This window comes from Lissotriton helveticus, chromosome 6 (assembly GCF_964261635.1).
Source record: "Lissotriton helveticus chromosome 6, aLisHel1.1, whole genome shotgun sequence".
Taxonomy (NCBI): Eukaryota; Metazoa; Chordata; class Amphibia; order Caudata; family Salamandridae; genus Lissotriton; species Lissotriton helveticus.
Window position 1 is genome coordinate 1,005,087,072 of NC_136067.1, and position 72,089 is coordinate 1,005,159,160.

Consider the following 72,089-nt stretch of genomic DNA (forward strand, 5'->3'; position numbering starts at 1 on the left):
CATTTTTTCAAAGTTTTTGTAAATTACAGACCAGAGTAATTTCTCTGTATTTTCCTTAAATGCAATCGCAATTTAAGAAATCGCAATAAATTGTGATTTCTTAAATTGCGAGTGCCTAACACTTTAATGCATCGCAAAAGGCCTTTTTGCAGGTGCAAACAGACGATTTTTGCGAATCGCACCGTTTGCGCTCGTAAAACCTTTGATGCATGGGCCTGTTAGTGAGAGTCTTTACACTATAGGTAGCTGGTTTTCCACTTTTGGGAGTAGCTTATTAGAAAAAATATGAATTCCAGTAATTTCAATAGCATTAGTAATACTGATGATAATAATGACCTATAATTGTTGCAAGGGAAGAATGAGAACTAGACTGATGATTGAAACCAGAAATCGAGATAGAGGAAGTGAAAGAAAATCTATATGGCAAAATGAAAGAAATGAACATGAAAGACAAAAATAGAGAATGTGTAGAGAACAACTGAGATACTAACACTAAATAAAAAAGTTGGCACTTGGTAATGATGATTATTTTATGATGTCTCTTAAATGCCATCAGAAGGGGGATTGATGGAGCAAGGATTCAAGAAAACGAAACTTGCTCAGAAGCAATCTCTCATTAATAGTACTAATCAGTAAAATAGTATAGAAAACGAAATTGACATACACACTGCATTTATATACAGGGAAAAGAGCTTTACACACCCTTAAAGAACGAAGAATAAACTGCAGCGCAACCAAAACCGGCATAAAAACGAAAAATGCTTTTGCGCATATGCAAGCCAGAACTACGTAGATATCCATGTGACTAACCCATTTGAGAGGAAAAACTCTCACGCATGCACATAAGTTATTAACATTAGGTGTTGAGGCACCGCATGCCAGGCATATTCTTCCCTGAATCACGCCCCATTGACCAATACAGAATCCTTCCCTGATCCTACAGAATGCATACCTGTTGTACATTCGCTGGACGTTTTCCCTCCCATATCTTTGCAAGAAACATCTGATCTTGTAAAACTAATTAAAAGCGGGAGTCCAGAAGATACTATCCCTGCCAAACTAATGCCCACACTTGATGAACATTTGTGTCCAACGATCAGTGAACTAGTAAATATTTCACTTATCTCAGGTGCTGTCCCCAAAGAATGGAAAAGGGCTCTTGTCAGACCCATAAGGAAGAACACCGCCCTACCGTGGTCTGACTTGACGAATCTTAGGCCCATCTCCCTGCTACCTTTTGTGGGAAAAATCATAGAAAAGCATGTTAACCATCATTTATCTGCACATGTGGAACTGGTAAAGGCCTTGGATGAATCCCAATCGGGATTCCGCCCCAAATACAGTACAGAATCTACTCTTTTGTCTGTTACTGATGATCTCCATGCCTACCAGGACAAGGGCTCAGTCATCTTGGTTCTATTAGATCTATCAGCAGCGTTCGACACCGTGTCCCATACCATCCTGACGCAACGGTTGTCGAACGCTGGCATTCAGAACAAAGCTCTTGACTGGCTAAAGAGTTTCCTGACTGATCGCACCCAGAGAGTCACCATGGGTGCATATCGCTCGGTGGAAATAGAGATTGCTAAAGGGGTGCCACAGGGCTCATGCTTGAGCCCTACTCTTTTTAATATCTACGTGGCACCCCTGGCAGGAGTTCTGCGTAGATATGGCTTTATCCCCATATCATACGCAGATGATACACAGCTCCTCTTTCCCTTTAAAACTCTCACCACGGAGGTCAGGAACTCTTTTTCGACAGGCATGAGAGAGGTGGCAAAATGGATGGCCACCAACTATCTCCAATGCAATGTCACCAAAACGGAGATCATGCTATTTGGAGAGGCTAAAATACTCTGGACTCCCGAATGGTGGCCGTCAGAGCTTGGAGCAGTCCCTGAACCCAAACAGGTTGTGAAGAATCTGGGAGTCAGGTTTGATCATGACCTGTCATTTAAACAGCATACCAACTATATATCGGGGATCTGCTTCCACACCATTGGACTCCTCCGTAAGGTCTTTCCACTTCTACCTGAATCAGTAAGGAAAACGCTTGTACAAGCGTTGATCCTCAGCCGGATTGACTATTGTAACGGTTTGTTGCTATCAGCCAATGAGGGAGTGTTGGATAAACTACAGGTGATCCAGAACACGGCGGCTCGCCTGGTTCTGAATGCCCCTCCGAGAACGGCTTCCAAACCTCTCCTGAATCGTTTACATTGGCTTCCAATCCGACAGAGGGTCAAATTTAAAATATGCTGCCTGATCCACAAATGTCTGAATACACAGGGACCAATTTATCTAGAACGGAAATTCACTCCTTATGTGCCAGTACGATCTCTTAGATCTAGTAATAATCTCCTTCTTGTGATCCCTCACATTAAAAAAGTAAGACACGGAGGGAGAGCCTTGTCTACTACTGGCCCTAAGCTGTGGAACAAGTTACCTCTGGCATTAAGACAATGTAAAGAACATCTGACATTCCGTAAACTTTTAAAAACCGTTCTTTTTAAAAATGAAGTCTAGTTCATTCCCGCATTATCAATGTGTTGCTGATTTCTGGTCAAAAAAGCGCAGAGATACTCCTGTGGGAGTGATTCAAGCGCTATATAAACTCATAAATAAATAAATAAATAATAAAGAGAGCTGTTGTTGCTAATGCTTTTGCTTAAAGAAAGAGAAATTAACATGGCGTAGAGTAGAAGTGGGTGGTGAACAGTGACAATCACATATTTGAGAAATTAACATCTGTTTATGATTCCTTTATTAATAGTGTACATTTGAGCCTAATGTGGTAGGCAAAGGAAAAAGATGGCGGTGAAGATGGAAGCGAGCTAAGACATGCGCAGTGTGATAATGATATGACCCGCTGACTGTGTCGCTGACAAGCTGCCAAGAGCCAAGGACAAGTCACTGTGTGAACGCTTTCTCGACTGTGGAACACTATGGAAATATGTTTTAATTTGAAACACTTGTGAAAAGAAATAAGGCAGAATAATAAATGAGCTAAAGGAGAAGGGTTTGATAGCCAAAAGGATTCATTAAGAAATTAAACATGACAGCATGAGGTGATGACAACTCCCTGCCCAATCACAGTCCATGATCCACCGATATTTGCAACTTTTGAGGGTAGGACATGCAGAAATAAAGAGTATAACTAGAGTGCCTAATTGAGTTATGTTAGATCATCGTTTCCTGCATTGATGCAGGGAGAGAGAGAGAGAGAGAGAGAGAGAGAGAGAGAGGCAAGAGCTACTATGGATGAGGAAAAGAGAGAACATACTGGGAAGATCCAAACCTGAATGACACCCTGATTAAATTGTAGATTCCGGAGGAATATCAAGAAGGGAGAGAGTGTAAGAGAGGGATGCACCCTGGTCTGTAGAAAAGTCTTAGTAAGTAATGGCCTTTCCTGATTCTGTCCTATAGTCTTTGTCTCCTGTCTCTTAATCAGGGGACCTCCATCAGTCTTTTGGCCAGAGGGCTGGTTTTCCAGTTATCGCCCTTGGGTAAATATTATTCTGTCTTTAAATTGCATATCTTTTTCAAATGAACAAATTAATGATTTATTATGTCTTTTGTCTCTTCATCCATTCACTCTTAATGCATTGAATTGTTGAATGATTCTGTGAATTGAATGTATTGTTAAATGAATTTTCTCTCCCATGAAAGTTGATGGAGTTTGCACTGTGAATTTGTACTAATGAGCGTTCATTTATGACTAAGATATAGATAACATGTATTGAATCTTACCGAGAGTCTGTGGTTATTTCCCTAAGATCTGTAAGTTAGTTAGTTATCTGTTAATATCACCATCATCTTCCCAACTAATGGTCCATTGACCAAAGGAAGAGCAGAAGATTAGTTAGACGTTGACTAATCCCGATCAAAGTGAACATAAAACTTGACCCCCAGCGAAACAGCCAGAGAATATGAATGTGTATATGGGCCCATTTAAAATTCTTATTGACTGTGAAGTGTTTATCCCTGGCCTTTAGCTGGATCACCTCCATGCAGCCCTCGAGGTCGGAGGCATGGTGAATTATCCTCCCCTAAGTAACTATATCCAGACCAGGTGACCACTGCCATAGAATGGCAGGCGGTGCTGGCCCCATTCACTGGCGGGTCTGATCGGCTGGACAACACCTGAGCTGCATTGGAACCAGCTGATCATCTTACAATTGGCACCGGGGTGGGGAAGGGGGTGAGTTGAGGGAAGGAGGGGAGGAGGTATTTTCTGGTGGAATTGGGGATGTTTTAATGTGTTCTTTGACCTGCGTTTTATTTAGGACATTTCTCGCCTTGGCCAGCATCATATGTTTCAATGAAGATTTTGTTGGGGGGGTACTCACTTTCCATAAGGGGTCCTTTTGCTTTTGTTCCTTCTATGTAGCTTACACTTCTAAGCTTGAGGTACTCCCTTGGATAAAGATGCATCGAGAACACAAGCCTGCACGCCCAAAATCATTTTCCACACCTTCCTCTCATGCTGAGTCGAAGGGTCTCAATCACCCAATTAAGTGCAAGGAGGGCTTGCATCTTATCTGAAGCAGATCGAGGCAGACCTATGTCTGCGCCAGGTGACCCACTTGCTCCTAGGCGACTGTCACTTTTGAAATCTAGAGCCCTCCCACAATATTTCTCCTTAGCTGCCACAAAAACTGCAGGGGTGGCTATTTTTGTCTCATATTTCCTTAGGTGTAAGATGGGCACTTGAGTGGCTGAGATAAAAGGACAGTTACTAGCAAACTGGCTTGTAGTGGAAGATTTATAACTTTACTTTGGAGTTGTGGTACGCCCCCAATGATGGTTGTTAGAAATGGGGGTCTCTAGTTGACAATGGTTTGCACCTTTGTCCAAATAGAGACCCTTGTTTCTAGTCAGGGTAAGGGGCTACACTGCTAAAATCACCCCTGCTCACCCCTTTGGTAGCTTGGCATGAGTAGGCAGGCTTACCTCAGAGCCAGTGTGTAAAGAATTTGTGAACACATACAGTAATTGAAAAGATGAGGCAACTCCTGGTAAGTTGTAGCCTCTTTATTATAGACCAGTCCCGTCAACTCCCAGGCAGCAACTACAAAGAAAGGACCCAACAGTAATACAGTGAAAATACTACAAATGGACACCACACCAGTTTAGAAAAATAAGTAATCTTTACAAGACTTATCACAAGACACAAGACCAAACATCAAAAATCCACAATACTGTAATACAAATATGACTTTCAAATGGTAGAAATAGCTTAGTTTAAATGTATTGGTAAATGCGACACTTTACTCTCAAAGTACCTGGGAAGCGTCACGCAATACAAACAAAAGGGTTTCAGGAAAGGTGATGCGTCAGTTCCTTGCTTAGGGGGGGGTGATGCGTTGATTCCTTACAGCAGCGCAGGGGAGGTGATGCGTCAGTTCCTTACTGGAGAGGAGGTGAAGCGTCAATTTCTTACTGTGTTCTGGTTACGATGCGACAAGATGGCGCCTCGACGCAATGCGACGACGTGGATGCGATGCTGCACGCCCGACGGCCGTGCGGCAGAATCGATTAATTTTGGAGCTGCGACAGGCCCTGCAAACACGCTTCTCGGTGATGCTACAGCGACCTCTGTGGCGGCGGCACGCTTCTCTGGTGATGCGACACACTGTCTGCGATGCAATGGCAACGCTTCTTAGGCGATGCGACGGCAACTTCTGTGGCGTTGACACGCTTCTCCTCATTGCGTCGTGCTTCCAGCTCCCAACGACACGCAGTCTCTCAGAGGGCTCAAAGAACAGCAGGCACCTCACTGCAGGTAGAATTCCCAGCAAGGGAATTCAGGGGGAGCTGGTGGTGTAGTCTTTGTGTCCCTCAGACTTCAGAATAGGAGGCAAGCTCAGTCACAAGCCCTTGGAGATCTTCCTCAAGATAGTAAAAGTTCACACAAAGTTCATTTTCGCCTTTCCTTGGCAATAAAGTAACCACTGCAGGCCAACCCCAAACAGCAACAGCACAGGGGCAGTAATCTTCCTTCAGCTTCTCCGATTTTTCTCCTTGGCAAAGGAGCCGTCTTGATTAACAGAAGTGATCTAACAATCTGGGGTCTGGGCCCCAAAATTTATACAGCAAAATCCTTTGTTCTCTAAAGGCAGAGAGTGTCTGTACCTAGTCAAAACAATTCTTTCCTCCTGGATGCAACTTCCTGGCAGGGGGTGGAGACAGCACAGTTTGAGAGCAGACCTGGCCCAGGTAGATGAAAGGTAATCTCCTCCCCCTACTGTCTATTCTATGAGGGCTCAGGTCAGTGAAAGGAAATCTCCGCCCCTTACTCTCTATTCAATGCAGGTCCTATTCAGCCCAACCCTTCAGACTGCTGGAGCCAAGGCCCTCTCCAGCCCCCTGTCACTCACAACCCAGACATGGAATACACAAACCTAGCAGAGACATGCTGGATGATTATGCAAGAAAATACCTACTTTCTAAAAGTGGTATTTTCAAACACAGAATGTAAAAATCACCCTCACTAAAAGGTGTATTTTAACATTCTGAGTTCAGGCATACTAAACTCGAATTTCTACCTTCTTTCCTGGGTCAGTTAGGATTGTAAGATGTTATAATCAAACTACCCATTCTGGCCTATGGGAACAGGTAGCTGTGCAATAGTGAAAAACGAAATTGACTGTAATTCACTATCGGGACATGCCACACACATCAGGGCATGTCCTATCTTTTACATATAATGCACCCTGCCCTTAAGGGGGACTAATATGTAGAAAAGTAAAGGTTTCGGGACTGGCAAGTGGGTGCACTTGCCAAGTCGACATGGCTGTCCCAGACTGCACACAGGCTCTGCATTGGCAGGCCGAGGCCATATTTGATAAGCTGCTTCTGTGGGTGGCACAGTCAGTGCTGCAAGCCCACCAGCAGTATTTGATTTACAGACCCTGGGCACACATGGTGCACTGTACAAGGGTCTGATAAGTAAATCAAATAAGCCAATCATGGAGTCACTAATCCAATACAACAATTTACAATAGGGAGCACTTGCACTTTGGCACTGAATAGCAGTGGCAAAGTACCCAAAGTATCTAGATCAGCGAAAACATTGCAAAAAATGGAAGGGAGACCCACACCAATGGTGCCAGGTCTAACAATGGTCATGAACATTTTCTCCGATGTGCGATATCGGAGGTGATGGTCTCCCAGGACGAAGTGGTTGTGATGGGGGGGACCGTACCCTTGTTTTTTATAACAACCTGGACAGATCGGCAGTACGATTTGGGCAGGCAGGAGCCCTTTCTGGCAGGAGGGGGGCAATGGCTGAGAGAGGTGGACCTAATTGATGTTTGGAGGGATGGGCAACCGCAGGTGCAGGACTACACTATTTAATCACATGCTCTTAAAATGTATTCCTGATTGGACTATTTTTAGTGACAGGTGAGCTGTAGAGATGTGTAGAGGCAGTAGTAATTGAGTAGCAATCTCTTTTAGATCATGCAGCAGTGTCACTGTCCCTTCAGATTCCCCTAGAGCGATGTGTGCCCCGCCCAATGGCCTTAGGGAGAGTTGACTGCCACTGTACGACTTGCCAAGCAAGCGATTATTGATTATTTCGCCTTTAATGACACTGATGAGATCTCTCTCACCACCCTGTGGGAGACTCTAAAAGCAGTGATCCAGGGAGAGTTATTGCCGCATCGGCGGTGGACAAATGAGAGGCCTCTCAGAGGGAAGTCCAGGAGTTGGAATGCCCCACTCAGGCATCGGGGTGACAAATGTGGTTGATTACTGTCCAATAAACTTCGGGCTCAGCGACAGACAGATTGGGTTGATGCACTTGTGGCGCCCCGTGGCTCTGACATCGCAGGGGACAGCTCCATCACTGCAACCTTATGGGTTTTTTAGGCTCTCTCTCTATTCGACACAGGAGCTTCAGCAGGAAGCTCCCAGTGCATACCTCCCGGACTGTGCACCTCTCAGTTAATTTCCGCAAAGGCCGACGCTATGGATCGGCTGATCCTGGTGGAGGAAGTTATCTTGCCATTGCCAGACTGAAACACCTTAAGACCCCGGGCCCAGATGGCTTCCCCGCTCTTTTTTTATAAAACGTCCTGCACCACCCTAGCCCCTGTCTTTAAACGCCTTTTTAATTATTTAGCTGAGTCAGGGACTATGCTTCCCTCAATGCTTGTTGCTATTCCCAAGATCAGGAAAGATAGGAAGCAATGTAGTGCCTACCACCCAATATCCCTTCTTAATATGGACATAAAGCTGTTTAAAGGTATAAATGAGGTTCGTTTGGGCCCTTATATGCCAGAGTTGACCGACCTGGACCAGTCTGGTTTTGGCTCAATGCTCCTGGAGGGAGAAAATACTCTTGACAGTCGACACCCAATAGACATTCAACCGGGTGCATTGGCCGTATCTAGAGAAGACGCTACGGCACTTCGGCTTTTGACCGAAATTTTGCCAATGGATCCTGAGTAACTACAGGGAGCAGAATCAGTGTAGGGGGAGGATAGGAATACATGATCCAATCAGTTTCCTATAATGATAATGCTTCTGATCAAAGAGAAAGGATCACTTGTCCTGCATAACATGGGGTATGCGGGAATGGTTCTTACTAGTCCCAATAAAAAACCCTCATACACGTGTTGGAAAGTTACGATGTTTTAGCGGTATATCTTGGTTCTCCGCTATCCATCACACGTGTTCGCATAATCATGGGGTTTAGTGGTTTATGCGACCTCCAACCAGGAGGCAATACCCTTGTTAATAACAGTAGTGATCAGAAATCATGATTGTGACGTGAAATAGTGAAGTTATAAAGAAATAAAAATAGCTCTCTGTACCAGACAATTGTTTTAATAGTTCTGATCTTTAGAGGCCAAATTTAAAATTCAAAGTGAGTGAGTAAGAGCGATTATGACTCTTTCACAATAATTACGTGGTATAGGTCGACATGTTTCAGCCCTCCAGTCGCCAGAAGGTCAATGGGTCTTTCATCAGGACCACAGTGCTCAGGTGAATAGAGACCTCTCACGTCTCTATACGTAATGAAAGAATTCAATAGAACATATCATTGCGCTGTTCTTTGACAAGGTCAGAGAGTACCTGTAAGGTTAAAAAGACAAACTAGACAAGGGAAGGGTATGGGAAATAACACTTAAGACTAGTTGACTGGTATTCAAATACCAGGAACTCATTTTTAGCACAATGGCTATGCAACTAAAAAATGGCAATACTTTGAAACTGACTGCCCTAAATCAAGATAGGGTCGACTCTCTCGTAATTGGCATGTTCTGCTTTGAAAAGAAATGCTTATCCATAAGTAATATGGGCCAGGTTCAGTTGCTTGTGTGGCCCATGGAATAATTCTTTCATAATGGGATTAATCCGGTTGTAGCAATCATAACTTATAAGCCAGCAATGGGGTTCTGTCGAACGCTAGGTTTGTCGACACATAACTCACTACTTGGTCAAATATTAACCAAACTGAAAAGGTAATGTCGTGCTCATACAGCCAGATGGTACTTATTTCACACATACATTCATTACTTCAACATACCTTGTCTTGTGGTTGTATTAAACCTCAACGGGATCCAGCCGGGTCAGGGAGGTACACTACAACAACAAGTCTTAATTAAGTGGCTGGTTTTAGAACAGAATGGTACGTTACGGTTTTCGCTGTTTCCCCGCTACCTATGTCACTCCGTCAGGCTGCTTGTTCTGACTCTGCCGTTTCTGGTCCCGGAAACAGGATATCCTTCCGGGGACCAGTTTTAGTTGCTGGCACCGGGACTGTAAACAGACTCGAAACCAATTCGTAGTCTGTTTTCTTGACTGATTTCTTCGTATTATTTAAAAATGTTATGGAAGATATCGTTTGATGTCTAAAAGTACCATGGCGCAAAATAATTTTTAAGTGAGAGGTAATATCAAAAGTGAGCGAATATTAAAAAGATTTTTAGAAGGTTGTTTTTTAATTAAGGGCAGGTCGTGTCAAAAATGGTCAAATCTACATATTTTGGGAGACATTATTATTAAATTATCTAAATTCATCCCAAGTACATATTTCGATTAAATGCTGGTCAAGGGGTTTGAGGCAGCTAATCAAGCGTTTCTTGTCATGAGACCATGATTTTCAAGTGGTAACTCTGATATTGTCACTTAATTGTAATCATTCATCTATAAATGGTCCCCCATGGTATATTGTCATTTGATCCATTTTGATCTGTGCCAAGTCTATGAACCCACCTTTGTTCCTTCTCGAAGAGGATCCTCTCAGCATTGTGATCTTTGTGTAGCAAAGTTTCCAGAACAACCCACTTCAGATCGTGTATTGTGTGCTGTGCCTCCAGAAAATGATTCGACATTTTGTTTGTCATCTTCTTACATTTAACGTTACTTCGATGTTCACACAGACGTTGTTTTATCTTTCTGCAGGTCATTCCTATATAACGTTTGTCACAGGGGCAGGTAATCATGTATATGACATGACTTGTGTTACAATTTGTGTGTTGTACAAGTCTCCATTTGAAGTCAGGTAAAAGCTGTATCTCTTTTGTAATTCTCGTGAGAGGACAGACCAAGCACGATCCGCATGGATAATGGCCTATCACTGGACTATTATCCCATGGTGAATTTGTGATTGCCAGTGGTTTTCTCGGAGGTGGTCTAGTGTGGACCAATATATCTTTTAGATTGCGGGTTCGTTTATTCGCAAATCTTGGTTTTGGCCACTGTATATTAGCTGAGGTTAATATCCTCCAGTTTTGATTCACAATCTATTTCAGTCTGTTACTAGCTGGGCCGTAAGTTGTGACACAGGTGGTGATATCTGGGTTTAGCTCTCTTGGCGTGGTTTCCAAAAGGCAGTCTCTATGTTGATTCCGAGCTCTTTTTTTACACTTTTCAACAATTCTTTTTGGATAGTACCTTTCTTCAAGTTTTCCATTGAGGTCATCCGCTTGTTGTTTAAATTCTGTTAGTTTACTGCAATTCCTGCGGAGCCTCAGGAATTGGCTGTAAGGGAGATTTTCTCTTAATGGTCTTGGATGATAGCTCTGGAAAGAAAGTAAACTATTTTTAGACGTCGGTTTGTAGTATGTCTTTGTATGTAAGGTCTGTCCCTCTGCATAGATAGTAATGTCCAGGAAGTCTAATTGTTTTTTGTTAGCAGTGTAGGTGAACTTTAACCACTCATCACACGTATTAATCCAGGTATGGAAATCGATAAGGCTCTCCAAATCACCTTTCCAAATTAAGATGACGTCGTCAATATATTGACGCCAGAATAGTATCTGTTCCTGGTAGGGATTAGTGGGGTTGTTGATGTAATTCTCTTCAAAGACACTTACATATAATCCTGCTACGCTTGGCGCAAATGTACTTCCCATGGAAGTTCCATGGCATTGTTGGAACATGGTGTCATTGTATTTAAAAAAATTCTCAGTGAGAGCCATCCTACAACATACTAGCACGAAGTGTCTAGGTGTTTTATGATCCCAGTTGATGTTGTAAACTATCGTCTCTAAGGTCTCCAGCGTTTTTTCTTGAGGCAAACTCGTGTAGAGACTCTCCACATCGAGTCCTACTAGGATCATTTCCTCTTTGAAATAGTTGAAGTCTTTCAGAAGGTTTAGGAGATCTCTTGTGTCCTTCAGATATGTGGGAGTTTTCTGGACTAGTGGTTTTAAGTACTGATCCGCAAATTGTGACAAAGGTTCTAACACCGAACTGATACCTGACACGATCGGTCTTCCAGGGGGTGGTGTGCGAGGCTTGTGTATCTTCGGCAAAGAATAGAAGTATGGTATTCGTGGGTTTGAAGTCTCAAGGAATTCTGCCTCCTTTTTGGAGATCCAATCATTCGTCTCTGCCTCATTCACCATCAATGAGATTGTCCTTTGTAATCTTGGTGTAGGGTCGAGACTTATTTCTTTGTAGAATTTCTGATCCGAAAGGAGATCTAGACATTGTTGGTTGTAGCCGTCTTTGGTGAGGATAACAACCCCTCCCCCCTTGTCTGCTTGTTTGATAATGATGCTTTCGTCATTTTTCAGCTCATTCATTGCTATTCGTTCTGATCTAGACAGGTTCTGAAAAGGTTTGCTGGTGTTGTCTTTTAGACCGTCGATTTCTTTCATGATGGCGTTTTCGAATGTCAGTATCTCAATTGGTACTTGTGTATTTAGAGGGCATAAAGTGGATTTTTTACGTAGAGTCGTATCCCCATCCATTGGTTGGGAAGTCTGGTTGCTAAAAAAGGCTTTTAACTTCAACTTTCTACAAAATTCTGCGACCTCACATTTCATTTTGAAAGTATCTAAGTTCGGTGTGGGGACATAGCCAAGGCCTTTATTAAGAACTTCTTCTTGGTCTTTGGTTAAAACCTTATCTGTCAGGTTCACGACGAGGGTGTTATGTTCGTTCCTGTTTTTCCTCTGGTCACACTCCTGGTTTGTACCTGGCGTGCTTGATCTTGCCAGGTTACACCTCTTTGTTTTGGACCCCGACTGTTCTGGCCTCTCCCTAAAAAAGGCTGTGGTCCCTGTTGGTAATTACTTCCCATTGGTTGTTGCATTTGATGATTCATCTGTGGGGGACCCTGAAAGTATGGGTCTACCCAGCCTTGAAAATGGGGATTGAAGGGTGGAAATGGAAACATAGGCGGATTTACCTGATAATGAGGCGTCCGCCAGTAATTGCGGCCGCGACGATTTCCTCGTCTGTTGCGATTTCTTCCTCTTTGACTGTTTGTGAAGTCATCTCCACTCCAGTCAGAGCCATCTGTGGATGACCCACTGTTTGATAGTGGAGAAGTGTGGCTCACTGGTTAGAGGAGGCAGACTTGGAAGCAGAGATCAGCCCGGGACCATGGTTCAATTCCCGGCTCGGCGGGGCTGGAGTCCTAAAATGTCCATGGATTCGACAATTCTCGCTCCAGTGCCTACTCGATTCACAGGTTCACACTCTGCGACTCTGGGCAATAGCTTGCTTAATCTCCACAACGGCCCCTCACGGCGGGATGCCTGGCTTTCACCTTGGGGATACCCTGCCGGGGTTATCTCACAGGGGAATACCAGGACGGGTTCCCTAAGCAAGCGCTTAGAAACCGCTCGGTGATTTGCGCTATATAAATTCCTGTACATTTACATTTACATTTACATTTGATCCGTCGTTAGACGCGTTGTCATTTGGATTGAAGTCTTTATGGCTGTAGGGGTGTATCTTCACCAGAGAGAATTTTTTAAGTTCTTTTCCTAGTTTCTGTAATTTCTGCTGTGTCAGAAATTTTTGAGATTCACTCATTTCCTTATTGATTTCTTCCAGTCATTGTTTATATACAGTTACATGGACCATGTTGTTCAATTTCGTCTCGATCATTTTGATCTTTATGGTCAGTTAATCTGTAATCTTGGTAGCTGTTTTAATTATTAGTACTAGGTAATCCCTAGTAAATTTCCAAGAGATCGCTGACCAATCCTTACAAAACGCTATGTCCTTGAGGAAAATGCGCGGTGCATTTGTTACCCATAGACCTTTAGGCGCTGCGTTGACTCTTAGGTATTCCGTCATTATTATGCCGTGTACTGCAGTCCTTACTTGTTCTTTATTTAGCTCTGAAAGTTCGTCCCATTCTTTATTATTCGCCAATGTTTGTGAGAGGTCCCTATCTAAAAGTAGTGGTGGTCGAGCAAGTATTTCTTCAATTTCTGCTGTTGAATAACTCAATCAGAGGTTGTCTGCCATGTTGAAGTTCCTTCGTGTGTGGAAGGTAGTTTACCATGCGCAACCGATATCTCCCACAGCTGCACGCTGCTAATATTCAGAATCAGTGAAGGGGGAGGATAGGAATACGTGATCCAATCAGTTTCCTATAATGATAATGCTTCTGATCAAGGAGAAAGGATCACTTGTCCTGCATAACATGGGGTATGCGGGAATGGTTCTTACTAGTCCCAATAAAAAACCCTCATACACGTGTTGGAAAGTTACGATGTTTTAGCGGTATATCTTGGTTCTCCGCTATCCCTCACACGTGTTTGCATAATCATGGGGTTTAGTCGTTTATGCGACCTCCAACCAGGAGGCAATACCCTTGTTAATAACAGTAGTGATCAGAAATCGTGATTGTGACGTGAAATAGTGAAGTTATAAAGAAATAAAAATAGCTCTCTGTACCAGACAATTGTTTTAATAGTTCTGATCTTTAGAGGCCAAATTTAAAATTCAAAGTGAGTGAGTAAGAGCGATTATGACTCTTTCACAATAATTACATGGTATAGGTCGACATGTTTCAGCCCTCCAGTCGCCAGAAGGTCGATGGGGCTTTCATCAGGACCACAGTGCTCAGGTGAATAGAGACCTCTCACGTCTCTATACGTAATGAAAGAATTCAATAGAACATATCGTTGCGCTGTTCTTTGACAAGGTCAGAGAGTACCTGTAAGGTTAAAAAGACAAACTAGACAAGGGAAGGGTATGGGAAATAACACTTAAGACTAGTTGACTGGTATTCAAATACCAGGAACTCATTTTTAGCACAATGGCTATGCAACTAAAAAATGGCAATACTTTGAAACTGACTGCCCTAAATCAAGATAGGGTCTACTCTCTCGTAATTGGCATGTTCTGCTTTGAAAAGAAATGCTTATCCATAAGTAATATGGGCCAAGTTCTGTTGGTTGTGTGGCCCATGGAATAATTCTCTCATAATGGGATTAATCCGGCGGTAGCAATCATAACTTATAAGCCAGCAATGGGGTTCTGTCGAAAGCTAGGTTTGTCGATACATAACTCACTACTTGGTCAAATATTAACCAAACTGAAAAGGTAATGTCGTGCTCATACAGCCAGATGGTACTTATTTCACACATACATTCATTACTTCAACATACCTTGTCTTGTGGTTGTATTAAACCTCAACGGGATCTAGCCGGGTCAGGGAGGTACACTACAACAACAAGTCTTAATTTAGTGGCTGGTTTTAGAACAGAATGGTACGTTACGGTTTTCGCTGTTTCCCTGCTACCTATGTCACTCCGTCAGACTGCTTGTTCTGACTCTGCCGTTTCTGGTCCCGGAAACAGGATATCCTTCCGGGGACCAGTTTTAGTTGCTGGCACCGGGACTGTAAACAGACTCGAAACCAATAAGGGGGACGGTGGCAGCTTCTCCTCACCCCGCTTGGCGCCATTCTCAGAGCACTCTGCTCTCCATTGTTTTATTTGCTCGAACCTGCTCAGTGAGCTTGTGATAATTTTAAAGCTTTTGTTATTCTGGAATAGCGTTTTTAAAAGAAGGGGTATAAATTACTGCTTGTGCTGAAACTGATTTACCAGTTGCACTCTGTTTAAAAATAATCCGCATACTTACACGCACTGAGGGACCAACTCGTGTTGCTGCTCGTCCTGTGCCTGCACGCCCAGTCCGACCCTCCAGCCAATCACGGGTGCGGAAGGCGGGGCAGAGCCAGGAACATCCAGGGAGGCGAGCAGTTAGCGCTCTAGCTCTCCCAGTTTCGAGGGCTATAAAGGTAGCGAGGAGGCAACCGGTTGTGCGGTAAGGTGGACGGTGGCAGCTTCTCCTCACCCCGCTTGGCGCCATTCTCAGAGCACTCTGCTCTCCATTGTTTTATTTGCTCGAACCTGCTCAGTGAGCTTGTGATAATTTTAAAGCTTTTGTTATTCTGGAATAGCGTTTTTAAAAGAAGGGGTATAAATTACTGCTTGTGCTGAAACTGATTTACTAGTTGCACTCTGTTTAAAAATAATCCGCATACTTACACGCACTGAGGGACCAGCTCGTGTTGCTGCTCATCCTGTGCCTGCACGCCCAGTCCGACCCTCCAGCCAATCACGGGTGCGGAAGGCAGGGCAGAGCCAGGAACATCCAGGGAGGCGAGCGGTTAGCGCTCTAGCTCTCCCAGTTTCGAGGGCTATAAAGGTAGCGAGGAGGCAACCGGTTGTGCGGTAAGGGGGACGGTGGCAGCTTCTCCTCACCCCGCTTGGCGCCATTCTCAGAGCACTCTGCTCTCCATTGTTTTATTTGCTCGAACCTGCTCAGTGAGCTTGTGATAATTTTAAAGCTTTTGTTATTCTGGAATAGCGTTTTTAAAAGAAGGGGTATAAATTACTGCTTGTGCTGAAACTGATTTACTAGTTGCACTCTGTTTAAAAATAATCCGCATACTTACACGCACTGAGGGACCAGCTCGTGTTGCTGCTCGTCCTGTGCCTGCACGCCCAGTCCGACCCTCCAGCCAATCACGGGTGCGGAAGGCGGGGCAGAGCCAGGAACATCCAGGGAGGCGAGCGGTTAGCGCTCTAGCTCTCCCAGTTTCGAGGGCTATAAAGGTAGCGAGGAGGCAACCGGTTGTGCGGTAAGGGGGACGGTGGCAGCTTCTCCTCACCCCGCTTGGCGCCATTCTCAGAGCACTCTGCTCTCCATTGTTTTATTTGCTCGAACCTGCTCAGTGAGCTTGTGATAATTTTAAAGCTTTTGTTATTCTGGAATAGCGTTTTTAAAAGAAGGGGTATACATTACTGCTTGTGCTGAAACTGATTTACTAGTTGCACTCTGTTTAAAAATAATCTGCATACTTACACGCACTGAGGGACCAGCTCGTGTTGCTGCTCGTCCTGTGCCTGCACGCCCAGTCCGACCCTCCAGCCAATCACGGGTGCGGAAGGCGGGGCAGAGCCAGGAACATCCAGGTAGGCGAGCGGTTAGCGCTCTAGCTCTCCCAGTTTCGAGGGCTATAAAGTAACTCGTCGGCCCAACGCACAGTGTTGACGCGCAGTGTAGCGCCTATTCCTGCGCCTAAGACCAGCCAAAGACCTGCCCGTCTGCGCCCGTCCGCGACAGGACGGGACCAGGGGCAGGGAGCCATGGCGGTCACTATTGCCTGTTTGGAGCCTTCCCATCGCTCTGGTCTCTCGTATACCAGACAGACCCTTATGGCCTTAAACAGGTATGCCACCATGCTGTGTTCACATAGGGTAAAGAGGAGTCTGGAGGGGCCATTCTCTTGTAGGGGTTGCTTTACACAATTTACTGGCAGTGCTGTAATCACTCCTTGTCAACTAATGTCTACCTCCTCTATTCCTACCAATTATTATCAGCTAAAGTCGGGTGTCAGTCCTCCTAATGATTCATCTTTTAATTGCAAGAACCTCCTGTGTAACGTTCGTTCTTTAGTTTCCCATTCTACCCAGGTTTGGGATCTTATAACATCTCAGAAGCCACATCTTTGTTTTTTAACGGAGACTTGGCTAAAGCCTCACTCTGTTCCGGCCATTACGTTGGGGGTACCGCTAGGATACAAACTAGTGAGGATGGACCGGCCTATTAAAACTGGTGGGGGTTTAGCCATTGTTTTTAAACAAGAAATGGAGGTAGTGGTTACGGAGACTGTATGTAACCCACAAATGGAGCTCCTGATCTTTACCATCAACCCTAATTCTAGGGAAACTAGAAAGGGAGCTCTAGTCTATCGACCCCCAGGTCCATCTGGGAATTTCTCCATTCAACTTGTTGAAACGCTGGCCCCCCACATGCAGGTGAATTCTGATTTCATCTTGGTAGGAGATTTCAATGTCCATAGCGAGTTAACCTCCTGTGTGGAAGCACAGACACTTTTGGCCAATTTGGCTACTCTTGGCTTGCACCAAATTAATCAGGGACCCACGCATTTACCTTGGACCTTGTGCTATATAATTCCACCTTCATAAAATGCTTGCCTCCCTGCCAAGTGGATTGGACTGACCACTCCATTATCGAATTCTATACTCGCTCCAACTATGAGGTTAAGGGCGTTCAGAGGACCATGGCTGATGCCAGAAGGCCCTGGAATAAATTAACATCAGAGAGCTTTAGGGAGAAATTTACTGAACCGAACTGGGCTGAATGTGGCGACAACGTCACCGCTGTACTAGCCAAATTTAATGAAGCTGTAACCACCTCCATTAATCATGTTGTCCCTTTTAGAAAATATAAACCACGGCCTGCCCCAAAACAAGAAGTCTGGTTTACAGACGATCTCAGGCAACTAAAGATAATTGCACGGAAATCAGAAAAACGATGGAGAGTCACACGTAAGGTAGAGGATAAAGAAATCTATAGGACTTCCATAAAAAGTTACCATAAAGCTATTCGGTCTGCTCGGAAACATCACATAGCAGCCCAATTATCAGCAGCTGGTAATAATGCCAAAATTCTTTATCAAATCTTACAGACCTTCATCAAGCCTGCAGCCTGCGAAATAGAAGGGATTGAGTCCCAGGAACTCTGTAATAACATCTCACAGTTCTTTGTTAGAAAAATAGAAGGCATTTATGTTAAGATCTTAGCCTCAAAATCTACTTCTAATACTCTGAGAAATGTGGACAGTATGGTTTTGACACACCTAAGCACAGCCGAAAACATTGTAAGCAAGCTGGTGGAATTCCCCCCTATATCAATGGAGGACATAAGCACTCTAATCATTCAAACTAAGAGTGGATGCCCTTCGGATATTATTCCAGCTCGGATCATGTCACTTCTGGGGAAGGATCTGGGTGCTGGAATTCAGTGGGTTGTCAATCTATCCTTGAGATCAGGGGAAGTCCCCTTAGATTGGAAGCGTGCTTTGGTGAGGCCTTTAAGGAAAAATAACACCATTCCTTGGACTGATCTCACAAACCTGAGACCCATTTCTCTCCTCCCTTTTTTAGGGAAGCTTACAGAGAAGTTTGTTAACCGGCACTTATCTAAATACATCGAGAGTGCAGGGGGACTAGACCCCTCTCAATCGGGTTTCAGGCCCAGGCACAGTACTGAGACCGCCTTGCTGTCCGTCGCTGACAATCTTCATATGCTTCAGGATAAGGGGTACTCCGTTGTCCTGGTGTTGTTAGATTTGTCAGCGGCGTTTGACACTGTGTCACATGATATCATGACCACCAGACTAGTTGACATCGGTCTGGGAGGTAAGGCGCTGGCCTGGTTAAGGAGTTTTTTCACCAAACGCACTCAGAGAGTCATATTGGGTCCTTACAAGTCAGAGGAGGTGGAGATCTCAAAGGGGGTGCCACAGGGCTCCTGCTTGAGCCCAACGGTATTTAATATCTATGTGCCACCCCTAGCTAACATCATGAGATCTCACGGGTTTATCCCTGTATCGTATGCAGACGATACACAACTCCTCTTCCCGTTCAAAATCATGACCCCCGAAGTGCGTAACTACTTTGCCCAGGGTATGAAAGAAGTGGCACATTGGATGGCAGCAAACTTCCTTCAGTGTAACGTCTCTAAGACGGAGGTGATGCTCTTTGGGGAAGCCAAACGTTTGTGGACTCCTGACTGGTGGCCTCAAGACCTAGGCCCAGTCCCTGAACCTAAAGTGGTAGTGAAAGATCTAGGAGTTAAACTGGATCAGGAGCTTACTCTTAAACATCACGCCACTCAAGTAGTGGGCTCCTGTTTCCATGTTATTGGGCTTCTCCAAAGGGTATTCCCCCTGCTACCTGATACCACCAGAAAAACTTTAGTTCAGTCGCTCGTGCTGAGTAGACTGGATTACTGTAATGGTTTGCTGCTAGCCGCTAATGAGGGGATCACGGCCAGACTTCAAGTTGTGCAGAACACGGCTGCTCGCCTTGTTCTTAATGCCCCGGCTCGGACCCCTTCTAAACCCCTACTTAATAAACTTCATTGGCTTACGGTAAAACAAAGAGTGATGTTCAAAATTTGTTGTATCATTCACAAATGCATGTCCGGTAATGGCCCGGATTATCTAACTAAGAAATTTATCCCATACATCCCCGCAAGATCTCTGAGATCTGGAGACCGTGAATTACTGTGCGTCCCCAGATTCTGGAAGACACGACAAGGAGGAAAGGCTTTGTCAGTAGCGGGCCCGAAGCTTTGGAATGAACTTCCACTTGATATTAGATCATGTAGGGAACACTTTCCCTTCAGAAAAAAATTAAAGACTTTCCTGTTTAATTATTAATTCTGGTTGAGCTTTTAAACAATACATGACAGAGCTACTTGTTTTCTGATACTGCCAAAGGCGCGGAGATACTCCTTAGGGAGTCGATTCCCAGCGCGGTACAAATATGCAAATAAATAAATAAATAAATAAATTTGTAGTCTGTTTTCTTGACTGATTTCTTCGTATTATTTAAAAATGTTATGGAAGATATCGTTTGATGTCTAAAAGTACCATGGCGCAAAATAATTTTTAAGTGAGAGGTAATATCAAAAGGGAGCGAATATTAAAAAGATTTTTAGAATGATGTTTTTTAATTAAGGGCAGGTCGTGTCAAAAATGGTCAAATCTACATATTTTGGGAGAAATTATTATTAAATTATCTAAATTCATCCCAAGTACATATTTGATTAAATGCTGGTCAAGGGGTTTGAGGCAGCTAATCAAGCGTTTCTTGTCATGAGACCATGATTTTCAAGTGGTAACTCTGATATTGTCACTTGATTGTAATCATTCATCTATAAATGTTGCCCCATGGTATATTGTCATTTAATCCATTTTGATCTGTGTCAAGTCTATGAACCCACCTTTGTTCCTCCTCGAAGAGGATCCTCTAAGCATTGTGATCTTTGTGTAGCAAAGTTTCCAGAACAACCCACTTCAGATCGTGTATTGTGTGCTGTGCCTCCAGAAAATGATTCGACATTTTGGTTGTCATCTTCTTACATTTAACGTTACTTCGGTGTTCACACAGACGTTGTTTTATCTTTCTGCATGTCATTCCTATGTAACGTTTGTCACAGGGGCAGGTAATCATGTTTATGACATGACTTGTGTTACAATTCGTGTGTTGTACAGGTCTCCATTTGAAGTCAGGTAAAAGCTGTATCTCTTTTCTAATTCTCGTGAGAGGACAGACCGAGCACGATCCGCATGGATAATGGCCTATCACTGGACTACTATCCCATGGTGAATTTGTGATTGCCAGTGGTTTTCTCGGAGGTGGTCTAGTGTGGACCAATATATCTTTTAGATTGCGGGTTCGTTTATTCGCAAATCTTGGTTTTGGCCACTGTATATTAGCTGAGGTTAATATCCTCCAGTTTTTATTCACAATCTTTTTCAGTCTGTTACTAGCTGGGCCGTAAGTTGTGACACAGGTGGTGATATCTGGGTTTAGCTCTCGTGGCATGGTTTCCAAAAGGCAGTCTCTATGTTGATTCCGAGCTCTTTTTTTACACTTTTCAACAATTCTTTTTGGATAGTACCTTTCTTCAAGTTTTCCACTGAGGTCATCCGCTTGTTGTTTAAATTCTGTTTGTTTACTGCAATTCCTGCGGAGCCTCAGGAATTGGCTGTAATGGAGATTTTCTCTTAATGATCTTGGATGATAGCTCTGGAAAGAAAGTAAACTATTTTTAGACGTCGGTTTGTAGTATGTCTTTGTATGTAAGGTCTGTCCCTCTGCATAGATAGTAATGTCCAGGAAGTCTAATTGTTTTTTGTTAGCAGTGTAGGTGAACTTTAACCACTCATCACACGTATTAATCCAGGTATGGAAATCGATAAGGCTCTCCAAATCACCTTTCCAAATTAAGATGACGTCGTCAATATATCGACGCCAGAATAGTATCTGTTCCTGGTAGGGATTAGTGGGGTTGTTGATGTAATTCTCTTCAAAGACACTTACATATAATCCTGCTACGCTTGGCGCAAATGTACTTCCCATGGAAGTTCCATGGCATTGTTGGAACATGGTGTCATTGTATTTAAAAAAATTCTCAGTGAGAGCCATCCTACAACATACTAGCACGAAGTGTCTAGGTGTTTTATGATCCCAGTTGATGTTGTAAACTATCGTCTCTAAGGTCTCCAGCGTCTTTTCTTGAGGCAAACTCGTGTAGAGACTCTCCACATCGAGTCCTACTAGGATCATTTCCTCTTCGAAATAGTTGAAGTCTTTCAGAAGGTTTAGGAGATCTCTTGTGTCCTTCAGATATGTGGGAGTTTTCTGGACTAGTGGTTTTAAGTACTGATCCGCAAATTGTGACAAAGGTTCTAACACCGAACTGATACCTGACACGATCGGTCTTCCAGGGGGTGGTGTGCGAGGCTTGTGTATCTTCGACAAAGAATAGAAGTATGGTATTCGTGGGTTTGAAGTCTCAAGAAATTCTGCCTCCTTTTTGGAGATCCAATCATTCGTCTTTGCCTCATTCACCATCAATGAGATTGTCCTTTGTAATCTTGGTGTAGGGTCGAGACTTATTTCTTTGTAGAATTTCTGATCCGAAAGGAGATCTAGACATTGTTGGTTGTAGCCGTCTTTGGTGAGGATAACAACCCCTCCCCCCTTGTCTGCTTGTTTGATAATGATGCTTTCGTCATTTTTCAGCTCATTCATTGCTATTCGTTCTGATCTAGACAGGTTCTGAAAAGGTTTGCTGGTGTTGTCTTTTAGACCGTCGATTTCTTTCATGATGGCGTTTTCGAATGTCAGTATCTCAATTGGTACTTGTGTATTTAGAGGGCAGAAAGTGGATTTTTTACGTAGAGTCGTATCCCCATCCATTGGTTGGGAAGTCTGGTTGCTAAAAAAGGCTTTTAACTTCAACTTTCTACAAAATTCTGCGACCTCACATTTCATTTTGAAAGTGTCTAAGTTCGGTGTGGGGACATAGCCAAGGCCTTTATTAAGAACTTCTTCTTGGTCTTTGGTTAAAACCTTATCTGTCAGGTTCACGACGAGGGTGTTATGTTCGTTCCTGTTTTTCCTCTGGTCACACTCCTGGTTTGTACCTGGCGTGCTTGATCTTGCCAGGTTACACCTCTTTGTTTTGGACCCCGACTGTTCTGGCCTCTCCCTAAAAAAGGCTGTGGTCCCTGTTGGTAATTACTTCCCATTGGTTGTTGCATTTGATGATTCATCTGTGGGGGACCCTGAAAGTATGGGTCTACCCAGCCTTGAAAATGGGGATTGAAGGGTGGAAATGGAAACATAGGCGGATTTACCTGATAATGAGGCTTCCGCCAGTAATTGCGGCCGCGACGATTTCCTCGTCTGTTGCGATTTCTTCCTCTTTGACTGTTTGTGAAGTCATCTCCACTCCAGTCAGAGCCATCTGTGGATGACCCACTGTTTGATAGTGGAGAAGTGTGGCTCACTGGTTAGAGGAGGCAGACTTGGAAGCAGAGATCAGCCCGGGACCAGGGTTCAATTCCCGGCTCGGCGGGGCTGGAGTCCTAAAATGTCCATGGATTCGACAATTCTCGCTCCAGTGCCTACTCGATTCACAGGTTCACACTCTGCGACTCTTGGCAATAGCTTGCTTAATCTCCACAACGGCCCCTCGCGGTGGGATGCCTGGCTTTCACCTTGGGGATACCCTGCTGGGGTTATCTCACAGGGGAATACCAGGACGGGTTCCCTAAGCAAGCGCTTAGAAACCGCTCGGTGATTTGCGCTATATAAATTCCTGTACATTTACATTTACATTTACATTTGATCCGTCGTTAAACGCGTTGTCATTTGGATTGAAGTCTTTATGGCTGTAGGGGTGTATCTTCTCCAGAGAGAATTTTTTAAGTTCTTTTCCTAGTTTCTGTAATTTCTGCTGTGTCAGAAATTTTTGAGATTCACTAATTTCCTTATTGATTTCTTCCAGTCGTTGTTTATATACAGTTACATGGACCATGTTGTTCAATTTCGTCTCGATCATTTTGATCTTTATGGTCAGTTCATCTGTAATCTTGGTAGCTGTTTTAATTATTAGTACTAGGTAATCCCTAGTAAATTTCCAAGAGATCGCTGACCAATCCTTACAAAACGCTAGGTCTTTGAGGAAAATGCGCGGTGCATTTGTTACCCATAGACCTTTAGGCGCTGCGTTGACTCTTAGGTATACCGTCATTATTATGCCGTGTACTGCAGTCCTTACTTGTTCTTTATTTAGCTCTGAAAGTTCGTCCCATTCTTTATTATTCGCCAATGTTTGTGAGAGGTCCCTATCTAAAAGTAGTGGTGGTCGAGCGAGTATTTCTTGAATTTCTGCTGTTGAATAACTCAATCAGAGGTTGTCTGCCATGTTGAAGTTCCTTCGTGTGTGGAAGGTAGTTTACCATGCGCAACCGATATCTCCCACAGCTGCACGCTGCTAATATTCAGAATCAGTGAAGGGGGAGGATAGGAATACGTGATCCAATCAGTTTCCTATAATGATAATGCTTCTGATCAAAGAGAAAGGATCACTTGTCCTGCATAACATGGGGTATGCGGGAATGGTTCTTACTAGTCCCAATAAAAAACCCTCATACACGTGTTGGAAAGTTACGATGTTTTAGCGGTATATCTTGGTTCTCCGCTATCCCTCACACGTGTTCGCATAATCATGGGGTTTAGTCGTTTATGCGACCTCCAACCAGGAGGCAATACCCTTGTTAATAACAGTAGTGATCAGAAATCGTGATTGTGACGTGAAATAGTGAAGTTATAAAGAAATAAAAATAGCTCTCTGTACCAGACAATTGTTTTAATAGTTCTGATCTTTAGAGGCCAAATTTAAAATTCAAAGTGAGTGAGTAAGAGCGATTATGACTCTTTCACAATAATTACATGGTATAGGTCGACATGTTTCAGCCCTCCAGTCGCCAGAAGGTCGATGGGGCTTTCATCAGGACCACAGTGCTCAGGTGAATAGAGACCTCTCACGTCTCTATACGTAATGAAAGAATTCAATAGAACATATCGTTGCGCTGTTCTTTGACAAGGTCAGAGAGTACCTGTAATGTTAAAAAGACAAACAAGACAAGGGAAGTTTATGGGAAATAACACTTAAGACTAGTTGACTGGTATTCAAATACCAGGAACTCATTTTTAGCACAATGGCTATGCAACTAAAAAATGGCAATACTTTGAAACTGACTGCCCTAAATCAAGATAGGGTCGACTCTCTCGTAATTGGCATGTTCTGCTTTGAAAAGAAATGCTTATCCATAAGTAATATGGGCCAAGTTCCATTGGTTGTGTGGCCCATGGAATAATTATTTCATAATGGGATTAATCCGGCTGTAGCAATCATAACTTATAAGCCAGCAATGGGGTTCTGTCGAAAGCTAGGTTTGTCGATACATAACTCACTACTTGGTCAAATATTAACCAAACTGAAAAGGTAATGTCGTGCTCATACAGCCAGATGGTACTTATTTCACACATACATTCATTACTTCAACATACCTTGTCTTGTGGTTGTATTAAACCTCAACGGGATCTAGCCGGGTCAGGGAGGTACACTACAACAACAAGTCTTAATTTAGTGGCTGGTTTTAGAACAGAATGGTACGTTACGGTTTTCGCTGTTTCCCTGCTACCTATGTCACTCCGTCAGACTGCTTGTTCTGACTCTGCCATTTCTGGTCCCAGAAACAGGATATCCTTCCGGGGACCAGTTTTAGTTGCTGGCACCGGGACTGTAAACAGACTCGAAACCAATTCGTAGTCTGTTTTCTTGACTGATTTCTTCGTATTATTTAAAAATGTTATGGAAGATATCGTTTGATGTCTAAAAGTACCATGGCGCAAAATAATTTTTAAGTGAGAGGTAATATCAAAAGGGAGCGAATATTAAAAAGATTTTTAGAAGGTTGTTTTTTAATTAAGGGCAGGTCGTGTCAAAAAGGGTCAAATCTACATATTTTGGGAGAAATTATTATTAAATTATCTAAATTCATCCCAAGTACATATTTTGATTAAATGCTGGTCAAGGGGTTTGAGGCAGCTAATCAAGCGTTTCTTGTCATGAGACCATGATTTTCAAGTGGTAACTCTGATATTGTCACTTAATTGTAACAGACTGAAAAAGATTGTGAATAAAAACTGGAGGATATTAACCTCAGCTAATATACAGTGGCCAAAACCAAGATTTGCGAATAAACGAACCCGCAAAATATGTAGATTTGACCCTTTTTGACACGACCTGCCCTTAATTAAAAAACAACTTTCTAAAAATCTTTTTAATATTCGCTCCCTTTTGATATTACCTCTCAACTAAAAATTATTTTGCACCATGGTACTTTTAGACATCAAACGATATCTTCCATAACATTTTTAAATAATACGAAGAAATCAGTCAAGAAAACAGACTACGAATTGGTTTCGAGTCTGTTTACAGTCCCGGTGCCAGCAACTAAAACTGGTCCCCGGAAGGATATCCTGTTTCCGGGACCAGAAACGGCAGAGTCAGAACAAGCAGCCTGACGGAGTGACATAGGTAGCGGGGAAACAGCGAAAACCGAAACGTACTATTCTGTTCTAAAACCAGCCACTAAATTAAGACTTGTTGTTGTAGTGTACCTCCCTGACCCGGCTGGATCCCGTTGAGGTTTAATACAACCACAAGACAAGGTATGTTGAAGTAATGAATGTATGTGTGAAATAAGTACCATCTAGCTGTATGAGCACGACATTACCTTTTCAGTTTGGTTAATATTTGACCAAGTAGTGAGTTATGTATCGACAAACCTGGCGTTCGACAGAACCCCATTGCTGGCTTATAAATTATGATTGCCACAGCCGGATTAATCCCATTATGAAAGAATTATTCCATGGGCCACACAACCAACTGAACCTGGCCCATATTACTTATGGATAAGCATTTCTTTTCAAAGCAGAACATGGCAATTACAAGAGAGTCGACCCTATCTGGATTTAGGGCAGTCAGTTTCAAAGTATTGCCAATTTTTTAGTTGCATAGCCATTGTGCTAAAAATGAGTTCCTGGTATTTCAATACCAGTCAACTAGTCTTAAGTGTTATTTCCCATACCCTTCCCTTGTCTAGTTTGTCTTTTTAACCTTACAGGTACTCTCTGACCTTGTCAAAGAACAGCGCAACAATATGTTCTATTGAATTCTTTCATTACGTATAGAGACGTGAGAGGTCTCTATTTACCTGAGCACTGTGGTCCTGATGAAAGCCCCATCGACCTTCTGGTGACTGGAGGGCTGAAACATGTCGACCTATACCACGTAATTATTGTGAAAGAGTCATAATCGCTCTTACTCACTCACTTTGAATTTTAAATTTGGCCTCTAAAGATCAGAACTATTAAAACAATTGTCTGGTACAGAGAGCTATTTTTATTTCTTTATAACTTCACTATTTCACGTCACAATCACGATTTCTGATCACTACTGTTATTAACAAGGGTATTGCCTCCTGGTTGGAGGTCGCATAAACCACTAAACCCCATGATTATGCGAACACGTGTGCGGGATAGCGGAGAACCAAGATATACCGCTAAAACATCGTAACTTTCCAACACGTGTATGAGGGTTTTTTATTGGGACTAGTAAGAACCATTCCCGCATACCCCATGTAATGCAGGACAAGTGATCCCTTCTCTTTGATCAGTAACTATAGGGAGCCACAAGCAATGTAGAGCTCAATGGTCACATCTCCGCTCACTTCCCCATATGCAGAAGAATGAGGCAGGTGTGTCCGCTCTCACCCTGACTTTTAGCTCTCTACATAGAACCTATGACCCAGTGGGTGCGCAACAATCCACATATCACCTGAGTATGTTTTGGAGTGGAGGAACACACTATCAGTCTGTATGTTGACAATATGATTACTGCACTCGAGGATCCTCTGAGAGCCCTCCCAGCCTTAATGAGAGAGATGTTGGACTTTTGGACAGTGGCAGGCTTTCGGGTTAATCTCAAGAAATCACAAGCTCTGAATCGGTCCTTTTCACCAGCTCCACCGGCATTATTAACTGCCCAATATCCTCTGTAATGGTAGTTGACCTCGATCCCCTACTTGGGAATCCAAGTGGCCCCCACGGTGCATGAAACGATGACCATCAACTTGATGCAGACAGTCCGGGGCAAATTAGCTCAATGGAAGCACTAGAGCCATTCCTGTTTGGGTCATATGGCTTCGTTAAAAATAACCATCCTACCATGGGTCCTTTTCCTCTTCCAGGCCCTTCCACCCCTACGGGGCTTCAGACACTACAAGGAAAGCTTAACCAATTTGCTTGGGCTGAAGGGAGACCCCAAATGAGTTGAGAACAAATCTCCCATTTAACTATGGAGGGGAGCCTAAGGGTCCCAAAACTATTGCATAATTATCAGGCCACACAGCTTCACTTCCTAGTTGAATTGAGATGAATCTCAGAAGCATTAGCTCTTCATGGATAGAGCAGTGCTGGGCAAACATCTATAGAAAATTCCATTCTTGCTTAAACCTCAGAGGGCGGGGGCCTATACAACTCACCTATAACCGGGGCCAATCTACAGGTGTGGGATCTGATGGCTACATGAAAAGTGTTGGTGTAATTTCCTTCCCAGCATACCCCCCTTTTGGGCAACACCGATTTTACACCATGGTTAGACCACATCAGTTTCTCCTTGTGGTAATCACTGGGTTGTTGGTCTATATGCCATTTTTTGAACACTCAGGGCCTCTCTCTTTTGAACAACTTCGAGGAAGACTTTGCATGCCTGAAAACGAAGAGGATGCACTTTTTGTTGATATGCCTTTGGCTTACAGCACCCACTTACACCTTTTGAGAGGTGGCTAGTGACAAGGATAGTTGATTGATCACTGATCTCTACACTGTTCTCCAGAAGGCCACCCAGTACACAAGTCCTCAGTGCAGAAGAGATGGGAGCTAGATTTGGGGAGCACATTGCCCTCTAAAGAGTGGGAGGAGATCTATAATAGGGTATTGCATACAGCTCAGAACACAGCCAGCATAGAGACTGTCGCAACATTTTTTACTTATTGGTACCTTAACCCTGCCAGATTGCAAAGGGGCAACCCCAAGTGCACACACCATTGGAGTGGCTGTGATTCGCAGGGGACCTTGCTTCACCTGCTCTGGAACTGTCCTAAGTGTACATGTTATTGAGATGTGGTATTTTTTTACATTGACACTCACATTGATATGCAAATAACCCTGATTTCCTGCTAATGTCATTCTAGGCCTACCAATTGCACCCACCTTCCCACTCAAGTCTTGCAGGGGGTGGCTTATTGGCCTTGCGCTTGGGACAGCTCTACAGAACGTACTCGCCCAGTGGGGTACGGAGAAAATCTCATCCCACAATGGGTGGTTGCATCGGCTTTGGCCCACATTGGGGATGGAACGACTGACTCTCACATTGACTAACTAGGGAAATTCACTGAGGGAGCTTTGGCATCCATACTTAGCACTTCTTTCGGTGGAATTTCGTGAATTGACCTGTCCCCGATATTGCCACTTATTGCTTGTGATAGAGCCAAAATCCCGGGAGGATGGTCCAGAGTGATCTTTCGGAGTGTATGTGGGGCGCATTTAGTTGTCCCTTTCTTTTGAGCGATTGTTATTGCAGTGAGTACCCTGATGGTGGGAGCGAGTAGGAGGAGGGGGTTATTTGTTTGACTGTTGGTTTTCTCTTATCGATTAGTTAATTTTGGCGTGAGCTCTTTCTGGTGCCTCCTTGTTTGTCATGCTAAAATGCAATAAAATATACTTGAACCCAAATTTGAGGCAGAACAGTGCCAGAAACAGATGGGGTTGGTGGAAGCCTGTAAAGACTTTAGAAAAACAAGCATTACTTAAGTGATTGTGCATGTTTTTTAAATTAATTGTCATTTGCGGAAAGATGCCAAAGTTTAATTCAACACTATCATGGTAACACATAGAACAGCCAAAAGCACGAAAAGACAGTACACATGGTCACTGGAAATGAACTTCTGTTTTTAGGATTCGTTTTAGTACCTACAATGTTGGATCTTCCAGCATCTGACATGGGCTATAATTTCTAAAATCAATAATGTTATGCTTTAACAGAGATTAATGAGACAAAAAAAATTGCATTGTGTCTTAACATAGTGAATGGCTTAATCTGACCTGAATAGGCCTGGTCTTGTTTTCATTTTTATTGTATAGACCGCTGTACGTATTTTAAAGTATCATCTTTTCTCTTTCCTTCGCCTATTGCATCGAAGAGCCTTGATTGTGACCTTCAATATTGCATTATGTTCTTGCTTGCTCTGCAGTTGTTTCTGGAGAGGACGAATTTACGACTGTTTACAACTGCACACCACTTCCTTCAGTCAAACAGAGGTGCTGTTTATATTTTTGCAGGCGGTATTGTTTTCTGTGTTAGGCACAGTACAGTGTACTCATTAGATGCAGAGCAAAATTCATTATACACTTTGAATACTAATTGTATATGACACACTATAGTGACATTGCGGTTTATCATTCTGAAGGTGTGCAAAGACTGACCATTTGGGAGACGAAACCAGATTCTTTCTAACATGCTTCCTTTGGAGGCAGACTTCAGGTCAAACCTCTTCTTGTATAGCACCTTTATGTTTATGTTCTCTCCTGCCTTGTCGAGCAGAACATATGACAGGTAGCTCATCATTCTCCTAGTGCTAGACTGCATTCAGTTCTGGGTATTGTCTAGATTGCGATTCAAATCCTGCTGCCAACGATATCTGGATATATTTGCATGTTTACAGTATTTCCATTTAATTGACTAACCATTGCCTTTTTTCTTCTGTAACGAGTCTTGAAAAATACACATTCTTTGTTTGTATTTTGAACATTGTCTCAAATGGATTTTCCTATGTAGATTTTCCTATGTTTGTTCTCTGGGTAAATGCTATGATTGTGCTTGGGGCTGCCCTCTCCTAGAAACTCACACATAGCCCTGGTCCGCCGATCGGCCCATTTGATGTAAAAAGTGGCAACAGCCTCCACTCCAAGAGTAATTTTCCTTTTGTAGATGCCAAACAGGTTTGCGGAGAAACTTCTGCTGCGATTGTGATGAATTTTAAATGCAGCATACTTTTACTGCCAGTGACTGTTACAACTGTGATGAAAAAAAACAACTCAAAATCAGTCTGTTGAACTAATCCAAATCTTTTAAAATATCCTATATATGTAAAAACTCTAAAACATATGCATTTTGCTCTGGCTAGGCACAGCTTCTGCTGTCTGTAAGAGTCAATGGCATCAATTGCCAATAAACACAGAGTAGGGCCTCCCCATCCTTTACTAGTTTTAAAGTGTTATTTGCATTTTTGGATGATCCAAATAAAAAGCCATTTGGTGCTTAAAGTGTCAGCCAGGAGATATGGAGTTCTTCTTGTTTATGGTGACTGACCATTTTCCTTGGTTGGTTAGTTGTACAAACCTCATGTGGTGGAGATCCCACTTTCAAATGGTGATGCTTCTATGCATTGCTGCAGTGGAAGCACATTCACTCACATTCTCACTTTTGATTTGCCAGTTGCGTGGCTGGCATGCTTTGCTAATATTGGCAGAGATGTCATGGCAGGGAAACCTCCACACTGTGGGCGCCATGGTGTGAATATAATGATGGAGTCTCTTGAAGGAAGTTGCTACATTTGCAGGCAGACCAGCTAGGTAGAGAGGGAGGGAGTCTTTTATTATTTAGTGGTATAAAGGTAGGAGTGGACAAGCTTGAATGGCGAGTGGCACAAGTGCCAACAGAAAAGAGAGGCTCCATTCGAGAAGGAGGCACTGATTAAAAACAGTGGTGCAAGAAAAGGCTTTTCTTGAAGATTCAGTGCTTTTAGAGTTATGGGGTGCTTTGAAAATATGTCATGGGAAAGGGTTGTCAATAAGGTGGTCTCTGCGACAAGTAATACATTGGAAAGGGATGTTCTACAAAAGGTAGAACTGTGTACAATGAGGGAAAGCCCTTAGATGATGTGGGTGGCATGGCGAAGACAGCTATGAGATGTGGGAACCTTTCAAAGAAGAGCATGTCCCAATGCTGTGTAGTGACACAAAGCACTTGTTTTAAATCACATGGAGGCAGATACAAGTTACAGATAATAGGCATCATGGCTTGGAAGGTAAAATCAATTGTTATGTATGGCTTCCACTGGAAGCCATTAGCGTGAATCTCCAATTCCAAACCTGGCAATTCACAGTTATGACATTTCAAAAGATGTTAACAGAAGCTGTTACCCACTATTGATCTCTCATAAAGGAATTCTTGCTACAAAAACAAGGTAATGGTTGGAATACTTTAATTAATCTCAGCCCGTGGCTTTTGCTCTGACTGCATCCCAATCCATGGTGAAACTGGTAGTTGGTTGCTTGCCCTCCGGTTCAGGGGCGACCTTGCCTGGCGATTGGGGCTAACTGTGCCCATGAGGAGCAATGCCAAGACTGATTTGCATATGGTGGGTCCAAACTGAGGTTCATGGTGGGCAAAAAACGATGGATTTGGATTCGACCTTAAGCGATTGCCAGTGGCTGGGATTAATTCAAAAGGTTATTCATCAACTTGGTTTTTTTTAATTTTATTTGACACCCTAAGTGCGCCACATATACCCAGACTCACTTTCTCACTGGAGCCAATATTTACCTGGCTGAAAAGCCCAAGTAGGGGGGACAGCAGTCCTGGATGCTTGTATTCTGGGTTCAAGGAGGACCAGGCCTAGCAATTTGGGCTGGACTGTTCCCACGAGGAGCAAGGGCAAGACTGATTGCATATGCTTGTTTCCAAACTGAAGTGGCATGGTGGGCAAAAACGTTGGATTTTAATGCCTCTAGAGTGTTTGCCAGTGGCTGAGATCAATTCAAGCATTCCATCCATAACTTGTTGTTTTTGCATAAACTAATTCCAGGCTGACCTGGCAGGGCACTCATAAAGCCTGCCGGAGATAATTGGACAGGAGTGAGCAGCACCGTTTCTATATAAAAAGGAAGGAAGGAAAGACACTCAGGGTGGTGGGAGTGTGTGGCTTGGGGCCATGTATTTTCTTTTTGTGCATTTTAACTGGGAGGACAGGCCATGGTATGTATGCATAGCTGCTGAAAACAGAGGAAGATTATTTGGGGGGGTCATACATACCATACAATTATAGATGGGTAAACATTGAATTATGGGGATATTTTTCACTACAGGGTTCTCTGTGACATCCTAGACAACTCAAGTTTAGCTCTCGTCTTTCTGAAGTCACTCAGAACCCCTCAGTGAAAAACATCTGTATAATTCACTGTTACCCAACTATAATTCTATATGCTAATTGTCTTGTGGAATACTTCCTCGAACTATATTGTCTTCTTGTTTTTGCATTCCACACTATAATGAGGTAATTTGTGTTTCTGTTCAAATAGTGGTTACCATATTGTGAGCAGGCACTGTTACAGTGCTTCTTTTGGAAGATTTATTTTTAATGTGCAAGATAGTGACCATCATATTCCTGAGCAGTGTTAGGCTGTGGTAGTTTCTATGGCACCACAGAAATCCCTGCATGCATTGACCCAGAGACCTTTGCTTGCCTGTCTGCTCTTGCTCTAGCTAGAGCCGGTGCTGTTGTGAGGTGTTTCTTCCTCTGAAGTGACCACAGTGTCAAAGGTAGCTAATTTGCACATTATCTGAACACTGGATCCTATCCCAAATGTTATGTCTGTGGTGGGTTCCTTGCTGCACATTTGGAGTTTAGAGGTGACTGATACAGCAGGTATGGGAACTAAGGATCAATGAGCAATGCTGCAAATCCAAAGCTGTCATTTTCAACTACTAAATGTTTGTGTTAGTCTCAAAATACACTTAGGATTAGACAATTGGGACAACTCTGAATATACATTAAGGATTGCTGCCAACACAAATATAAACTCGCTCCAAGGATTAAACAATGTTAGGGCACATTTTGAAAATCTATGCTCAGTTTCAGGTTTTCTGAGTGTTGGTGCTACTATCATCATTATAACTCATTATTAGTGAGTTATTAGTCAAACACACAGTTTGATACCTGAGCAGTATTGCAAATCAGAACATGCGTTAATGATTTGTGTGTAGGAAAATAGAAAGGCAACTAAGCTGTGGTTCAAATTTGGGCAGTCAGTCACAATTATGAGCAGAAATACGATCATGCATTTTAAAGTAATTCGTAATAATGAAATTCTGAACATGCACTGATGATTTCTGAGTGACTTGGAACGCTTCACCGTGCACTATGGAGGACTGAGTAACGTGTCAAATCTAATGAGTGAGTGTAAGAATATGAACAAGGCAAACATGATGATTGCCCGCACAGAGCTGAACATGCTTAAGTGGGGACATACAGTGGGTACTTTGGCATGATGATGCCGACGCCTTTGTAATGTTTGCACTGGAATAATGGTGGTGATAATTGATATATTATAGGCCCTTCGTGGCACCTAGCCCTAGTGTAATGCTTTTACTAGCATAATATTTGATATTCTTGTCATTTTATAACATTGTAATTAGTGCTGCCTACATTCTCATTCTGTAATATTGGTTTGGCCTGTTAATATAAATCTGTGCACTCGCTCAGCCATTCATCTATTTACTCACTCACTCATCTATATGCCCTCTATCTCTGTATGTAATATTGGTTTGGCCTGTTGAATGCATCTGTGCACCCACTCACCCATTCATCCATTCACGCACTCACTCATCCATCCAGATATTTACTTCTTTGGTTTAGCCACAAATGAATGCGAATCGTCGGTGGAGTGCGGGGAGCTGAATAGGTGCAAGGGAGGATGATATCCCTTGGTGTAAGTGTGATGACAGGGATCACCCCACCCCACTTCCTCATGGAGCCTGAATTATTAGGAGTCATAGACCACTAGAGGGAAAATATCCTTTATAGTCTGTATGACTGTATGCTTCATATTTAGCTTACTGTGTAAACCAGCATTAGGAGTTGGTATTTAACACAATCTGTAGAAAATCTACAGATTGGGTTGGTCCTGAAAAAAACCTGCTGACCTGGAGTGGCACTTGTTACAGTCTGAAACATGTCGACCTTACTGAATTATAGATGGTAGGGGTCATTGCGCTCATAGGACATCACACTGTTTTTTTCCCAGCTAAAGGACTTCATTAATAAACACGAATTAGGATCCTGAAGGCTTTTTTTAACTTGCACTTAGGTTTTAGTAAGAGCTCCACTTACAAACCGATTTGAACCCACACACTCACACTAGGTGCAGTGGGTGAGGATCCAATGATGAAGAATGCCACTGGTGGTACTAGTGGGTGAGAACCCTACTAATATATCCATGTGATACAAGGGTCGCACCAATTCACCTGGGTGCAAATTCCTTTCCACTTTGATATATATATTGAGCCCAGTTAATTTGACCTCTTAAAATGTTAGGAATTCATCAGTTGTGAGGCTTTCCCTCTCTTGTGTGCTGATTAAGTTTAAGGGTGGCTGGGGGTTGCCCCAATTTAGCTTCACACTCCTCCTTGTTTTTCTACATAATTTAACTTTCTCCAAGGCTTACACACAATGTAACTATTGTATATGATAGATGTTCCCTCTCTCTGACTAATTGTATTCTTTCTCAAATAAAAAAGATATCTCTTAAGTTTAGATAATTACTACAGACATTAATAGCCATCAGACTGAGGAGGTAGAGGTGATGAAGTCTTGTGCTCAGTTTTCTCTCTTATCTAATTTTCCTTCACCCTCCTCTGCTCCTAGCCATCATATTTCCTTATATGTAGTTATTATGGGGATGATGAGAGGTAAAAAAGAACATTGCTTACTGTGGATCCTGTGCACAAGGGGAGTGAAAACCTAACAAATGCATTCATGATATCCAAGCCAACAATATACAGGCGTTGTTGGATGTACTTCATGCTACTCAAACCTCATTAGAAGACAGATTATTTTTTCTTATTACACTTGTGTAGCCTTGTGAAACATTGGCCATTTCACATTATACTTGCGACATGTAATGCCACATGTTATGCCATTACACTAAGTCGTGCAATGTGGGAGTTATTTAGGATAGAAATTGCCAGGAACACTGGTACGAATGGTTAGATTGTGTGCTGCTCAACTTGATGGTTGCATTTAATGTCTTTGTTAAATAGAAAAAAAATATTTAAAGCCCCATTTAAGCAACTTTTTTAGTCAGCATTCATTTTACTTTCCTGCAGTTTTTGCTGTTTTGAACGCTGTTGGATTTTTGGGGAAAATCAAATAAGCTCAGTTCACTTCCTTGCAAAATATGTTTTTGGGCTAATGCTTGAGGGCTGACAGTCCGTTAATTTCCTGCAGGCGATATAGGTTTTCCTTCATTATTTTAAAGGTTTCATCGCATTCTCATTGCTCTTGTGCAAGAAAGCCTTAGAGGCCTCTGGATGGCCTTGAACAAACGCCAAATCAGGGGTATGTTCAATCGGCCTGTTCCTATTACTGGTTGGAGGGGGATGTAAGGCCCAGACGGGGAGCACCTTTTCTTTGGTCTCTGCCTATTTATCTTTTGCCTTTAGTGTTCAAAATGTTGTCAAACACGTGTGTATGTTTGTGTGTGTGTCTGTATATGGGTGTTGATTATTGTGTATCAGCTGCAACTTTTAAAATATGTTGACTGAATGTGTGGCCTTAGGCTGTTAATGCGAGAGGCAATTTTAATTTAAAAGGGTGGAAGACGCAGGCCAAATATTCATTGAGTAAGAGACTATTTGCAAGAGTCACAATGATAGGAAAATAAACAATTACGACTGGCTCTTTGATAGAATGCATCATGCACTGAAACAATGTACCTGCACCTAAATGAAGAAGTTGATGACTGATGTTTCAATATGCAAATTGTGACAATCTTTGTAGAGCACCTGGGACATTCTAGTGTGAAAATATAGAATTATAGATGTGTTACTGAGAATAACGTATCTATTTCACCTGAGGGGTTCTAAGTGACATCAGATAGACAATGATAATGAATCTTCAGTTGTCTATGATGGATCTTAGAACCCTGAGGTAAAAAATCTCCATTGGTCAAGTAATTTATAATCTTGTGTAATGTATGCCCCCACAAATCATGTGCCACTGCAGCCAGCATTTATGCAAGATAAAAGGAGTAATGGGGACATTGACATTACTTGCCCAGCAAATGATAAAAACAACTTTGCCATCTACCACCCACCACCACCACCCTCTGAAAGTTCTTCCCTGCCCAAATCAAAAGAAAAAAAATAAATACCTAGATTCCTGCCATTGACCCATCACTCACTGTGCATTCCAGGCCCCTCTCTGCCCAAAAGAGCAAGCTTCATGCCGACAGAGGTTTTGTGAGACCCGCTGGTCAGCATGGATTGTTTTCTTCTATCATTGCAGGTCTGAAGAGACCGGTGCAGGGCCGGACTAGGGACGTAAACAAGCCCTGACAATTTTTTATAAAATGTATTTTATGCGTTTTTGTATAGCGCGGACTTTAGCCGAAGGTGTCAGAGCGCTTCACAATAGGAACAGAACTGATACATGAGGAGAACATTACAAGTGAACAAATTACAAAAGCGAACGTTAAGTTACATGAGGTGATGGAGCGGGATAGAAAACAGAAATCTGTTTAAACCCGTGAAGTCACACTTCCATAAATAAATTAATAATGCTAACAATTTGTGCTGTGTGTATAATAATTCAACCTAGTTTAAAGTTGCATTTTCACAGAACACGCGGGAAACTAACATGTGTGCTCATAAATGTGCATTATGTTGCATTCTTATGTATGTGGAAAATAATAAATTAATCTTGTCTATTGTCATGTCATAACTAATAGCAGCTGTTTTTAAAATAATGGCATGAGCTTATTTTGCTTTCCTTGTCTATGTGATGTCATTTCTACTATTCTAGGTGCACATAAGGTTTTATGGATTCATGAAGACTGGTAGATATAAAATGCTGCTTTATTTGTGCTTTACTGCTAGGTAATTTAGACTAATGGGTTAATTATTAGCAATGATGGGAGGCAACAGAACAAACTGTATTTCTTTCATTAATTATTCTTTGTGTTTGTTTATATAATAGTTTTACAAATGAAGATTAGAGATGACTGCAGGAAAATAGTACCCTTTTAAAAGTGGCGCAGGGAAGGTGGCGCAGAAAATTGACGCTTTCTGAAAGAGGCCTAATGATGAAAATGGCTCAAGTGAAAATAATTCTGAGAAGGATGGAAAAGGCCTCTGAGCTTTTATTTTGAAAGGTTTTGGATTGAACTGCTAAAAAGATGACTTTTTGGAGAAATTTGCTAACGTTTGCTAACGTGCCACGGGAGTTCAGAGCTGACTGGCTCAAGGTTAAAAGGAAGCTGTTGCTACAAAATGTAGCAGCCTAAGGAGAAGCTGCCAAGACTTCTAAATGAACAATGGACTAGTGAATTTGCCCGGGCATGTAAGAAGGAGGTGTCACAGTTTACTGTGGTACGAGGTGGCTCAGCCAATGGAGAACTAGAATTCGTCTGCTGGAATGTGAAAAATAGTTAGCTCAGCTTAATTCAGGGTATAAGAATAGGTTCAGAGAACAGATAGTTGGCTTACGCTCGAGAAAATCTGGAGGACGATGTTATGCTGATGGACTTTACACGTGAGGACAGGAGTTTTTATTAATTACTTTATTACTAGGTGATGAGGGTAGAGACAGAGATATAGTTAGGATTTTGGAAAATGCTTAATTTTACTTATTTCTGCTAATGAATAATAATTCTTGATTTATGCTCTTTTTATTAATACTGAATAAATCTTTCTTTATGACAATTTCTTATGCTTGTTTAATAAAATACCAAAACCTAAGTTTTTCTAGATGTGTTAAAATAAACTTTCTAAAATGACAAGCTGGTCTTGATTATTGCAGATGGTTTAAACAACTATATTTAGATCTTATCGCCTCATGATTCAAGCGCTCTATTGTTGTTATGGGCCTAGTGTTGTAGTGTAAGTTTTGTGGTAGTAGATAGTGTCATTTGTGCAATATTTTGGTGAGAGCGCTGGATCAATTTCTGGTAGCCATCGGACGGTTTATATATGTTGTTTTTGACATACATGTTACATGCATGATACATATATGTTGGTAAATTCATAGGATTAAGTTTTAACACATGTTGCGTTTGTTTATTTTGTGCTATATGTGTACCGGTACAAAAACTGTGTGATGAGAAGGTAGTCATGCAGAATATCTGATCTGTTTCTGTGATATCGCCGAGTATCACTGTTGGTATCGCCGTGTACCAGAAGTATTGTCGCCGTGCAATACAGTGTTGTCGCCGTGCAACACAGTTTTAGGGCTAGGTGTGAATCTTGTAATAGTGAGGGTTTTCTAAGAAATTAGAGCAGCATGAGAATAGGGACAAAGCGCCTTCCATAAAACTCACTGTGATAAGAGTATTAGTTATATTCAAGCTTGAGTGAAGGGCAGGGTAATGTCGGTGCATGATTATCTATAAACAGGTTAGAGTCCTGTACGGGTACATGTTTTATATCTATAAACAGGTGAGAGCCCTGTACGGATAACGGTGTTATTTTGCTAACGGTGCATGATTTCTATAAACAGGTTTGAGTCCTGTACGGATTTCATGTGTGTTTGAAGTTAGGGAATTTTCAGTGTGAAAGTGCGTGATTGTTTTGTAAGGTATGTTCAAGTGGAACTCTTAGAACTGTCACTTCGCGGTGCGTTCAGAGGAAAATGAGTTCATATTCTTACGTGTTAGAAGGGTAGGGTAAGAGTTGCTCTACTGGCAAATGAAAATTATCCTTAGTGTGAATAGCGCCGACTATTCCGAAGTGTGGATACTTGAATGTATGTAAACTATCCTAATTAGAGAAGCAGACAGATGAGTTTCGTTTTATGTATTCACTAAAATGTACCAAAAGTAATTTTAAGGTACTTAGGAAAGTTCAGGATAAAGTCTGTACCATTCTAAGACTTTTATGATGATGTGCAGTGTTTAAATACATTTAAAAGCTCTGCACGCTAATAAAATTCAATTCAAAAGTGTTCAGCATAGTTGAAAAGTATAAAAAGGTGAACTGTGCTATTTTAAAACATTCAGGAGCATTTTAGAATGTTCTGTGTTAATTAGGCTATAATTTAGGTATTCCATGTTGTTAAACATTTTTAAGTAAGTAAAAAGAGATTAGTATTCATTTTATAATCATTCCTCGATTTAAATATAGTAATAAACTGTTCTCCGTAGTTTAAAAACATTAAAATGTGCCCCGATCGAAAATTGTAAGGGAGGGGCTGGTTTTGCGAGTGAAAGCGTGTGGGGAGAGACTGAAGCTGCAGCAGCTGCATGCGTCAGAGTTGCCGCGCTCTGATTGGGTAAAGCGTCCGGAGCGTCATAGTAAAACTAGGCTCCGATTGATTGAAAGCCAAAAGCCTCACAACAAAGCAGTGAGAGCATTATATTGATTTTGATGATCGTGTAAAAATTAGTTGTTGTGTAACACCACTATTATTCAAATTGTTCATAAATTCAAGTGTCCCCGTTTTTAAAATCTCTTATTTGAAAGCAATTTCATAAGTAAATAATGCCAGCATCAAAGTTAAATTAATTTATATCAATTTTAAAAGTACCCGATTTGTTCTTTCCTTCGTTTTATTAATGTTAAAATAGCTGAACACGAAGAGAAGAGATTAAACGGAGTTGTAAACGAAGGAGCCGCCTTTCTATTGGCTTAGGCTCCGACTCGTCATAGATAGAGCCGCGCTCCTATTGGGCGAGGCTCCGCGAGCCCCGCACTGATTGGGAGAGGCTCTCCCTGGTTGAGTTTGCGATTAATATAAAAATTTTAAAGTGTTCCCCCGTTTGAATCTTTTGTAGACTGTGCCTGTTCTCTTTGATTTAATTGTTGGATTGCATGCAAATGTTTTGACTAACGCGCGAGTATTTGTGAGGGAAGGGCGGTTCGCCGTGTGAGGAGAGAGGAGGGAGAGCTGCCAGCTGCAGCGGCTCCCTACGTCAGCCGCCGCGCTCCCATTGGTCAGGGTGCCCGCAGCGTCATAGCAGGGATTGGTTGAAGGGCCGTAGCGTCACAGCAGAGCTGCGCTGTGATTCGTTGTGGCTCGCCTACTGAATTGTTTATAATTGTCCCCGTTTAGTTTTAGTTTCTCGCTACAACTGTGCTCATTACAGTTGACGCGTTTAGAGATAGCTGGTTATTCACTGTGTTGAGGACTTGTTAGCAGAGGAGGGGCTGTTTGGAGCGTGAGAGCTCAAGAGGAGAGAGACTTTAGCAGCGACACACGCTGTGATTGGCCGAGCGTTTCAGCCGCTGTGCTGTGATTGGCCGATGTGCCACAGCACTGTAATTGGTTATAGTGGCGTAAACAGTGCTATGGTTGGCTAAAATATCGCCAACAGCGCTGTAGTTGGCCGAGGTGGGTTGCCACTTTGAAAAATTTACGAGTGTATTTGTAAGTGTCTTAGGATATAAATAAAGTGTTGATATTGAGCGCTTTTAAGCGCAAGGAGAGAAAAGAGACTGTAGTGGCAGTGAATGTCACAGTGAAGGCGGACTGTGATTAGCTGAGCGTCATAATAGCCCCAAGTATAGCCCCAAGTGCTTTAAAAATTTTTTGGGTACTAGTGCCTAGAGCTTTTAGTAATTAAATAAGCTGCTACTGCAAATACAGCTACAGCAGTAACAATAATGGCAACAATAGCTTATTAGAATAGGATCCACAGCATTGGGCTGATGTGTGTTATAGTAGTTAGCAAGCATTTTATCTCAAACAAAATTGGTGATTTGTGGTTTCAAGTCAAATTAAATTATTAGTTTAAATAAATTAATAAAAGGAGTCTAAAGGTTTTACAGCAAAATATTTTTATTCAAATTAAGGCAAACAGATTAGGTTTTCTTTTTCACAGGTATACGTTGCAGAAGGTGTGTAAGTGAAAATTAAGTACATTTAAAACACATGTGATTATATGTTGATATTTACTGTTATAAATAAAAATTTTGCGTTGCTACTGTTTTTGCAAATTAATATTTTTCTTTACAGGTTAATTAAATTTAGTAATACAGGTAAATTAGGAGAAATTTTATATTGACCAAATTATAAGGTTTTTTATACCTGATAGAGTTAAATTAAATAATTAATTGATCAGCAAGTGCCGCAAGGCAAATTTAAAGAGTATATTTATCAAATTAATTAAATAAAATGTCTTCCTTATATAAGAAAATGAAAAAGGTTGTTGCTAAATGTGAGAGCAAATTAAAGATTCCCAAATTAGCGAAAATAAATAATAAAGGTGTCAGAGTAGAAAATATAGATCCGTGTACAATTAATGTTGTAAATATGGATCAGAACAGGAATTCAAGAAGACCCCCAGAACAGATTGATGCAACGCCAAAAGTGTCAGATCAGATTGATAAAGTGCCAGTTCAGAATTCTACTAAAATTAATGCAATTGAAAAACATGATGAAATGCTTAGTACTTCTGGAATTAATATTCCTGATCATGTGAATTCAACAAATAATTTAAAGGAGTCCATGAAAATTATGGAAACAGAAATAGTCCATGTGCTTAGAAAAGATGAAATTAATTCCGCAATTTTAAAAGTCCCATTACCTGAAAAGGTTTATTCTATTGTACTTGAGATTGAAATGGTAGGGATCAAAACTCAGCAAGAAACAGAGATGACTTCAGTTTTGGTAAGTGAGAAGTCTGATACTGATCTAATTAATTTGATACAGTCTGATGAGTCAAAATTATGTTCAAAGGAAAAGGAGATTGAGATAAATGAGATAAATGAACAGTTACAAATACAGCGACAGGTAATGATTCAGAAGAATGACATGGCTTCATTGCCATTACACATTTTTGTTAATAAACAGACAAAGAATACAGATACAGAATTAAATAAAGAACAAGAAAACAGCCCAAGAAGATTAAATGCACTTCCAGAATTTTGGAATAAGAATAATGTTCTTTTGAGTGAAGACATCAAAGTAACAGATACAATTGATCAACAGATTGAAACATTGACTTCTGCAGGTTCACTTTTCAGAAATGCAAATTTAATTAAAAGATTGATTGATAATATTCAATTGGCAGAAAGGTTTGCTGTCGTGATATGTGCAGCATACAAAATGAATGATGAACATGCTTTGAGTTCACTAATACTAACATCCGTAGTTAAAACATGGCAAGGAGTCAAAGACTTACAAGATGATGCAACTCATGAGGAGGAAAACACATGGTTGAGAAACACATGGTTGAGTGCAGATTATAAACAGCGAGATGAGAATGAGATTTGGATACACAAAGATGACAGAGTAGTTTTGCTAAATAGCATAATTACTGATATGGACAGAATGTACCATAAAATTGCAGAATTTCTTTACCAGAGGTGTCTGATTTGTCAGCAAATGAACACAATTAAGAGAATAGTTGTGGGAATGGGAACAGAATTACAGGAGAGTGGTTCATTGACCAGATTACAAATGGATTTCTGTGAGATGTCACTGCATTACAAACTGTGCTACATTTTTGTGATTTTCTGTTTGATTACAAAATGGATTGAAACATTTCAGATGCGACATGATGATGAAATTACTGTTGCAAATTTACTAGATGACAGAAAACATATTGAAAACAGATTGCTCCATTGTACAGATAGAATAGAAATTTCAAATGTTGAGGAGCATGAGAACGGTACTATAAAAGACAGAGATGCAAAAATAAGCCTAGCTGCAGGTACAAAGTGGACAGATGTTCTTCCACTTGTTTTGATGTTTCTGAGAAGTACTATTGATAAAAAGACAGATTTAAGTCCACGTGATATTATGATGGACAAGGTCATGAGACAGACATTTATACCAGAGAAAAGAATGATGACTATCAATGATAGCATCAATTTGGAGAACTGCAGGAATTTATCAGATGAAATGATTTCTGTGTTTGATGAAGATGAAACTGAAGTACAAACAAGAGAAAAAGAGCAAGTACTTGATCTATTACCAGGTAAAAGGATCAGGAAAAAGGTTCGTCTAAAAAGAAATTCTCTAGTGCCAAGGTGGCAGAAAAGGAGGTCAGTCAGTCTTGTCACAACAAATGCAGAGAAGTGCAAAAGACTGAAGAGGTGGATTGACACTGGCCATACTTTTCGTGTATCTACACCTGAAAATCCTGATGAGAATAGTGTCACAATTGATGATTCAGATTCTGAAGAAGAGCCTGAAGAGAATCCAGATCTTGAAGATCGACAAGTTGGTCGACATCTGGAGAACATGAATAGAAAACAAGCCTTGATTGAAGAAGACTTGAAAGTTGTGACTGAAGACTCAGAAAATGATGGAAATGTGCCAGAAAAAGAAGCAGAAGAAGAATGTGATCAGATTGTAATTCAAGACCAGGAGAGTATTGAAAAGCAGAAAAGTAGCTCTGAAAACAGGAACAGGAATTCTGAAACTGGGAAGTTGAAGGTAATTGAAAAAGAAGAAGATGAATTGCCAAGTACCAGCTACAAAGATGATGTTCCTAACGGAGTGAAGCTGCTGAGTAAAGAAGTACCTGAGTCCAGAATGAAAATGTCTGACACTGAAACTGATGAGAGTGATGAAGATTCTCAGATAAGAAAATTCAGAAAAGGAGCTTGGAGAACAGAATGTAATGTGACCAAACAAAAGAAGAAATTACTAAGAAAAAGTGATAACTGGCCAGAAGAAAATGAAGGCCTAAAATTCAAATTGAGACACAGATCAAAGGAACAGATTAATGAGATATCAAGTCAAAAAGATTCTGAAAAGAAAAGTGAGGCAGGAAAGAAAATGGAAGTGATACCTGTAATGGATTGCAGTCAGGAAAAGATTGAAGAGAATAGTGACAATGATTGAAGTACATACCTGTTAAATTTTAGGTTTCTGTTTTTGGCATAAGGCTGAAGAAAATGTGTTAGATGACACAAGGTCGAAGAAATTCTGTTAGCTGAAAAATTAATTTGTGACATTAGGTCGAAGAAAAACTGTTAGAAGGTTTAAAGAGTATATAAAAAAAAAAAAAATTGAAAAAGGGGGGTGTTAGAAATTTTTAGAAAATTTAGGTAAAATTTTAAAAATTTTTGTTTTATTTTTTCTCGCAAGCTTAATGAAATTACTTTCATGTTTTTGTAAAAAACAATTCAAGATGCCTAATTTTAAAGAGATATTGTAAGATGTCTCTGATATATACGCTCCTAATAATTCTACTTTGGTTGATTTAGGTGGTTACTTTTCCTTTAGAAATTAACAAAGAGAAGTTTTAGGTCAATATGACAAGCAAGATACTGACATTTTATTAGTTATATTTTTTGCAACACTTTTGTTGAAGCTTAGTTGCATGTTACACAAGAGAAAGAAATAGAATTAGAGGGGTTTCTTAAAACTCAATATGAGAATTGTAGATAAACTGATGAGATAAGTCTTTAGAAATACTAACACAGGTGAAATTGAATCGTGTTCATCTTAGATAAAATTTTTGCTAAATTTTGGGTGGTGGTGTGGTGATTTGTTAATCACCAGATGAGGGAGTTGATGGAGCGGGATAGAAAACAGAAATCTGTTTAAACCCGTGAAGTCACACTTCCATAAATAAATTAATAATGCTAACAATTTGTGCTGTGTGTATAATAATTCAACCTAGTTTAAAGTTGCATTTTCACAGAACACGCGGGAAACTAACATGTGTGCTCATAAATGTGCATTATGTTGCATTCTTATGTATGTGGAAAATAATAAATTAATCTTGTCTATTGTCATGTCATAACTAATAGCAGCTGTTTTTAAAATAATGGCATGTGCTTATTTTGCTTTCCTTGTCTATGTGATGTCATTTCTACTATTCTAGGTGCACATAAGGTTTTATGGATTCATGAAGACTGGTAGATATAAAATGCTGCTTTATTTGTGCTTTACTGCTAGGTAATTTAGACTAATGGGTTAATTATTAGCAATGATGGGAGGCAACAGAACAAACTGTATTTCTTTCATTAATTATTCTTTGTGTTTGTTTATATAATAGTTTTACAAATGAAGATTAGAGATGACTGCAGGAAAATAGTACCCTTTTAAAAGTGGCGCAGGGAAGGTGGCGCAGAAAATTGACGCTTTCTGAAAGAGGCCTAATGATGAAAATGGCTCAAGTGAAAATAATTCTGAGAAGGATGGAAAAGGCCTCTGAGCTTTTATTTTGAAAGGTTTTGGATTGAACTGCTAAAAAGATGACTTTTTGGAGAAATTTGCTAACGTTTGCTAACGTGCCACGGGAGTTCAGAGCTGACTGGCTCAAGGTTAAAAGGAAGCTGTTGCTACAAAATGTAGCAGCCTAAGGAGAAGCTGCCAAGACTTCTAAATGAACAATGGACTAGTGAATTTGCCCGGGCATGTAAGAAGGAGGTGTCACAGTTTACTGTGGTACGAGGTGGCTCAGCCAATGGAGAACTAGAATTCGTCTGCTGGAATGTGAAAAATAGTTAGCTCAGCTTAATTCAGGGTATAAGAATAGGTTCAGAGAACAGATAGTTGGCTTACGCTCGAGAAAATCTGGAGGACGATGTTATGCTGATGGACTTTACACGTGAGGACAGGAGTTTTTATTAATTACTTTATTACTAGGTGATGAGGGTAGAGACAGAGATATAGTTAGGATTTTGGAAAATGCTTAATTTTACTTATTTCTGCTAATGAATAATAATTCTTGATTTATGCTCTTTTTATTAATACTGAATAAATCTTTCTTTATGACAATTTCTTATGCTTGTTTAATAAAATACCAAAACCTAAGTTTTTCTAGATGTGTTAAAATAAACTTTCTAAAATGACAAGCTGGTCTTGATTATTGCAGATGGTTTAAACAACTATATTTAGATCTTATCGCCTCATGATTCAAGCGCTCTATTGTTGTTATGGGCCTAGTGTTGTAGTGTAAGTTTTGTGGTAGTAGATAGTGTCATTTGTGCAATATTTTGGTGAGAGCGCTGGATCAGAGGCAAAAATGACAATTGTGAGCAAACAAAATACAAGAGGTAGCAAACGGTGCATTACCGGAGGAAAAAGTGACATGTGTGCAGGTTACAAAAGCGTACAAAGTACAAGTAGAGGTATAGTGCTGCAATATACGGCAGAGGACAATGGTATCTTAGCAGATTGCCAGTATGAGTTCCGCAAGGGCCTTGGTACCATCGAACAGTGTATTAATCTGGACCTGATTATAGGCAAATATACACGGGCCAAGCCTGGTTCGTTATTTCTTTGCTTTGCGGACCTGTCTAGCGCATTCGACCTGGTGGATCATGAGTTGCTGTGGTCTACACTATTAGATCTAGGGGCCCCAACCGCCATCATTAATTTCTTGGCCCGATTGTATTCCCAATTATCAGCTCTGATTCGATTTGGCCAAGGGGGGGAATGCACCAATGACATCAAGGTCAAATCAGGTATCAGACAAGGTTGTGTCCTTGGCCCGCTTCTTTTTTCCCTTTTTATTAATGCCATCGACTCCGAGATGAAATCTGTTAATTCTGATGCACCGCTAATTGAGGGCCACGCGACCCCCGTGCTGCTTTATGCAGACGATACAGTCCTCCTTTCTAGAACCCCCATCGGTCTGCAAAGACTAATGGACAGATTCTCAGATTTCATTAGGGGAAGGAAACTAAGGATTAATAACTCTAAAACATTCATTATGGCGTGTGGGTAAAAGGTTAGGAAACTACGAAGATTCCAGATTGAAGATCAAAAAATCCAGGTGGTCGATAAGTTCTGCTATCTTGGCATCACCTTCCATAGTAATGGCATGTGGGCTCAGGAAATAACTAATGATAAGGCAAAGATGGGCAAAAGTGCTTTTGGCGTCTTCAAATTTGCCTCCAAACTAGGAAGTAGACGTATAAGCGATATGCTGCACGTCTATCGCCATAGATGTGTCCCAGTTGCACTTTATGGTTCAGGGGTCTGGGGCCATTGCCGACACGGAGACCTGCAAGTGGAGGAAAATAGTTTCTTAAAGTGACTTCTTTGTCTCTCAACATATGCCCCTAATGGATTAGTACACCAGGAAGTTGGGTTGGTCTTTCTGACGGACCTTATTGGCCTAAGACCGCTAATGGCCTGGCGATCGATTTGGGCTAAGGAAACAACTGGCTTCACTAAGAGAATAATTAATGATTGCCTACGCCTGGATAACTGTAACCTGATCCCATGGCTTAATTATGTCATAACTTCATTCAAAGACATTTTTTATTTGGACGTCTCTGTAGACCCTGCTAGCGCAACTGATTTTTCTAAAAAGGAACTTAAAAACATTTATTTGGAGACCAAAGCAATACTGCGTAGTGAGGCAACCAGTAAGCTCACAACCCATCAATTTTATTATTCCTATAATTTGAATAGCCCCGGCTTTCCAAAATATCTGAAGGTGGTGAATAAGCAAGCCCACCAGTATGTCCTTACAAGGTTAAGACTCAGTATTGTACATAAACTGGTGGCTTTCCCTTCGATAAAAAAGCATCCATCTATTCGCTGCCCTTGTGATAGAATTTCGAAGCAGAGCACTGAGCACTTTCTACTTATCTGTCCCTTGTATTTGCACCTCCGTATTGTCTATTTTAAGCCCCTTTTTAAAAAATATTCTGTGACAACTATTAAAACTGCTATGAGGCTATTATTTGCACTTGACGATCCGGATGTGTGTTATTTTACAGCTGTTTTTATTTTGAAATCTGTGTCCGCCAGGAAAAGTATGGTCTTTGACACTATTGAATAACTTTTAAGATCTGTTTTTAGACATATTAACTGTGTTTCCTATTGTTAATAATTGCAAATATTTAATATGTACTGGCTTGTGACGTTGCGATGTATTTTATGTGCTTTTATGATTGTTACTTTAATGAGCGAATAAAGGTTTTTGAAACGGAAACGAAACGGCAGACACTCAAACACAAGAACAAACATTACGTAGGCAGTGGTGGCCCTTTTGCAAGTATCTAAAGCAAACAAAATGTAAGAGGTAGCAAACAGTGTGTTACAAGAGAAAAGTGACGTGTGCATGTTACCAACGAGTACCAAACACAGGTAGAACGATAATACTGCAATAAATGGCAGAACACACTGGGAAGGCACTTTCATAGTCATGGAGAAAAGGATTCTCTATAATGGAGGGTCTTCCTTCAGATAATAGATAGGGTGTAAATTATATTTGGAAATGTCTTTGAGGGAGGACTACTTTGAGGTCAATTTTGAAGGCCTGGAAGGAGGTGGTGCTCCGGAGCTGAGGCGGAATTGAGTTCCAGATTCTCACCGCGTTGCCTGAAAAGGATTGGGCCATTGATCGTTCCTTCTTGAAAGTGGGAGGTTCAAGCAGTAAATTTTCCGCATTACGTGATGGTCTAGAGCCTCCAGAGAGTTTCAGTTTATTCCCCAGGTAGCAAGGAGAGGAGGAGTGCAAGGCTTTGTGGGTGATACAGGCAGTCTTGTAGATAGATCTTGCCTCGATGGGAAGCCAGCGGAGGGTGGATAGCATGGGTGTGATGTGGTCGCTTCTTTTGGCCCCATAAATGAAGCGAGTTGCTGAATGGACAGATTTAAGGGGGGACAGGTGGGATTTGCGGAGGCCAGTGAGAAGAGAATTGCAGTAGTCCAGTCGGGAGAGGACCAGCGATTGGACTAGGGTTTTAAGGTCTTGCTCCGGGAAGAAGCAACGAATTCCCCAAAGAAGGCACAGTTGGTATCAAGCAGACTTTGCAATGGAGTTGATGTGGAAGATTAGATTGAGTTTTTTGTCGAGTATGACACCAAGGGATTTTGCGCTGTCGACAATGATGGGTTTATTGTAAAGTAGATTCATCTGATCCATCCATGATTGCACCGGGGAGGAGAGAGTGAGGAGGAGAGGAGGAGGAATTCAGTTTTGGAGGGATTCGGAATCAGTTGATGTGTTAACATCCAGTTTTGAATGGAGTCCACAGTAGAGTTTAGGACGGATTGATTGTGAGTGGAGGCAACCTTAAGGTAGATTTGAGTTTCCCCTGTGTAGAGATGATAGTGGACCCCAGATTTACTTAGGAGATCTCCCAGGGGTTCTAAATAGAGATTGAACAGTGTGGGTGCAAGTATAGAACCTTGAGGAACATCTTGACCTGCCGCCGAAAGAGGTGACAGATTGTTCGCTATTTTGATCATTTGGGATCTATCAGAGAGGAAGGAAGCAAACCATTTAAGCACAGTGCCCTCCATGCCCATTCTCTGTTGAAGAGTGTTGAGGAGAGTGTTGTCATCATGATTTTATTGTTTGATTAATTAAAATCTTTACAATGTTTACAGATAATAAAAACAACAGTACCGCAACAGGTTTTAAAATACGAGTAAAAAAATGTCGTAGAGTCTGAAAATTGTCTATAAATAGTCTTTATGGTTGTCATGGTCCCCGGACACAGCGTATTAAGTCCGTTGGTTTCAGTTTAGTCATTATTCATTCCTTAAGTCTGTTCCTTTTCTAATATCTGTTTTGTTGCCATGGCCATACATTTTATTCCCCGACATGATAGTGTGGGGGAGGCACCACTTAACCATCGTATGACCGCCTGTTTGCATGTGCCGATTTTCAGTGGGTTGAAGATTGCCCGCAGATATCTTCTTCTTAAGGCTTGCAGTGCGGGACATACACATAGTAGGTGTTGCACTGTTTCATTCTTGTATCCGCATAGTCTGCATTTTGCACTTTCTTTTTTTCGTTTCCAGGAAGGCATTAGGGGCCAGATGTAGGTAATTCTATTTTACCGACTCATAAATACCGAATTTTACCGATTCGGTATTTATGAATCGGTAAAATAGAAGTTCCGAGATTTAGGTAAATCCAGATGTTGATTTACCGAATCGGTAAAAGTCGGTATTTACCGATTCGGTAAATACCGACCGGTAATGCCCATTCATTCCTATGGGCTGAATACCGATTTTCACAAGGGTGCAGGGGGTGTCACTTTGACACCCTCTAGCACCCCCAAAACAGGTTCGGGTGCCATGTGGCACAGGTGTGCATGCACACATGTGCATGCACGCCGGAATCGGTATTTTACCATCAAATAGAATTTGATGGTAAAATACCGATTTTGTAATGCTTGTGGGACTCAGAAGAGTCCCGCCTACATATCAATTTTACCGAATCGGTAAAAATACCGATTCGGTATTTTACAGAATCGGTAAATTTACCGATTGGTAAATTTACCGATTGTGAAAAATACAGGGCCCTACAACTCAAATTGCATTTACCAGTCGGTAACGGCCGAATTTGGCCGTTACCGACCGGTAAATGCCTACCTACATCTGGCCCTAGGTCTTTTGTGAAATGCATGCCCAGACGGTACGCTATTAGAGTTTTTTTTAAGTGCTGACAGTAGTGTTGGCCTAAGTAAACTTGTGGTTTTTGGATGGAATAAGAGTTTATTACTGTCCAAGCGTGTCTCCGTTTGCTTAGAATTATTTTATCTTTGACCAAGGAGATCTTTTTTGCCGCACCATTTGCTATTTTGCAAAACTGCTTGTGATCGATGGTTTTTTTCCACACTTCATGGAGTCCCAAGGTTAACAAACTCTGGTTAAGGAATTCTCCCCAATGTGTGGTGTTAGGCATTTCTACTAAAAGGTTTATTTCCTCCCAGCACATGTTGTCTAAGGAGTCACTGGGTGCGGATCGGATCTTATGGCAAGACTTTACAAATGTGGAGTTTGACCTAATGTCTTGGTTTTGTAAACCAAATTCTAGTCGAACTTGGGCTGCCGATGCTGTTTTTGGCAACCCAAACACCACTTTGTATATTTTGTTTTGAAGGCTGTTTAAGATTACCGATTCGCTCCCAAGCCATCCGATTAGTCCGTAAGACAAAGTAGGGATTATTTGGGCGGCCATGACTTTTAGTAAGTGGGTATTGTTTGGACCACCCACAGTCTTTTGCAGTTGCCTGTATGCGTATATTAAAGATTGCGCTTTCCCTCTTAGTACGTGAATGTGCTTCTTTTTTGTATTACCCCGCTCGATGGTCATCCCCAGGTATTTGTACGAGTCCTCTTCTTCGAGGAGAGAATTATTAATTGTCCATGTGTATTTCAATTTCTTACGCTCCGTAATTCGAAGCACTTTGGTTTTGTTTTTGTTCAGCTCCAGGTTTTCCTCAGTTAAGTACGTTACCAGCATATTCACTAGGCGTTGCAGCCCGACCGGTGTTTTGCTTAGTAAGACTATATCGTCGGCGTACTGCATAATAGGTACCGGAACGTTGCCTAGTTTCGGTGCATGGCTTTCTATTCCATCTATTTTTCTTCCGATGTCGGCAAGATATAGGTTAAAGAGACTGGGTGCGAGGACGCAGCCTTGTTTTAGTCCGTCTTGTGTTTCAATTTTGTTGGAAAGGCTGCTACCGTTACCTAGTTTGACCTTGGCCCATGTCTCTCTGTATAGTCTTGAAATTGCGTTTATTAGATATTCCGGCATCCCCCAACCTCTTAATTTGCTCCACAATCTGGGCCTGCTTACGTGGTCGAATGCTGATTTTATGTCGACGAAACACGCATATAGGTTGTGTTTTCTTTTTTTGGCGCTGTCGGTTAGTAAGCACAGGGTAACCAGATTGGTTCTTGTCCCCATCCCCCTTCTGAATCTGGTTTGAAACCTTGGTATTATTTTTGATGAGGATTCCCAGTCCTGCAGTTCTTTCAACAGGCATGAGGCATGCAGCTTTGGTTCTACGTCAATTAATGAAATTAAACGATAGTTTCCAGGCTCCTTCCGATCCCCTTTCTTGTGAATTGGGTGGATGATGTTACCTCTCCATGTTTCTGGAAGGATTCCTTTCTTTAAGATGTTATTGAATAGTGTAGTTAATAGATCCGCCCAGAAATCCATGTCTGTTTTGTAGACTGCGGTTGGGATGCCATTTGGCCCCGGGGCCCCTTCTGGTTTTAATTTCTGTAGTAGCCTTCTTATTTGGGCTTGGGTTATCGTTGGTTCTTCCTGGTTAAAATTTGGTTCTGTGGTGACACTGACGAGTGGGTTTGTACTATAATCCTCGCTCTCCCTTAGGCTCCCTTGTTCTTTTTTTTTTTTTTGTTCTTTTGGGATCCTTTGTTAGGTAGAGATTCTTTACATAGTTCTCCCATTCAATGTTGCTGATCCCGGGATCCTGTTGTAGTGATTGTCCCAGATTTAGTTCATTAATGATTACCCAGAACTCTCTGGAGGAAGGTTTTTTGGTGGAAATCAGTAGCCTTGTCCATAACTGTTCTTTATATAGGCCTTTTGCTGCCCATAGTTTTTGCCGGTATTCCTTTCTCATATTTCTGAGGTCTACTATGTTTGTATATTGGCTCTTTACTGCTGTTCGCTGGACCCTTGCTAGTTTCTTTTTTTCTTGTTTTAGATCCTTGTTAAACCAGGGCGCTGGTGCTCTTGTTGGCTTTCTATTACCTCTCGGATGCACAGAGTGGTTTTCAGTTAAAACCTCCAACAAATTTTCCCAGATTTTTATTGGATCACCGTTGTCGAGGCTCCCGTGTTGCAGCATGAAGTTGGTAGCCGTAGTCATGATTTTTTGTGTGTCCTCGCCCCTCCATTTTATTTTTCGTAGGTTGAATTTTTCTGTTTCTTGGTTTAGTGACCTCGTTCTCTCGGCTCTGGGTGCAGTGATATTCAACCTGAGAATTTGCGGATAATGATCACTTTCCAGGCGCTGGACTATTGTGTATTTCACGATTAAGTTTGTCAGGTACGTTGTTACTAGTGTAAAGTCCAGTACTGATTTAACGTTACCGCTCACATAGGTGATGCACTGTTGAGTCAGTCCTTCCTTTTTTTTACTTTTTAATATTGATAGGCTCATTTTTTCTATTTTCCTCTGGTTAATTTGAGTGGTCGCTTCTGCTGCCCCTTTATCTCTGTTCGTTCTGGTCGTTTTGGTGTTGTGTAAGTTTTGGTTGAAGTCTCCTGAAATTATCATGGAGCACTGTTTATTGGTTTTTTGTAAGGTTTTGATCAGGGCTAACAGTGTTTCCATTTTTTCCTTTTTTGTTTTCTGATCTGGATGTATGTAAATGTTTAGTATTAGCAGTTGTTGCCGGGGCTGTGTTGTGATTTTTATGGCTTGAACCCAGTTTAGTCCAACATCCATTATTTCTTGGATCCAGTTATATTTCTGTGAGATGAGGATTGATAATCCTCCCCGGGGATGACCATATTTCGCATGCTCTCCTGCTAGTATATGATGGTCCGTGAAACCTGGGATTCCTATTTGTGATAAGTTCCATGTTTCTTGTAAAAGTATTATGTCCGACTTGTCGAAAAATGTTAGAGTTTCATGGTCCTGCTCCATGGAATTGAAGCCATGCACGTTCCAGGAGCATAGTTTAATTTGGTCTCCACTTGTATTATACTTTTGTCTGCCAGTTACTTGTTTTCTGAGTATAGTTGTTTTGTCAGTTCTAGGAGCCCTTTTCGCTTAGTACAGATGGAATCCAAGACCAGTCTTGGATACCGCCTTGGTGCCGGTAAATGAGTGTCTGATTTTTTAATCCGGTTTTTGTGTTTGTTCCTTTTTCTGGGGAGGTTGCTCTAGCTGCTTGTAAACATCATTTCATTTGAGGCCTTTGGGGCTCCTTGACCTTTTGATAATCCAAGTGGTTTTGTAAAGGATAAGGGTATTTTGGTTGCTTGTGTTGAAGTATTTTAATTCCCCAGTTCTCAAATGTTTCTTTGTGTGCGTAGATTTGTGCTGCTAACTCTTTTGATTTCCAAGTGGTAACTGAGTTTTCTATTCCTGGCCTTGCTCTGTTTTGCTGGAACTCTACACTTTCCATGTCTTGGGAAACAATTCCCTTTAGGGCTGGAATTTCCTTGAACAATTTTAAGATATTTCCTCTGTTGAGGATGTCGTGTTTTCCCTTTGTTTCAAATTCTGGCATGAATGTTATTACTGGTTCAATTTCCTCTGATGTTGATCTCATGTTGTTCGATTGAGGTTCTGTGGTATTTTTTGCACTTGTGGTCCCTACTTTTGGGTCACTTTCTGTTTCGTGGACTATTAATGTCTCCCTACTGGTTTTTGTTTGCTTCTTTAATCTGATTCCTGTACATTGAGCTGGTTCCACAGGTTCGCGAAGATCTTGTTTTGTTGTGACCCACCTGCCTATTGCGTTAGTCGTAATCATTAAAGCTCTCAGATCATGATCGTGTTGTAAGGTTTTTTGTTCTCTTACGGCCATGCTTGCGTTTTTGATCTGGTGCTTTTTATCCGGTTTACTTGTTTCCTCATCCTCTTTTGATCCGGATACTGAAAAAGTGGGATGTAAGTTGCCAATGATGGTATGGATGATCTTATCTTTGTCCCTGGCAATTAGGCCGTGGTCAGCATAAGATACTATTCCTGGGGATTCTTTGGTATTGCGTCTGGGTTTGGTTTTGTCTTCAATTGGTTGTTTGGGTCTTGTTGGCCCGTTAGGGGTTTTTGATTCTGTTTTTTGTGTTTCTTCTGTCTTTGCGGAATTTTCAAAGGAAAAGCTTACCCTTTCCGGGTTTCGTTGGTCTAGAGTACTTTCCGGGTTTTTGTGCCTGTCTTTTTGTTCTTCAGAATTTTGGCTTGGTTTCTTTCTAAACATTGGAAAGATATGGTCCAGGGCACCGTTAGATTTTTTGTTTTGTTTGGGCCGAGCCTTCCTTGCTCTTTTTCGTTGACGTTTTGTTAATTTGTCCTGATGTTCGGTCAAAAGGGTTGGCAAGCCTTCGTTAATTTGCTCTTCTTGGCTTTCCAACAACCCTTTGTCTTGTCCATTAGCTATTTTCTTCTCTACCCTATTGGGGGGTTGTTCCTGGGTTTGTCTTCCGGGTTGACCGATTGGAGTTCTTTCCTTGTGTGTACCGTTCGTTTGTTCCCGGTTTCTGTTTAGTTCGCCGGTTGATTTAACTACACCCAGGATATCAGTTAGTATCTCTGGTAGGGTGGCCAGTTTTTCAATTATGCTGCCACAGTTACAGCGACTAAGTTTTGTCTCATTTTTTGTTTGGGGTCCGTTTCCTGAGTTTGTACGATTTCTGCTTTTGTTTACGTTGGTACCCCCATTTTCTTTTTTGGATAATGTGGTTAGTATTGTGTCGACTTTAGAGCTTATTTTGGAAATGTGCTCGGCAATGATGTTTATCAAATCTATTTGTACTTCCATTTTGTCCGATTGGAAGTTTAGTGCCTTTATTGCCTGGTCCAATGTACTAATTAGGGATTTCCCCCAATTTTGATTGTGTTGAGGATCGGCTCTGTTACCTGTTATCGCACTAGGCTGTTCGATCATGCTTGTCGATGAGATTAAAATGTGGTCCGTCTGGACTTGGTTTGTAGCTTCGTTACTGATAGTGATGGTATCATCAATTAGAATTATTCGGCTACTGTCATGATCTTTTGTGTTTCGTGGTGTGGAGGCTTTCAGGTCGCGTGTACGCCCCTTTGTAGAAGGAGATACGGTTGTCGAATGGTTGAAGTCTAGTGATCTTTTTGTTTTTTTCTTGATTGTATTAGTCAGCTTTGTTGTGTATTTGATTGAAGTGGGCTTTTCAGACTCTATCTCACTGACGATTTCCTGACTTAGTATTCCTCCCGTGCCTGCTCCTTCTGCTAATTTCGTGTTATTGATGTATTCTTTATGACTTGTGTTTTGTAGATATGATTTGGCAAAGAGACTTTCTAGCGATTCTTGGTCTTGTGTTGATGACAGATACATTTTAGAGTTCTTTTGGGCCTTTGTTTCTTGAACGTATGGGCTAGTTGAGAGTTTATTGTCGCATTCCTGAATGGTATCTGTTATCTCAGAGGGACTGAAAACGTTGTGTACTTGGACCTGTACTGTTTCTGTCTGTTTTTTCATGTTGATGGTATTCCCTATGTTTTCGGGATTGCCTTGTAAATTTTCCTGTGTGCTTCGATTTTTTAGCGCACTTTCCTTGTTTACACCCCTTGTTGTGTTGAACGATTTAGTTATCTCTGGAAGTATTGGGCTCGGGAGATTTTGTGACTCTGCTGTGACGGAGAAAATCGCTGAAACCGGGTCCTTCAAAAAGAAAAATGTGTTAATTTTTTGTTGACTTTGGATGCGTGTCGGTAAGCAGGGGTTCTCCGGTATTGCCCCCAACTTTCCCGGTATCGTCTCTGACTTTCCCGGGTCTTGCCTCTCCGTTGTTCTCTTGTTCTCTTCGTCTGATGGTGAAGTTAAGGACTCTTTAGGGATTTCACGTTCGTTTTTTTTTGCTTTTTTCTGGGATTAGTTTGCCTTTTAGTGCCAGATCTCATCTTGTGTCCTAGCTTTCGTGGTCCTGGCCTGTCGGGCAAACTGTTGCAGGGCTTGGTTCTTAGAATTGAGATCCTTGCCTTCCCCTTGTCGGCTATGTGTTTGAAGGGAACTGTTACAAGCGCACCGCCAGCGCTCACACCTGCCCGCCCAACCGCTTGAGCGTACTTGGCTAGTCCTGGTCTCAGTTCCTTGCTTCTCTTTGCCGGTTTTGTTGATTCTTGTCGGTATCAACTTTATGAGGGGTCTGAAGTGCTTTTAAATGCTCAGACTACTACTCTGGGCTGTGGCTCGTCCTCCGTCAGGGCGTCTGTGATACAGCGCAAGTTGTTTCTGCCCAAGGCTACCCTAGCGTTGAGGTTGAGGTTGTTTTCGGCCCCCTTCGCGACTCCTTGAAACTTGGGGGCTCTCCCTCTTCCTTTATGAGAGGATGTGTTGGTGATGGATGGGATGGTGGGAGGGTGTGTGCGATGTAGGAGGCCCTGTTGTTGCTGTTGTGGCTAGTGCTACTGGTGCTCAGCACACACACCCCTTCATCTCCTCTCCTCTACTCCTTCCCTCAATCCTCTGCTACCTGCCCCCCCTCTGTCTGTCGTCGTTGGTAGACAGAAGTGACAATGTTTTGGAAAAAAATGGCTTAGACAAATTATTCAGAGTCTTTTTCTCTTTTTTCTTCCTTTAAAAAAAAAAAAAAAAAAAGATAATTTGTTGCCAGGTGTTTTTGTTTTGTTATGGCATGGACGGTCCCGTGGACAAGAATGGCATTAACGGTCCCGGGGGCGGCAAGGCAGCAAGGTGGCAGGGCAGTGTTGTTTTCACAGCGCTACCGCAGCGCTCACTCCGCCCGCCTGCTCACTTTTCCTTGCTTTTCAGCCAGTCCCACCCTGTGTCTCCTTACCGGCTGGGTCCGGATTGCGCCTCCTGTTCACGGGCTTGCTCAGGGTTCGCGGCACAGGGGAAGGCTCTCGTGCAGTCTCCTACGGTCTCTCTCCAATGCCATTTGTCCTCGGTATGATGTGATATGGTCCTCGAAGTGGCCGCACTGCCGCGGCTTTACCGAAAACTTATTTGCGTCTCCCGCCGCTGCCGGGGCTTTCCCGCTTTTTCCGCGTCCTCCCGCGGCTGCAAGGGAGATGGCTCCCGCCGCCGCCGGGGCGTTCTCGCTTTTTCCGCGTCCTCCCGCGGCTGCCAGGGAGACTACTCTGGGACTCAGGAGTGAGCTCACCAGCACACAAAGCGTCTCTCCTTGCTCCCTTTCTGCTCCGGCTCAAAAACGGCTCAAAAAACGGCCGAGGACGGCTCCCAGGCCCAGCGCAGACCACGGGAGCAGGCCAGGAGCTTCTCGCGTCCCTCGTAGGTTGCTCACGACTATCGTCCGACGTCTTCCTGTTGACGGCTTGCTGCTGCTGAGTGGGAGATACACAAATGTTGTAATCCCGACCGAGTGTTGTGTTTGACAGTGTCAAAGGCTGCAGAAAGGTCAAGGAGAATTAGAAGACAAAACCCTCCTGAATCGAGTATTCACAGCGCGTCATCAATCACTTGCAGCAGGGCTGTTTCAGTGCTGCAGTTTTGGATGAAGCCGTACTGAAAATTTTCCAGAAGATCATTGTCCTTGATATGACGAGAGAGTTGTTTCGCTACACATCTTTCTGTGATCTTCAAAAGAAAGGGTAGGATAGTGATGGGGCGGAAGTTGTTGAGGTCATTCGCATCAGAAGTGGGATTTTTAAGCAGAGGGGTGACCTACCCAGTTTTGAAGGGGACAGGAAGGGAGCTTTGAAGGAGGGAGAGGATGACTAGAGTGGTCCAATAGGGAAGATAATGGGTATAGAAGTCAATGGCAATGGCACTAGGGATGGGGTCAAGAGAATGGTTGGAGGGCTTTGTTTCGCAGATGCAATTGAGGAGGGCATCTTCAGAGATGAGGTCAAAGTTCTGCCAAATGACTAGTGATTTGTGCTCCTCTGGAGGGATAGGATAAGCGACCTGATCCACCAGTGATTTCACTTTTTCGTCAAAGAATACAGCAAAATCCGCTGTTTTCTTTGTAGAATCCTCCAGCTTGGAGGTTGGGGGAGAGCAGTTAGTATTCTTGATGAGATCATATAGTTTTTTGGGTCTATTTTTGGCTGAATTAAGGAGGGTTCTGAAGTGCGACGCTTTCCCAAGGAAGATGTACTTGTGGTACTTGAATCTTGTTGAATGAAACGTGGTCAAATTATCGGTGGAGGGCGCTTGCCTCCATTGTTTCTCCAGGAGTCTAAGGTGCTTCCTTTCTTCTTAGAGTGATTTGTTGAACCAAGGTGCTGAGGGAATGGGCCTTTTCTTTTTGCTTTGGAGAGGAGCAATGTTATTGATTTCGACTGCAAGGACTGTGAGGCATTGGGAGGTGAGTTTATCAACATCTAGGTTTGGGTCTAGCCTTGGAAGTGACAGCAAAGCTGAATCACAGAGGGAAACGTGGTCAATATGTTTAGTGTCACGGAACCAGGAGGTAGCCCTCTTAGGTTGGCCAAGAGTTATAAGAGTGTGCAAGGTGAAGAGAGAATGGGATGAGGAGGTGGTCAGACCAGTCTACATGAATAGGGGTAGCGATAGAAAGCATGCCTGCTTTAGAAATAACAAGGTCCAGGATTGAGCCCTTGGAGTATGTTGATTCTGTGCAGTGTTGGATAAGATCGTTTGCAGAAAGGAAGGTGGCCAGAGAATTCGCGAAGAGACTTGCGGTAAGACCCAGTGGAGATTGAAGTCACTCAGGAAGGTCTGATTGTCACTTTGCGAGTATTGGTCGCTGGTGAAGTCATTGAGTTCCTCCATAAATGAAGGGCTGCTGCCAGGCAGGCGGTAAATGGCATGGAATCTGAGGGGTGAGCAGTAGTGTAGTTGAAGCTCAAGAGATAAGCTTTCAAAAGTGCGGAAGGAGCTGATAGGACAAGCCTTAAGTTGAAGAGAGTTTCTAAAGATGACTGCAACACCTCCCCCAACTTTGTCAGTTCTGTCATTTCTAAAAATAGAATAGCCTGTGGGTAATAGGAGATCAAACATAGAGTGAGAGGTATCATTGAACCAGGTCTCTGTGAGGAAGAGCATGTCAATATTGTGAAAGGTCATGGTATCGGCCATTTCAAGTTTGTGTTTTCTTGCAGATCTGCAGTTGTGGAACAGACAGCGCAGCTCTGTCAAGACTGTTTTGGTGATGGGGCACTTGGGCTATGAAGAGTGATAGGGATGTTGTACTTAGACGGGGGTGCACGGGCGGGTTTAGGTGGATGTTTGGCTCTGACAGAGGTGATGGTCGGAATAGTGTAGATGGTTGGGATACGTGGAGATGCAAGTTGAGGAAAGGTGGCGTTCAAGTGATTGTGTGGATTAACCATGGTTACAGACGACTGGTTATGCTTGGCTATACTGGGATATGGGGGTGAGGAGCATCTCGTGGGAAGGTGAGAGTTTTCCAGAGGAGTAGAGGTGTAAGATAAAGTGAAGATCTTGGAGCTTAAAAGTGAAATGGTAGCTACAAGCTGGGAGATGGAGGTGATAAGAAAACCTAGCTTATTTTCCAGTGAGAGTAGGGCAGAGCACGGAAGGTTGTGTGGCTCGATGGAAACAGGAGGGGGTGAAATTGGTGGTGAAGACAGGACAGGAGGAGGACAGGAGGAGAATTGGGGTCTAGGGTTTATCGGTGGGGAAAAGTGGAGGTTGAGAGCGGGAGTTGGTGTACCAGAGGTGCAGGGCGGGTTGTGTTTGTTGGTGTTGCAAGAAGGAAAGGAATTAAGGACAAATTTAGGGGGAGATGGGTGCGGCTCAAGACTGTGGGGTAGAAGGGGAGGGGAGGACTGTGTAGAATCATAGGGAAGTGGGAGGTTAGGGCAGAAAGGAGGGGAGGTGGTTGGAGAGGTCCTGTCAGCTAGGTGAGGTGGCTGTGAGGGAACAGGCATCTGGCAGAGTGAGGGGCGTTTGGAGAAGGGGAAGTTGAAGAAAGGAAATGGTTCTGATGGGCCCGTGGGAGGGAAATGGAAAGGGTTACCAAGGGGTGAGAGGGGGTAGCATAGCAATGCTGGAGAAGTGGGGGAAGGAGAGAGATGCAATGGATTTGTGGAGAAATCGGGGTAAATAGCGAAGGGAGGAGGAGGTAGAGAATAGGGGGTGAGGGAGGAGTAAGGGGAGCGTAAGGAAAGTTAACTGGGGGAGAAGGTTGGAGGAGAGGTGGACTAAAAAGGGGGGTGACAGGTAGGAATAGGTGGGAGGAGATGAGATTGGAGTACCGGGACAGTGCAGATTGGACGAGGAGCGAATTCGCTAGAGGTAAGGCTGAAGTGATGAAGGGGGGTGTACTGTGGGAGAGAGGAATGTGAGAGGAGGGCACAGGAGAGGGGGAGGGTTGATGGCCGACCTGTGCTTCTCGGGGGTGCATCCTTTATTATTATGCATTAGAGTGTGGTGGGGTCAGGGGAGGTGAAAGGGAGTAATGGGTTGAGCTAGATGAAGAGTCAGGGGATGACCCGGTCGCAGAAGAGGGTATACGGAGGGGAAGAGGTGGTCAAAGAGAGAGAGACAGGTGTCTTTGCCTTGCATCATGACAGTACTGTTGTTATAGAGTGAGATAGTAAGGGAGCCGATGAAACACGCAGATGGAGACATTTTTAGTTGTCTTCCATGAGGGATAGTGGAGGAGGAGGTGACGTTAAGGGAATTATATAAGCTGGTGGACCAAGAGGGAGTGTCGTGAGTGAAGAAAATGAGATCAATTTTGAGCCTCCCAAACCAACCATTGTAAAATTGATCAACAAAAATGGAATCAGTGAAACGTTCAATAGTGTTATGCTTCAATTGTTTTACTGAAGCTTTTGTCTGGTTGGGAGGATAAATGATTTTGCAGCAGTTAATTCCAGCCTTAACTCGAGTGGTGGCCATGTTGGGACAATGAGGAGGAGGAGGGTGGGGGGATAAGAGAGGGATGTTACTAGAAAAGCAGTGGTGAGGAGAAGTAAAAGGATATAAAGGGGACACATATTCCAGATGTCGGGTGAAGATAACTGAACTAATGTGCCGTCCGGGAGGTGAGGTGATTAGGCACAGATCGTTAGCAGAAGAAGATGGGGGGATTGGAAGTCTCTTTGATTCCGCTGGTATTTGTTGGGCCCTTCATCTAGGTATACATGATGCCACCTGGCACTAGATGATATTTACAAAGGGAATTGTTTACATATGACAGGGCCAACTGGACCACTGTCAGAACCATCACAAAGCAAATTTAGTAAAAGTAAAACAGATCGTAAATGAACACCCAGTATCCACTGGAAATCACTGTACTTAGCATCAGCCTGTAGCAAAAACCACATTCGGCACCAACCGCCTCGTACGCCCATAATCTCAACAGACTAATATTGGATCCTAATCTCCTGAAAATCACTAACATGAGGGGCATAAAGCACAGGGTGGAACAAAATCTCCCTAGCATACCCAAAATATGCAAGACAACCTCATCATCATGTTACAACCTTTAGAGGTACTCAGAACAGGGTGCGTAAATCATACTACTTGAAAAACATTTCATACTACCTGAAAAACATTTCCTAGCACCACAAAATCGTAATTGGGCCTGAAGCCCTGTATCCATAATGTTAGCTGGCACTAAGTGCTGCGCAGCTGTGAGGAAATGGGGCGAAGTAGTGCATCTCACTGCAAACTCAATCAAAACTGTCCCCACAGATAGAGTGGTCTAAACGGTGCAGCTGGCCTTACCCACTGCACAGCTGTTAATGGCCTAAACGGTGCAACTGGCAGCTACTTGCTGCACAGCTGCAAAAGGCCTAAACGGTGCAGCTGGCACTACTTGCTGGGCAGCTGTAAATGAGGGAGGGGCCACCAGGGCACTCAAAGTGTCCTTTAAGTAGATAGGAAGAAATGTTGCAGCTTCCCGCGCTGTTGCTGCACTTGATCTATTGACCGATGGTAATGGTTTATCAGAAGCACATGGATCTGTGGGATAATGTCAATTTGTCCACTCCAAGATGGCCCCCAAATGCAGAGGGTGGAACCAGCCCATTTCACTCTCTATGCATGAGTGAATGAAGGCAAGGAAGTGCTGGCAGGCTCCCAGGCGAGGGGTCAGCATAGCGGTGAACCAGGGCTGTGAACCAATAGCAACTTGGCATTGATCTGGCCTCCACTATCTTTAATTATTTAACATATATCACTACCATTTCCGGATTTACTGTTTGTTTTATTTCCTTTGCAAGCTCCAACACTAGATCCATCAGAACACATATCCTTTGCAACTCACGTTATAGCTGCGGGGGTATGGGTGGGGTGTGGGTTGTTGGGAAACACTGCTGCACTGCTTTCTTTTGGTACAGGGGGGCGATAGTGCAGCACTGCTGCAAAACAGGCCCCCTGGTCCAAAAACGGCCCCCACCGGTCAAAAACCGCCCCCAGCCTTCCGGCCGACTGGGAACACGCCAGGTGCCCTCCACAGCCAGTCCAACCCTGGACCCGTGCTGACAGGACAGTAGGTGGTTGGGTTAGATACGACGCCAACTGTGTTCTTCTGCCTTCTTTGGGTCTGAGGAGACACAGAAGAGTCGGAAGCAGGTCGGGTGAAACTTCCAATTGCCATTCCACCACTGTATTCGGTTTCTTGAAACCTAGGTGATGCAGCATTACCAAAGTAAAAAAATTAACCCTGGGCGAAGCACTATACTACGCTCGCGGAGCTTGCGAAGTTTTCGCAACTTCGCACTACGCGAGCTGCACGTAGCACAGTGCGAACATGCGTAGTGCAGCGTAGCGTAGTGCAGCGGTCATTTTTTGCTTAATCGTGGTCCTGAACGTCATGTTCGCGACCGTGAGCAAGCAAAATGACATCCCGGCGAGATTCTCAACGCGAGGAGGTCAGGTTTCTCATTGTGAGTGGTTGCGCATGCTCGCAACCGCTCTCAATGAGAAACTACCTGTTCGCGTTGAGAAAGCTGCCGCTCGAGTAATAATCTACTCGAGCAGCAGAAAACTACAGCTCGCACTGTGCAAGATGCCGTTTTCAATGCTTGCACAGTGCCGGATGCTTGTCCGCACTGTGCAATCATTGAAAACGCATCTTGCACAGTGCGAACATGCTACTACGCAGCTCGCGTAGTGCTACGTGAAGTTCGCGTAATGCGAAGTGCACTTCGCATAGCTTCGCATAGCGCTACTAAGCGAACTACGCCCAGGGTTAAAAAAAATGCTTGCCTTGATAACGTCATTCATGTGAGTATATATTTTTGTTACATCACAGCAATAACTAACTACATTTTACTACGGTTCTCCACAATAACACCTTACAAAGGAAGCCTTATTTAACAATTATATTTGCAAAAAAGGCTGACCTAATGCCCATAGCCCAACCGCTGAAAGAAACATGAAAGCTATCCACTTCCTTTGCTTATGCATGACATTGTGCTGGGAGTGCTGTGCACGGTAATGGACGTGAACCCCTTCCCTGAGTACCAATCTGTACTGATGTCTGGATCCCTAATGCTGATTTTAGTTTTCATTGGCAAACATGGATCCTGCATGTACGCCATGACATGGAGATTCCTTACAGATTGCAGTCTCATTGTACCAGAAAGGGTGCCCAGACCACTACCCTCATAATGGTGGAAGGCTACTGCCTTCACCAAGAGTTAAGCAGCATGAGAGCGGCAGTGGCAGTACACTGTGTAGTGATCAGTAGGAGTGACCAGTTCCTTTTTTTATCTTGTGTCACTGGAATGAGGGCGACAGCCTCACTAACCTTTTAAAGTTCTACTGTGTGCCTAACTCATCCTTGGCTGAATCAGAAAGGTGTTAAGGACTGTGCAGCACAGAAGTGGTGTATCTATGATGGGTGTATGTGTGCCTGGGCAGGATGCCATACAGGGATAATGCAGAACTGAGACGTACGTGCTTGGTGCATGCATGTGCTGGAGGTGCATGTGCCTATGAGTTGTACTGTACCTGGAGTACGTACTGCTGAGCATAGCATGCAGGATATGTGCATGTACTGGGTGTATGTGTACTTGGGAGTGGTACAATACATTAGAAAAGCTGTGCAGTTGAGATGAGTGTATGTAATGGGTGAATGTGTACCCATGAGTGGTACAATACAGAAAAGATACAGTGCTGGGCAGTATGTGCATGTTGAATGCCAGAGCTAAATGTATGTGTGCTTGTAAATGGTACAATAGACATGGAGTGCCCTCGGTTCTATTTTGGGAGACCGAGGCCTGCATTGTGAAACATAGAGTGGAGGTGGAGAGATCTCCCAGACAGATTTGTGGATTGCTACATTCCTGTAATCTGGGTGGGACATGCACTGGAGAGGAGAGGACCAGGCCTTCCCTGTACTTCTCCCATTAAGAGTCATAACAGGGGCATGGGAGGGACTACCTAGGGAGAATAGACTTTGTGATCTACGCGGATTTTGGGTGCAAGATCCAAATCATGTTTTTTTTGCTTCTCTCCCATTACAACGATTACATTGTCGTTTATTAGGACCTGAATTTCTAAAGAATATCATTACTACAGCAGAGGAGGCCCGTAATTGTCTTTTAGCCCTGCCATCTGAATTATTGTGTTTTAAAGCCTTCAGCTTTTTTAAACAGTTTCTAAACATTTTTTAATTAAATGTTTAATGTAGTTTTCATCTCCTGTAAAATAAATATTCCTCTTAATAAATATGCGTAGCATTTTTTGCACATTACAAAACGGAGCGTAGGCCAAGATGTATATTATGCAATACTTGTCCGCCCCTCACTATATGTTTAGTTCTGATAGGCCATATTTGTAGTGTTGTACATTCTTTTGGACTACAAATGGATACAAAGGAAGAAGTTAGAACATTGTTTTGGGATATGGATACTGCAGGTTTTTACTACTTTATAAGTGAATGAGTAATGTTTTTATTTATGTGCACTTGCACTTTATACATTAGGTGACGTGATCTAATGGACTCACCTTTGCCTTTTCTTAAATAATGTCCTTTAATTCTAATTGTATAATGAAAATATGACCGTTGCATTATTGCTTGTATTTTATTCTGTTACTAACATCAGTGTGATTTGATATATTGAATTGTTTTCTTTTTACTTGTATATCTTTCATGTGGAACTCATTGGAGTTCCGAATCATAAATAAAAAAATAAAGAAATGCCTCCCCTGTACCCTACAAAGAGTGTTCTTTGATTCAGTGAGAAGTTACAAGCAAGGGGCCTGAGCACATCTCAGGAAAAAGATGGGTTTCTGGGTTTCATAAGAGAAGCATAAAGTGTAGGGATGGGAGCCCTAGGTCAACCTTTTGATGCACACATCACTGTGCCTGACATCCACATGTGAACTCTAGTCACTTCCAAGCCCTGTATTGTAGGACTATCAGCGCCGGAAAATTGCTGCTGTGAAAGACTGCTTTTCAAGAGGAAGGGGAAGCAGAGGAGTATGCACTTCAAAAGAAAATGAACCCCAACATAAAATTTCAAAAACTCAAACCTTAAAACTCATTTGGTGTCTGAAAAGGGACAAGTAGAAGTGGATGTTGATACTCCAAACATTGTCATCTATCAAGCAGCCAGATGGGTAGTGTGAGGAATGGAAGCTCTGCAAGACTTCTGCCTGTGACTAGGATTGGGGCAGAAGGCTGCTAGTTTCCCTGCTGGGTGAGAGGAAATCAGCCAGGGAATCCAAGACCACCTGCCCAGAGCATCAGGACCTGGCTGCTTGCCAAGACCTGTATGCCCTAAAAGCAAGAATAGAGCGTTTGGGGGAGCAAGGTCCAGTGTAGATCCCTGTCGATTGGACTCCCTGTACCAGGTGTGAGGAAACAGCAGCTGCATCGAACAGGTCATTGCTCACGTGGTGAACTGAATTGATGACCCCCATATGCCAGGAGAGCGCTGCCATGATAATAGCTGTGGTAAAATCTGCTGTGTGGTAAAGTCTGAAGTCTTGTACAGTTGTGGTGCAGTGATCTGTGTGCCAGGAGGGGACAACATGATGAAAGACTGCCATGTGGTAAGGGCCAAAGCCTTGTGCATCAGCGCTGCGGTGACCACATATGCCAGAAGGGACTGCTGTGGATAGTTTTTCCTTGTTGACCGGTCGGAGCCTGTGGACAATGAGCTGTGGTGACCCAAAGGTCTCTGGAAGTAACCAGGACTGTGACTGGTGGGACCAGTTGGATCAGTCAGGACGTCGTGGGAGCTCCGTCACCAACATGGTATCAAGAATAGGATTGCCATAGACATCCACCCATCAGAAGCATGTGAACACTTACCTTGCAGTAGAAGCTGCAGGAGACCTCAAATCACTGCATGAGCATGACTGCATGGGAGAGAGCCTGCACCTGCTGACCGCAGCCGATGAGTCTGAGTGCTGCCGACTCACCTGACTTGGACTAGAGCCTCCGCAAGTGCCCAGTGACGGGGCACACTCCAAGACTACAAACACTTCACTTCTGCCAGAGGAGGTAAAACTGGTTTCAGACCTGAGGGCCCCAGGGGAATTTTCTGCTAATTCAAGTGTGTGTGAGCTGGAACACTATTTACTTTAAATCAGAGTCATAGTGTACTCTTGAGACTCGGACTACTGGTGGTGCATACCCTGGATGTTATCACTGGTGAATGGGGAATACCAACAATCGCTAACCCAATGAGTGAGTGAAACAGGGAACCACCAGGGAGACACTAGAGCCCCAACCCCAGGGGAGGACTGTGTAATTGTGTACGTTGTTTTGTTCCTTTATGTGGCAAACAGTAGAAATAAAATTCTTCTCATTTGTTATAAAAGTGAGTTTTTGGCTGGACAACAATTTATTGCTGCTGCATTTTGAGACGTGAACCCTTGCAGTGGCAGTCGGCACAGGTAAGAGAGGTGGTGTGGTGAGGCGGTGGGGCGGTTGAGGTCAGAGAAGTCAACAAGATGAGTAAAATTAAATTAAAAATTAATAACACCACTTACCTTGCACTTGCTGCATCACCAACTCTGTGATTATTTATCAAATTCCTAGAACCCCACCCCGCATCCGCATCACCCACTGCTTTTACCTGTGCCAGCCACCACTTTGCCTTTGTTCACTAATCTGTATCCACACGCCCCCTTCCTCCTCCTGGACTGCTCAGACCATGCAAACCTGAGAGTCAAGTGCAGAAAGGGTACTTGGACCAATTACTCAGGATCTAAAGTAAGTCAGGAACCAGGACATTAGGAGTAAAAGGCCATAACTCCCACAGTTTGGCACAGTAGCCCCTGCATGCCTGTGGCCCTCTGAAAAGGGTTGTGACACACTATGGGCCTCATTACGATGTCGGTCGGAAAGCATTCCGACCGACTCCTTGTCGAACTCTGTTCCGACCGACTCAGGCTCGGTGAGTCCGACCAACTGATTATGATGTTTCCGAACACTGTTCAGTGGGACTCCCATTGACTTCAACGGGAGCCTTTGTTCAGACTGACAAAACTGGCCCCCATTGAAAAAAGGGGTCCTCGCGGAAAACCTTGCACCCTGTCCCCAGGGGCAAGGGAGCTTGCTAAGGGCCTCTAAAGTCAGTTTCCAACAGCCGTTTTGTATCAGACAGAACGATTCGCAAAGGCTGTCTGACATCATCATACTTTGGCTGGAAACATGGTTTATAGAGCTGTACGATTCGGCTCTGACTGACTCGTAGTATCTAAATGCCAGTTGGAACCAAGTCGGAAAGACTGAAGAGTTACCTTCTATCGTAATCGGTCGGTCGGAAATGTTTCTGAGTCAGTCGGAAACATGGGTTCCGACGCGGGTTAGGAAAATCTGAATACTGAACGGAGCCTTTCCGACTGACATCGTAATGAGCCCCTATATTTGTTCTCCTCTGCTCCTAGTCTTGGGTCAATCTATCTCTCTTTTTCTGTCTCATTTTGACTACTTCCTCATCATGCTTAGCATTTATCGTGTGCCCTGCTCACCACTTAAAGAAGACCAAAGGCATCATCAAACTTGTTTCATATGCTAGGAGGCCAGCATTGATAATGATGTGCAGTGCAAGGTGTGCATGATGCCAACGCACATGCATCAACCATAGGTGGACCAATGCCACTATTTCTGTTTTAGAATGTGGCAATGGAAAGTAGAAGTAGCCTGTGTCCTGTCCTACACCCTCCCATCGACATAAAACACTCCCATGCCTATGCTTCAGTCTGAGGCGAACTGGAAATAAATTAAACTACCTTCCTTTCTCACTCAGATACAAATACACCTTATATTAAACAAATTGCTTGGGGAATAATCATTTTCTACTTTAAACTGAATTCCCTCTTTAGTAAATAAGGATCAGCAAATTCCTTAGCATTTTCACAATCCATTCTGAAATAAATGTATTAAAATGTTAGCAAATACATTGATTTATGTATCTCTATCTAAGTAATATAACATTTCCTGTTGTTTTCATGAGATTGTAAAGCCCACCGCCTAGGCAGAACTATTTTTGGGCACGAGCATCTTATTAAAAAGAGTTTCCAGATGCTCATCATGAGTTTATCTTGAAAGCTGCAGGCCTGTCTGCTTGGTTTGTGAAAGAGAAAGAAAGCTTCTTACACTCATAATCTCTACTTACAATATTTTCGTGGGATTTAGCCACATCATCCGCTGAATGGTCCTGGAGTAGATCCCTGAAAATTGGTAGCTTGCAAATTACAGATATGCCCTTTTATAGTTCCGGCTTCTTAACTCCTATCAGCTTATCTCACAGCACTTCAGGGTTGTTTAATGTTGCTCTAAACTTAGCAGAAAACATTTATATGTAATTGCCAACATTATGTGTAATGCTAAACTCACCACTGGATTAAACTACTCCATTCTGATTCACGCTCATTATCTCAAGAGCTTATAAATAGTACATAAACTGACTAGAAACAGTTCATTGGAAGATTTTCTGTGCGCCAAGGGAAAGAATTATAGGAGCACAGGGAATAGAAACAGTGCCTCTTTTTATGTTAAGGGAAAGAATTATAGGAGCACAGGGAATAGAAACAGTGCCTCTTTTTATGTTAAGGTTCCAGTTTAAAATTCTGATCGGATTCAGAGCATGCGCCTCCTTCTTTACATTTTTCCTCTCCCTAGTTATATTGAGCATGCATATGTGATCATGAAGAAATGTATATCCCCGGGCCCAAATGGTAATGCAACTAGCCTTGTCTGAATTTAAAATCTGGTTACGTTGATTTTAAAGAGTTCTCAAAAGAAAGGACAGACAAAATGCAAAATTCCCTCTTCCTGCCACCCCCACGTGATCTCTGCTACCCAATTCGAAATAGGTGGAGCTGAGTAGATGCTGTAATCCACAGCCGACAATGTATGTTGTTGTAGCAGTGACTTTAATACAGTGCTTTTTAACAGTGAAGAGGGCGGTTTGTGTGCATGCAGGAGGATGAATGCACATATAGCAAGTGGATACTTAAGAATATATTGCCAATGGCTGGCCTATGGGGCACACCTGGGCACTTGATTTATTTGGTTATTATCACACCTGAGGCACATCATGGCATTGACCAGCTTAAGGGAAGATACGTGAGATAGATTATGACGCATGAAGTGTGTACTTCAGTCACATCATTTTATTGATTGGCATATGGGGGGAAGCCTGGGGCACTTCATCACACTGAGGGGCATATTTATGAGGACGCCGCCGTAGCATCATTTTTTTGACGTTACTTCTGGGTTTTTTTATTGCCTTATTTACAAGTTGCCGTTAACTGCAGTCAGCAGCACTTTTCCAGCGTAAGACTGAATTTCCAAGATCACCACTTCTGTTAGCGGGACTTAACGAAAATGAGATGCAAGGTAGGCGTTCGCGTTAATAAACTGCCACTTACCACACTTCGCAATATTTACAAGGAATTTCTTGCATGGTGTAAAACTGAAAAAACGACCTCTAAGTCCAGTTAGAGGCAGTTTTTTTAAGACCAACAATAGTTGGTCTTAAAATTGGTGCAAACACTTGGGCTCACATATAAGATGTTTGGGTGCTGGCAGCGCTGCAAAGAACATTGCTGCACAGCCCTGCACCGAAACAAAAGGTCAGGAATGCACCCTATCAATAAGATGGGCACATTACTGGGTCTCATTCATGAAAAGTTTTGGTTGCATCGCTTTGACAAAACAGCGTTGCAATACTTTTCACTGTGCCCTCCTTGCAACACCATGGATGCGCCGTATTTACTGTACGGTGCTCCATGTTGCAAAAAATGACAGATACGTCTGGAATCCTGACATATCTGTCAGAGCTAAAGTCACACATTGCTGCAGTTATGTTGCAAGCATGACACAAATCCAGCAATGCATGGGGCAGGCCTATTCATATTGCACTCCGTCACAGTCGCAGTGAAATTTAATCGATTTCATTGCGCCACTCCCACGAGGCTTTGCTGCATGGGAACGCCCACCCTGCATACATCATACATGGTGCAGGTAAAATGTGGCACAGGGCTTTACAAGGTCACACATATGCCTAGATGCGTCACTTTGTCAATACGGCGCAACATGGTGCAAAATTAACGCTGCAAGTATGTCAACAAAATGACACACGGCAGCTTTAAACGGTCGCAAGGGGTTCATGAATAAGCCCCCCTGTATTTTTAACTCCTACATTTTGCACAATGGCTGCCATGCGCCAACGCAGGCACCCTTGCGCCATACTGTTGCAGAGTTGATTAATGTTGTGCAGGAAGGGACATCTACCTGCTCAAAACCTATCAATCCAGGGTATTTCCTCTTCCTCTGTGTGGTGTGCGTTGACGGCGGATTTGAAGGATGTGTGAGTTTCAGCGCTATTGTTGTGGCTCCATCTCTTCTCAAGACGTCTACAGGTGCATCTGGACTAGTGGAGGGCGGGAGTGAACCAGTTGGCCTTCTTGGAGTGTTGTTTGCCAGGACTTTTCTTGAGGGGTGCCAGGATGTCTGTGCAGTTAAACGTCCATCAGTGGAGGTTGCGCGCTGCGGTTTTGGCATCTGTATGTGTTAGCAGAGTGGTTGTGCTGAGGGAGTTGATGAGAA